We start from the raw sequence: 72,089 nt of genomic DNA, 5'->3' as shown, positions 1-72,089 counted from the left end.
ATCAGGATGGGGAGCCCTAACCTGATAAGAAGAAGGAAAATCAAAATCTTGGATTGCTGAAAGAAGGGTTTCCTCCTTGAAAACGGAGGGGACAGAGCCAGGATGGCCGTCAGACCTGGAAGTTGGAGGTTGCCTAGAAGACTCGGCAGTTACCCTAGGAGTCTTGGAAGATCCAGACTCAGGAAGGACAGAAAGATTTTCGGTTCTTCTCTCTAAACTTTTTTGGGAAACTTCAGCAAATTCGCGCTAGAGGACAGTTAGGGTTTTGTTATCACTATCCGACTGTTCGGAAGGAAGGGAAGCAAAAGCTTCGTTACCACTGCTATTGCTGGCATTGGGTACCAGAGAAACCCTATTATCTGCCATTACTAGTTTCAGTAAGGTACAAAAAGAAAAAGACCAGTAAACTTACTGATTCAGTGAGGCAAAAGCTTGAGAGCAGGAAGGTGCGAAGCAGACGACGAAGGTTCAAATTCCAGACAAGAAGAATGAAACCTACGAAGACAACAAACCGCTTTTAAAACACCTGCATGAGTGTTCGGGAATATGAACGATCGAGATTGATTCAGCATTGACGTTCAAGATTAGGAGACGTTTTGAAAGTTTGAACTCACGAATCCAAAACAGGTGTTCGGAAACCGTCGCTTGGGTTACGTGAGCCACGACAGATCGACTGCAAGGAGACACGTGGCATTGCCCTCACAACACTCGAGGAAAAGTGACCACCGCATTAAATGTGATATGACATTTAATGGAACACGCAGAGACTATTGCCTGACGAAGAACCCAGTTGAAAACCAAGCCCTCGGGCTTGACCGAACGCTTGGTTTGGGGGGCTCGTGATATGGAGAAAATATGATCGAACCGGGTTCATACTTTGTTTGACCCTCGACCCCGGTCGAGACGGAAGGAATCAACTCGCTCCTGAGCGAACCGGATCCAGAAGATAGCTTGCTGAGGAAGAAAACTAATTCGGCTACAAGCACGTCCTAATCCAACTTATGGATTAGGTTAATTGCCCTAATGATGGCAGGCACAAATTGACGGCTGTTGCTTATCATTATCAAGGGGATAATCATCACATAACCTAAAGGTTATCTCAGGAGTCCTCTACTAGTCCAAACTAGTAGCAGTCTATCGCTTAACGGATCTAACTGTTAAGATCCAACGACTATCCGAAGAAGGCTCGAATATCATCCAACGAAGAAGATTCGAAGGTACACTCTATATAAACCTTACTTACCTACGAGATGAGGGGGGACTCAGATTCACATACACACTGGTAGACGTAAACTATCAAAAGCTTACGATCTAGATCACCTTTCCTAGTCTTTCATTCCTTAGCTCTATGCTTCTAGTAGAGCCTTTTGTGATTAAGTTCATCAATTGACTTAGCCTTCGGAGGTGGACTCCCGACCCCAGCGGTCGGGCCACGTCTGATGCTTTCGTTTTGCAGGTTATCACGAGGAGATCTAAGGGCTGAGCAGATTTTGGATGCATCAATATTACTTTGGAGATTACTCAGGGAGGAGAAGTTCGTGTTAGAACTGAATAGTAGAAAAGAAAAACTCACTTGTTCAGGTTCTAATTTGGGTATCGTCAGAAGATATAAATACAGAAGCAGCAAAGGAAAAGAGAAATGACTATTCTTGCAAGTGACAAAGACAAGAATGAACCACACTTGAGGGACTTAAATAGCCTCAGGGAGTGACGTGACGGTTAAAAACCCACACAGATCAAGGGTAAGAAGGGACGTTTCGAATTTCAAAAAACAAATGCAAGATCAACGATCAGGGGATAATGACGTTTCAAATTCGAAACTTAATGGCTAAGTTCATCCCAAGCCTCCACGTGGAGCATTGAGCACCTGATACGAGGATACCAGCCAAATACCAACCGTCGCACCAATGTTAATGAAAAGATTATTCCCAATTTCTTGGGAAGAACAATTCGTACGCAAATACGAGGAAATGTTTGGGCTTCGTCATAAAGAGGGAGCAACCTGGAAAGAAATGCATCAAGTACGACATAAAGGGTTCGGATTGAACCGAATCAGCTCAGAGACGGGTATATTCCAATGTTCCCGAGCGTCAATCCCTCTAAGGTTCCCGAACGTCAGCTTCGATGAAGGTACAAGGTTATTTTAGAAAAACCCAGTTCAGTTCCCGAACGTGATTATGAAGGAAGGAGAAGAGAAAATTCTCTAAGTATGAAGCAAGTTCTACCAATTCGTCACAACAACTATTGAAAGAGTTCGGGAAAAGGGAGGCAAATATTCATGTCATTATCATCGGCCATGGGGGGGGGGCGACCCTTACAAAAAAAATAGTTTCCTATTTTTCTTGGACAAGTTTTGTGGAAGGATCCGTGACTGGGGCTGGTTGTTGAGGTTCTTCAGGAAGAGACGGCGAATCATTAAGAAAGTCCTCAATGTTCGGATCCGCCAGAACTTTAAGAAAGTCCTCAATGTTCGGATCCGCCAGAACATTAAGAAAGTCCTCAATAGCCTTCCAGACATCATTTTGTACCGCTCGGTAGGCTTGAAGGTTGTATGGAGTCATTAGTTCACTGAAGGGAATGTTGTTCAGGTACTTCCAAATGCAATCTCTCCAGAGATCTTGGGAAAGATGTTCAGGCTTACAGGGAATGACCACCTTCTTAAGACGATCATTGTTAAGGCCCAAAATTTCAACCCGTTCCAGGCATTCGGAGGCGTACATTTTCTGTTTCTTCGCTTCACATTCTAGAGCTCCAACATGACTAATGGACAAGTCAAGATCCTTCTTCAAGGTGTTGACTTTGTCATTTTCCTCCTTCAACGCCTCAGCTTCCTTCTTCAACCGATCCACTTCAGAATTTGCCATCACCAAATGCTCTTCACAAGTCTGGAGTAGGGAACCACTACGACCAACTCGGTTCAAAGCCTCAATATGTTGGTAGAAGTTCAGCACAGCTATGAAATCCAGCCCAAACCTAACCAGGACACCCTATTTGTTTTGAGACAAAGAAAGACTTGTTTGATGTTAGACCTTAATGTTAGACCTTGATTTCAGTGTTATTATCTTTGAAAGCCTTAGGAGGTCATGTCCGACCTTTTACTTAGGGTAAATCCAATTTCCTGAAGTGAAGAAAGAAGTCCTTGTGGGTCCTCTTTATGGAAGACATGGTGTTTGACCCAAAACCCATGGACATTGACGATGATGCCCCTTACTTGAGTACATTGTCCATGTTTAGTGAAATTCTGCGCATCAAAGAGGGGTGAATTATTTGAAGTACCTAATGAACTCCTGTGCTCAATCCAAAGGTATTTCCTGAAACTAGACTTCTTTATTGACTTGTAGGAGAAAATCCCACTCAATTTGACCCCGTATAGCCCTCCGAATCCCTGTCCGAATTTGCTGAACTATGTCTGGCCAATCCTGCCTGCGCAGCGAAGAGGGGTGAATTATTTGAAGTACCTGTTGAACTCCCATATTCGATCCGAAGGTATTTCCTGAAACTAGACTTCTTGATTGACTTGTAGGAGAAAAACCCACTCAATTTGACCCTGTATAGCCCTCTGAATCCCTGTCCAAAGTTGCTGAACTATTGCTGAGTTTTCTGCTGAACTGTCTTTGGTCGATCCCATCAACCAAGGAGCATCAACCAAGGCAGCCTAGATTCGAGAAAAAAATATGCTTTTTGGATATTCTTTCCTCTTTTTAAGTGAAACCTCAAACCTAAAACCCCATTTTACTCATTTCAACACCTGAGAACATGGGAAGGCTCCTCTTAGGCTCCTCCTTGGCTTGGGTGATGATCTTCTACAAGAATCATTGTCTCTCTTCTCTAATCTCTTCTACAAGGTATGTAATCTCTCACTCTATCTCTAATCTACTTCTACCTCACCTTATTCTTGTTGTTGGGGCTATGAAGAAGGTGTTGCAACCTTGCAACCACCTCTTCTAGTATCTCTTTTGATTTCTATAAACCCCATTCATTCTATCAATGTTATATATCTCATATCGATTCTTAACGTTGTCTTCCTTATGAAATTCCTTCATAGCAACATGATTTTATCTTCTAAACTGATTCCTATAGTATGCTAGGTCTGATTATATGTTATTAATCATTCCTAATCTATTGCTTATCATTCTCTTGATTGAATCCCTGATTTCCCTTACAATTGCATTTGATTTCATTATGAAACTTGATGTTTAGCATATAGAACATAGGGTTTCAAATTGGGGGTTTTCATTTGGGCCATTGGATTACGATAATACTTGCTAGGTAGTGTTCTTACATTGTTATTAATCATCCCTCAAAGTTTTGGATTGATCCAAGCCCTGGAAGACCGATTTCGAACCAAAATCACCAAAATCCACCTTGCAGCCCGAGACTGTCTTCGTGAATCCTCCTTGGTCGATGCCATCAACCAAGAGCATCGACCAAGCATGTTGCTGACTGCAACTTCACCAGTTTTGACCCGTTCGACCTCCGATTTTTCCGATTTCTTCTCTAATCTTTCATTTATGTTTGTTTTTGGGTCTTAACACTATTATTGGATCATTCTTTGGCAACTCTTGGATCATCATCAACTCAACTTAAGGTAAGGATAGTTATCGCCATAAATACATAGGCTATGTGATTATGTCTTGATGTTCATAACTTAGTGAACATAGTTTCTTTATTACTTTTGGACATCATAGGACTGCTATACATGCTTTAGAACAGTAGTATTGTGTTTATATATATTCGTGTTATAATGATTAGTCATTCTTGTTACTTATATATATAAGGAATCGTTGCGATGTTATGACTTAATTTCTATTATGATGATGTATCATTTGTGTATGGTATGCTGAACTTGAGCTTGTGATTGCTTAGGTATAATTTGGGATTGGGGAGTGCCCTACTGGTACTTCTGTCCTTGGACATCAGAGGGAATAGTATGGGATGTTCTCCGAAGATGCCCATCAACGCTTTCCCGGCTTATTGGATGACATATATAGGGCTTGTCTAGTGGTGTTTGGCTAGGATGTCCCTGTCGTATCAGACCTGAATTGGAAGGGCATTGAGACCGAACGACCCGTTGTAGGGTATGGTTTGATGGGTGCTCAAGACCGATAACCAACTCGTGAGAGGACATAAACCATACTACAGATACCCGAAAGGGGTCATTTATTGGTAGGGTTGCAAATAGCTAGACTTGGGCTCACGGGAGCTCAAGACCGGTGAAATGATCCGTGAGGGGACGTGAGAGCTTCCCATCTACTATTTGTGGATGATCAATAGGGTTGATGAGTCCGGTGAGTAATATTCATGACTCTAGTGTGAAGGATACCGAAAAGGATCCAAGATATCTTATATGGTGGAGGAGGAATGGACGTATCCGGATCTGACTTGATACGACTGAGTAGATGACTTGCATTGGGTTAGGTTTTACCATGACATGCGCCAATACTTATACCAAATGATGATGTGAGAGAGTGGTGACCAAATCCCCAGCCAAGGAATGTCCGAGAGGGATGCAGGACCCATTACCAACCGGCTGCCCAAGATATCTTAAATGGTTGAGGGAACCCAAGATATCTTAAATGGTTGAGGGTGTGAGCGGACCTACCTAAAGAAGTATGGTGCTATGACTTAAAGCATGTCTACCTTAGAGACTAGCATTCATAGAGTTAGAATCATAATTGCATCATGTGTTTCATATCATATTGTATCATGCTATGCTTTGTATCATGTATCTGTGTTATTGTGGAATAACCTGCCTTGTTGAGTTCTTTTGAACTCACTCATTTTTGCAACATATTTTGTTAGACTTTTCTGCAGGTACTGCTACTGTTGACTATGACACTCAACACTCTGAAGACCAAGTTGTTGACTTGTACCACACTGGTTATGGTGAACATGTTGATAAAGACTAGCAGTCCGAGATTAAGACTTATCTGGAGCAGTTCGGTTTTGCACATGGGTGCTAGGGATGGGATATCGTCTCATTTCCTTTTTAACCATTTGTTTGATTCATTGAGACCGTAGTTTAGTTTGTTCCCTTGTCATTTTGGGAACCGGTTGTAACCCTTATTTTAGTCGACCTACCTTCCGCTATTATTATAGGATGGGTTTCCCCCTCCTTTTCACACTTTGACTATTTATCTTATTTGTATCATTCCGCACTATGATGTTCTTTGTGATCCTTCTGAGATCCTTTCTTGACTTGTATTATTAAATTAATTGAATACAAAGATTGTTCTTGCTTTTGATTATATTATTGTGCTAAGTGGCTATGATTGTTCCTAAACTTGATCGGCGGGACCGTGAACCACTCCCCCGAGTAATCCAGATAGGGTACCCCCTGGGTGGATGTAAAATCCAGCCCTATCCTAACCTTGACCCTAACCCGGATCCACTGTTGTTTGTAGTTCCGAAGACCCGAAGCAGTGGTAGAAGAGACTTGTGGACCCTTTTGATTGATAATTATGAGTCGGAGTCCGAGCCCATGGACATTGACGATGATACCCCTTACTTGAGTACATTGTCGGTGTTTAGGGAGAATCTGCGCATCGAAGAAGAATGAATTAGTTGAAGTACCTAATGGACTCCCGTGCACAATCCGAAGGTATTTCCTGAAAATAGACTTTTTGATTGAATTGTAGAAGAAAACCCCATTCAATTTGACCCTGTATAGCCCTCCAAATCCCTTCCCGAAGTCGCTGAACTAATTCTGATTTTCTGTTGAATTCTAGTTTGGTCGATCCTCTTTGGTCGATGTCATCGACCAGACCATCGACCAAAGTTTCCCAGACTCGAAGTTAATGATTCTTTGGAATATTCCGTAGGTTCTATTTATACTAGCTTCATGTTTTGAGCCCTATTCCAATCATTATCACTCCTGAGAATGTGGGGAGAGCTTCCCAAAGCACCTCCTAGGCATTTGTGAAGAAGATTCCACCCAAATCATTGCTAATCATTGTTCCTTGTCTCCATCAACAACTAAGAGGTATGATTCATCACTCCCACTCTCTATTCTATTCTTTTATATCATTTTCTATCCCTCTTTTGCTGTTGAGACCTTGGAGATGGTGCTGCAACCTTGCAACCATCACTCCAAGTGTCCACTCTTGCTTAACCTATGATTCTCTCCCTTGTCCATTGATGTTGTGCTCTCATTCAAGCCTTGCATATGCATTCCTTGATTTCTTCTTAACTTCATGCCTTCTTGTACAAAACTGAGGTATATAGTGTGTGAAACCCAGCCCTAACCTTGACCCGGAAACCCTATTGTTTGTAGGTCCGACAACCCGAAGTAAAGCAAGAAGTCAGCTATGGGCCATTCTAGTGGAAGACTTGGTGGCTGGCTTAGAATCCATGAGTGTTGATGTCAATGTTCCATTTATGGAAATTGCACCCTGATGAAGATGGAATTAGTTGATGGACTTGGAGTGCTCTCTGTCATGGTTCGAAGGCATTTCTACCTACTAGGTAAGTCACTTGGTGTGTGTGCAAAACCCCTTTATGTTTGGATTTGATCTGAGCCTTCATTTCCCTGTTTTGGAATTGTTGTTCTGATTGGTCGACTCATTGGTCGACTGGACCAGTAGACCAATCCAATCGACCAATGGGATCTGATTTTACTAATTAGGTCTTTGCTTGCTCTATTTAAGTCCAATCTCAAGTCTACTTCGTATTTTCTGCCTCCAAATTCTTTGGAACGTACCAGAGCCCTCTACAAGTCATCTCCCTTGCGTCCTTGGTGATTATCTTGACGGATGTTCGTCAAAACTCGTGTCTTTACACAAAAAGGTATGTGATCATCCTCTTCTATGTTTCATCTTTGATTCTTCATTATTTTTATTTCCTTTTCTGATTGAGGATAGTAGTAGTGGTGTTGTATCTCTGTTGCAACTATCACTATACTCTTTCCCTCTCTTTTCCTAAGGATCTAAAGCTTGGTGGATGTTTACCAAAAAAAAAAAAAGCTTGGTGGATGATCTTCATCAAGATCGTCACTCGCTTTTGAAGGAAAGCTTGTATTCATTCTCTTTCCTTATTTAGATTGATGTTCTTCAGCCTTAGCTCTATTTCTTTTGAAGATCTAAGCATGTGTTTCATGATTTCTTTATCACAATTAGTAATCCATCATCCTATTGTTCTTGTCCATGATTTTTACTATGAATTCTTCAAGAACCATGATTGATCTAATTATGGTAACTTTTTGTTTCCTAATTTGTAACTTGAAGACTTGATTTGATTAGTGTTTTGGAGTCCTCTATATACTAATATACTGCCATTGTAGTTTTCCCCTTATTTAGAACCCTTTTGAACCACCAAATTCGGTTTCATATTCTAAAAACTTTGATTTTTTAAGGCCACTATCTCTATTGGTCAACTCATTGGTCGACTGAGGCAGTAGACCAATCCAATCGACCAATGAGTACAACAACCTCATATTTGGTCTGTTTTGGATGTTTTGATATTTTCCTTCTAGGTACCAATTTTCTAATCATGTTAAATATACTTGTTTAGGACTTTCTTCCCAAGTTTAGTCAAGGTCTTACTTGATTCCCTAAGATTCCTCTGCGAGTAATATAAGGTAAGGATGGTTATTTCCTTAACTACATAGATTTCATGTTCTAGTTTCTATATTTGAATCTTGTTAGTTTATTTCCTTAATTAGATGCTTACATTGATATACTACTGATGCATTACCTTGATTACAGTAGCATTACTTGTTTATACTAGATTGATTCATGTATGATTTACGTACCAAATATATGCAAGTTGGATGTTATTATTGATTTCTTTCCATATAAGAAGTTACCATATATGTGATGTTATGGATTTATGTTTGTGAATGGTTAAGTATGGTTTGGAAAGGAGAGGTGTCCTTTTGACACTTCTGTCCTTGGACAACCACGGGAATATTATGGGATGTTTCCGGTGATGCCCTTTGGACGCCTTCCTAAACTGTTGGATGACATACTTAGGGTTGTCTAGTAGTGTTTGGCTAGGATGTCCTGTTATGTCAGACCCTAATCGGAGGGGTATTGAGACCGAACGACCCGTGGTAGCAATGGGGATTCATGGGCGCTCAAGACCGGTAACCAACCCGTGAGAAGACAGGAATCACATTGTGGGAACCATTTATCGGTAGGGTTGCATATGGATAGACTTGGGCTCACAGGCGCTCAAGACCGGTAACCAACCCGTGAGGGGACGTGAGAGCTTCCCGTTTACCATATGTGGATGACCTATAGGGTTGATGAGTCCGTAGTCAGGGACTATGAGGACTCTAGTGTGAAGGATACCGGAAAGGGTCACCAGGGGCGAGGAATGGACATATCTGGATCTAACTTGATGTAACTAAGTAGGAGACTTGCATTTGGCTAGGCTTTGACCCTGACATGCGCCAGTACTTAGACCAATGGTGATGTGAGAGAGTGGTGACTTAACCCCCAGCCATGGAATGTCCCGAGGGATGCCGGACCCACTACAAAAAGGCGTTGTGTGATGAGACCTTTCTAAAGAAATACGGTGCTATGACTTAAAGCATGTCTGCCTATAGAGACCAACATACATAGAGTTAGAATCATATTGCATCATGTGTTTCATATCATATAGCATTTTACTTTGCTTTGAAATCCTGCCATTTATGTTGTTATGGATTAACTGCTTTACTGAGTTTATTTGAAACTCATTCCTTTTGTACAATGTATTGTTAGATTTCTCTACAGGTTCTGAGTATCATGACTGCTCGTATGAAAAAGCGCAAGGAGAAAAGGCATATCTCTAGGAAGGTGATTGCGGTTACAACAATTACACTGAAGATTCCGCGGGTGGTTATGCTGTGTACAATGCTTAGTCCGACCATAGAGTGGAAGCGCCCTTGCGCCATTTTTGAGATTTATACTTATAGAGATGTTGTCTATAAGATTGAGAACAATTTAGTTACTTATTGTACCTGCTATTGGGAATAGCTTTCATTCCTTTTCCTTTTCTTTTAGTACTACTTTTCCGCTGGTTGTAGAGTGGGATTCTGCCTCACTTTACTTATTGATCTAGACATTTTGATTGTCTTTCATACTCTAATGATATATGATTTATTCTTTCCTTATTTGGATCTTTTGTTTATCTTTTGCACATTGATTATTTATGTTCATGATTATGTTATTGTCTATGTGGGAGGTTGATTACCTCGATACTTGATCTTTGGGGCTATGGATCACACACTCGGGTATGCCAAGTAGGGTACCGGCTGGGTGGATGTGACATAGTGTGCTATGTACATGTTTATCACTAGCATATGATCCTAATCAAACTCCTATAAGTTCCCTTAGCTAATGCATGCCTTTCCAATGCAAATGCAATCAATTTCAATCCATGCTATGATGCTTGTCTATTGAACTTAGTAGTCTAAATTGGGGCTTTCAATTTAGACCATTAGATTATGTTGATTCCTTGATTTGTAGTGTCCTCATATAGTTCTTAAGCATCCCTCCAAGTTTCGGATCGATCTGAACCCCGGAAGACCAATTTCGGACCAAAATCCCCAAAACCCATTATGCAGCCCCGAAGACAATTTTGGTCGATCCTCTTTGGTCGATGCCATGGACCAAGACCATCGACCAAACTTGTTGCTGACAGCAAGCTCAGCCAGTTTTGACCCGTTCGACATCCGATCTTCCCGATTTCTTCTCTAATCTCTTATTTATGTTTATTTAAGGTCTTAACACTACTTTTGGATCATTCCTTGGTAATTCTTGATTCGTCATCAACTCAACCTAAGGTAAGGATGGTTATCTCCATAAACACATAGGCTATGAACTTATGTTTTGGTGCTTATACTTAGTGAACATAGTCACTTAATTACTCCCGAATATTATAGGACTGTTATACATGTTTTAGAACTGCAGTAATGTGATTTCATACTCTCTTCTTATAATGATTTATTATTCTTGTACTTGTACATATGATGGATCACTTCGATGTTATGATTTAAATTTTATCATGATGATGTATCAAATGTATGATATATGATGGACTTGGGTATGTGATTGCCTAGGTATAACTTAGGATTGGGGAGTGTCCTATTGACGCTTCTGTCCTTGGGCATCAGAGGGAATAGTATGGAATGTTCTCCGAAGATGCCTATCACACTTTCTCGGGTTATTGGATGACATACATAGGATTGTCTAGTTGTGTGGCTAGGATTGTCCTTGTCGTGTCAGACCCGAATCGGAAGGGCATTGAGACCGAATGACCCGTGGTAGTGTATGGTTTGATGGGTGCTCAAGACCGGTAATCAACCCGGGGGAGGACATAAACCATGCTACGGATACCCGAAAGGGGCCATTTATTGGTAGGGTTGCAAATAGCTAAACTTGGGCTCACGGGCACTCAAGACCGGTAACCAACCCATGAGAGGACGTGAGAGCTTCCCGTTTACTATTTTTGGATGACCAATAGGGTTGATGAGTCCGTAATCCGGGATTACGCTAATTCTAGTGTGAAGGATACCGAAAAGGATCGCCCGGGGCGAGGAATGGACTTATCTGGATCTGATTTGATATGACTGAGTAGATAACTTGCATTGGGCTAGGCTTTACCTTGACATGCACCAATACTTGTACCAAATGGTGATGTGAGAGAGTGGTGACCGAATCCCCTACCATGGTTTGAGAGGACTTTACCCAACTACTACGACAGTCCCAAGAGACGGAATTGGTTGAGGGAGAGTGACTGACGACCCAAAGAAGTATGGTGCTATGGCTTAAAGCATGTCTACCGTAGAGACTAGCATTCATAGAGTTAGAATCATATTTGCATCATATGTTTCATATCATATTGCATCATGTATGATTTGTACTTATATGATTTTGAATTATGGAATCATTGTCTTGCTGGGTTCTTTTGAACTCATTTCTTTTGTGCAAATGTTGTTAGATTTTCCTGCAGGTATTGAAGACTCTGATGGCACACTCTATGAGATGGACTTTGATCCCTCATACTACCCTCCAGGTGGTAGCTATAGTGAAGATCAGAGTTTTGGTGTCGAAGAGGATTACTCTACGTACCAGGGTTAGCCCTACTGTAGTGAGGGAGCGGCTGTGCTGGGCTTTCTTCGTCCACACTTATGAGGAGACAATTATTAAGATAGAAGAAACCCTTGCTTAGTGCCCCATTTCCCTGGATTTTGTTAGGGCCTGTTTGGTTACATGAATCCAGAGATTTCAAATCTCTGGATTCATGAATCTGTGAATTATACCCGTTTGGTTGTAAAAATCTCTAGATTCATGAAATCTAGAGATTCACCTTTTTACACTAAAAACGTGAATCTGTAGATTTATGGGTAAGGGGTGAAATCCAGAGATTTCAAAAAAGCTATACATTTGCACATTCACAAAAATCACGTCAATCAAATAGTTTTTTAGGATGAATCCACAGATTTCATTCCACAACCAAACATCTAATTTTATAAATTATAATTCCATAGATTTGAAATCTTTAGATATTTGAAATCTCCAGACTCATGTAACCAAACAGGCCCTTAAACATTTGGAATATGTAATTAACTTTCTTTGAGTTACTCTTTAAACATGGGATTGTAATTTAACTTGATTTTACTACTTTTCCGCTACCTTGAGAGAGTGACTTTCACTCATTTTCTTATTCTTATGATTACACTTATACACTTGGTATCATTTATTTCCGCACTCTAATTATTTGATCTTATCTTATTCATGATGTCTGTTATTTATTGCTTTTACTTGGATTATCATTGTTCATGATTGTGTTATCGCGTATGTGGGAGGCATGGTCCCTCGATGCTTGATCCTTGGACTGTGGATCACATTCCCGGGTATGCCAGATAGGGTACCGGCTGGGTGGATGTGACAACAGCATTCCTAAGAAAATAGACAAATTATCAAAAAAAAAAATCCTAAGAAGAGTTACAAGGCGAGCGACAGAAGATCAAGGAAACAAAGTACCTTGTTGAGAGATGAACGAGTGTATCGTCACTCAAAGACTCGAGAGCTTGACGGTCAGCTGGCATCAAGCTGAGAGAGCTCCATTCAACAGCTTTCTTATGGTCTTGCGTGACCCGATCCGACACACTCAACGTCCATTGTGGAACAAAAACCTTCTCGGAGTCTTTGCTCTTCTGGGGTTTCTTTGGGATGAAAGCCTCGGTTGAGTCATGCTTCCTTTTGGTTCAGGTTGAGGAAGGAACTTCAACCTCTTCTCCAATTGGCCTTTTTCCTTTGCCCGAGGGTTCAACTATGGGCCTCAAATTTCTAATACCCTTGTAAGAAGGGTCCGGAGGGGGCAGAGCAGCTATCTCATCTGCCATCAGTGTGCGAGGGGACCGTTGTTCTGCAGCTACAATGACCTTGGCTGCCTTAACCCAAAGGTTCTTTGGGTTAACCTTAGGAGGCAATGCAAAGAAAGACTCATGAAATCGAATAAAGCTGCAGTACACTCAAAAAAGACGAACACAATAGTTAGAAAGCTCACAGCGAGCTAGTCCCCAATACTGAAGAATCGGGGTGTATTCCATCTCATAACCATGTATTTCTTGATACCATGGAATTGACTTGATCTTCTTGGCAGCCGCTCTTTCGGTTTTGGATAGCTGAAGGACCCGGTTACCTTCGGAATACGAAGTAAGCAGCTTCTAAGTGATCGGGAAGTTGAGTTTTGACTGAGGCGCTCGGCAGAAAAAATACCGCTTGCACCACCCTTTGTGATTGGAAGGATGGGTTCCCCTGGCGAGGATACTCCTCGACCATCCAAGCTCAACCTTATTGCGCTTGGAAAGAGAAAGAACATGAAAATGTACAAAAAGAGGGAGAGAAGGTGTGATATCGAGTTCAAAACATAAACCCAAAAAGCCAACGATGAGACGCCAGCAATTGGGGAGGAGCATTCTGGGACAAATGTCCCAGTGATTTAAAATAGCGGAAAACAAAGTATTGAAGAATGGAAAACAAACTCCACTTTCCAAAGTATCTATATACAAGGAAAATTCGTTGGGCGGATTCGAATTGACCCTCTCGTCAAGATTGGGAGCTCTAAGACAGTACGAAGAAGGAAAGTCAAAACGTTCGATGGTCGATGGGAGATCAATTTTAGTGTAGGAGGAAGGAACACTAAATTCATCCTTGGACCTGCTAGGTTGTTTAGACTGCCCAGAAGCCTCGACAATCATTTTGGGAGTTCTGGATGGTCCTGACTCAGGAAGCATGGAAGGAACTTCAATGCTTTTCTCTGCTCTTTTCTGATGGCTCACCTCTTTGAAGTCACGCCAAAGGGCAGTTAAAGTTTGCTTGTCACTATTTGATTGGTCAAGGGGAATAGGAATAGAGGCCTCACAACTAGAATCACCCTTACCGGCGCTATATCCAGAAAGGACCTTCGAAGAAACCCTACCACCTTCCATTACTATGAGGGTCTGGTTCCGGTTTTCAACAAAAAGAAAGCGGAGACAAAAGTAAAAGGAAAGATTGAGACAACAAGTAAAGGGTACAAAGGAGTCAGTGAACTTACTAATTCACCGAAGCAGAGAGGCTAAAAGCAAGAAGATTGTTAGGGCGCAAGGAAGACGACGAAGTTTCAAATTCCTAACAAAGAGAATGAAATATATGAAGACAACGAATCGCTTTTATGCACATAGATGATCGAGGACGTGTACGGTCAAGATAAATTCAGCATCAACGATCACGATTGGAAGATGTTTCAAAAAAGTTTGAATCAGAACAGGCGTTTGGAGAAATCATCGTTTTGATTTTGTGAGCAATGATGATTTCGGCTGCAGAGGACACATAGTGTCACCCCCGTAGAGAATGAAGACATTCACGAAACTCGAGGAAAAAGATATGCAGCCAAATTAAATGCGATACGGAATTTAATAAGTGAAGGTTTATACAAAACCTTCATTCGACAAATGGGTCCAGTTTAAACCAAACCCTCGGAATTGCCCGAACCCTTGGTCTAGGGGGCTCGTGATACGGGAGAAATCGTAATCAAACCGGGTCCGCCTTTGGTTCGACCCTCGACCCTAGTTGGGAAGAAAGGAACCGACTCGCATCTGAGCGGGCTGGGTTTAAAAGCTAACTTGCTGAGGAAGTAAACTGGCTCAGTCAAAAAGCACGCCTGAATCTGTGATAATCGGAGTTGACGAATTGTCAAGTAGACAGTTAAACGGCACTTATAAGAGCGAACGATCGTGTTTACTTGGATAACTGCCATGCTATGATCATGCAGTTATCCATTATCCTACCACGAACGGATCTATTAGCAACGGATCTAATCATTAAGATTGGACGGCCACCCGAAGAAGTTCGAGTAAATCTAACGACGGAGATTTGAAGGTAAACACTATATAAACATAACCTACTTTCAAAAGAGGTATCTGAGTCGTATTCTCAATATTTGTATTCATACTTTGCTCTATATTTAACTAGAGTCGTTTATGATCAGTTCATCAAACTGACTTAGCCTTCGGAGGTGGACTGCCGACCCCAGCGGTCAGGCCACATCTGACGATTGTTTTTGCAGGTCATCCATCAGAGATCTAAGGGTTGAGCAGATTGAGGACACATCAGCAGTGTTCTACCTTTCGGCGAAATTTGGCGAAGTTTGGCCGAATTTCGGTAAATGGCAAACCGAAATAGCCGGCGAAAACAAAATTTCAAAATATCGCCCAAAAATTCACCGGAAAATTGTCGATTTTTTCGGCAAACTAGCAAAAAACACCGAAAATTGCCCAAGAAGTTGCCGGTATCTTTTGCTTTTGTTTGAATCCTCAAATCAAACTGAACATTTACCTCTCTGTAGAGACACTGATGGAGAAAAAATTATAACAGACAAAGAATACATCATTTTAGGAGAAAGAAGTCAGAGGAGAGACTGAGGAGAGCTCGGTGAATTTACAAGTCGCCGGAAATGGTGGTCATCATGCGATGGCTGCAAGCCATTTGACGTTGATGGTCGGAAACAGGAACCTGCAACTCTTAGATAAAAAATGAGAAGAAACAAAAACAATGAAACTCTGAAAGTCTAAATGAGTTTTAGGTTTTAACATTTAAGGAAAAAAAAAAAAAAACAAAAACAAAAACAAAAAGACTTATCACTTACGTTGAGGTTTTTTGACCAGACACGTGGTAAAGAAACGGATAAAGCATTTAATAATGGATGATGGGTTGCCTTACTTACTGCCTTACGTGAATTATTATTAAAGAGAATTTAAAGAGTTTTAAAACTTTTCACAGCAGTTATCCTTTCCCATCATTCATGTCTCCCACGTAGCAGTATCATATGTCTGAAACATTATTATAAATTTAAAATTTTGTAGTTGGGACCAGGGAACGACTTTTCGGTCGTTTCGCCCAGTTCGCTGGGCGGCGAATTGGGCGAAACGGCGAAATATCGCCGAAATTTCGGCGATATTTCGCCAGCCAGTTCGCCATATTTCGCCATAATGTTTCGATGGGTTTTTTTGGTCCAAATGAGTTGAAATTTGGTGGGTAGCCTAATTTGATGCCAATAAACACAATGGAATGGTTGGTTTTGCTTAAAAACTCACTTAAATTGGTGTTATGGATCGGCATATAATCGACTGTATATACCGGTAAAACTGTAATTTTACAACCTTATTTTAAACAATTAAACTAACATAAATAAGCACAAAACTATTATATTAGTAAGAAAAATACAAGTATATAATAATACAAATACAACTACTCAATACCAAGTACTATGCCTTGGTGGATCCATGTCTTCCAGCTCTGTCTCCGTTGATAGTTGGGTACAAGGCCCATAGGCTACAACATTAAACTTCCGCTCCATTATTTTCTTGAAGTCATTCCAAGACATGTCATGCTGATGGTTGTTGACATACAAGGAAACCAGGCCTCTGTAGTTTTCATCATCCATGACGGTAAAACTACTCCCCTCAGGGGGGTAACGTGAACGGAGCTCTTCAATTGACATCGTAGCATCAAAAGGATATCTGTATGTTGCCTCCAACATAGCAGTTCTCTGTGAGCCAAATGGAGGCATAAGCGGGACACCCTGATGCTGATAACCCCAAACATCGTTACCCCAACCACCATATGTACTGCCTTCCTGCGATGCCAAGCTCATGGAAGATCCATCATTATATCCATAGTGCGAACTCCTAGACGACATATCATCGTGTCCATAAGCAGAAGGGACACCATAGCCATAAGCAGGTGTGGAGCCTACAGACTCCTCCAAGGTCATGGACCCCATCACTCCTGACAACCTGTCCATCGGATCAAAATGGCCGTATGAGCCATATGATCAAGTATCATCACTATAACCATAGCCATACGACCCATACCCATGGTGGCCATGCATATGCTGCTGCTCCCCCCCCTGAAACTCCCCCCTCCCTGGCCGATTGTAACTCGTAGGACGACCTCGATGAAGCTCACCACCATGATCGTCATCCTGGGTGGCATGTGTGTATTGAGTCTCTCCAGTGTATCTCTGGGGGGGATCCTGTGCCTCTGATAATGGAACATGATATCGTTCCTGTACTCCTCCACCACCACTACCACCACCACCACCACCACCACCACCACCACCGTCATCATCATCCCTCCGAGTATGACTGGGACTGGGAGCAAGGGTGTCATCTGGATCATCATCTTGCGTGCCAGGCAGCACCATCCAATCCTCATCCGCTGTGGCGGCAGCCGCCTGATGTACCTGCCCCTCTTGAGAAGCCATGTACTCATTTATATTAACTCCCGCAGCTTGAGCAATGATTGGGTCTGGCCTACCTCCAGGCTGGTCTAACACTGGCTCGCCCCTATCCAACAACCAATCCGTGAGTGGATGTTGGTCATCTGCAGTGAGCTCGAAGATATCATCGAGCTGGATGTCCTTATCTTGCCCATTGTTAGTATTTAAACGGGTGTTCTCTAATTTTAGCCTCATGTTGTAGTGACAAAACACAAGGTCATTCAGGCGTTGACTTCCCAGCCTATTCCTCCTCTGCGAGTGAATCATCCCAAAAGTACTCCAATTCCTCTCACACCCAGAGGCAGAGCAAGTCTGGGAGAGGATCCGCACTGCCACTCTTCGGAGGTTCTCTGCATCGCCCCCATATAGAATCCACCACTCAGCTGCATTATCACAAATAATGCAAGTTAATACTTTAATTCTTAACAAAAATCCTACTTGTATCACTTATATGTAAAATGTAATGTAAATGTAATCATGCATCTAACCTGGATCATAATTTTGTCGGTTTTGAATAGCAGGAATTGAACCAAAGGTCCCCAGTGCATCTCTAAAGTATTTTATCTGCAATAATTTGTATTGATGGTTAGCTAAATTCTTTCACAAATAAAAAGCAAGTACTAAGTTCTAAGTTTTTAAGTTCTTACCTCCATATGGCAATTTGATTGGACCGTTACGTTTGGCTCTAATTTCCCAATAACCTCCATAACGGCACCGAGTAGGTCTGACCGCAATCCCAAATTTTTAGTGTACTGATATTTTGGATTGAGATAATAGGCTGCATAATTCACAAACTCACAGTCAAAGAATTAATATTTACTACAAGTTACAAATTATAATAATAAGTAGTAACACAGACTAACTACTTACCCGCCCTATGCATCGGATGCATCAGATGAGCGGTCCATCTACTATCAACAATGTTCAAGTACGCAGCAAAACCTCTCGGGGTTAGCTCTTTGGATTGTTGTTTTCATTCTCTCCGGGGGCTGCATATATGTGCGGCATAGTGGGCCCCCTGAGGGAGGAATCAACCATACGTAAGACCTTTATTATAGGATCTAAGGTCTCCAACACAATTTTCACATTCCTCCAAAAGTCATCAGACGAGATTGTCGTCTGTGCGGTGCGCCCACTACTAGTACTGAATTATCACAAACACATTAAGTTAGTAATAAATAATTAAATACTACATACTAGATATTCATATTTCATAGTATAAATGTATAAGAAGTTAACAACTTGTTAAATCAAATAGTAGAGACTATAGATAAAAAATAAATAAAAATACTTACTTTGATCCAACCCATGAGAACCACTCCTCTGATGAAAACATGGATCTCAAGCCCGACTTCCGTTCCTGAATACTGTTGAGGGCGATGAAATTCGTGGAAAATCTCGTAGGACCGGGTCGCACTAGCTCACCATTGCATGCCTGCCTCATCATATTCAGAGCAACAGTATGATTGTAGATGAAATTTGTTACCTACTTGGCCCTCTCCACTGTGCTCTGGATAATATTGATCTTGCCGATGTCCTTTAACATGAGGTCGATACAATGAGCTGCGCAAGGTGTCCAATATAGGTTATATCCAGCTGTATTCATTAGTACCTCACCGGCTTTCTTGAAGTTGGTGCCATTGTCGGTGACAATCTGCACCACATTCTCCTTCCCAACTTCATCAATCACATCCTGCAAAAGTCCAAGAATATACCTGTGGTCTTTTGTCTGCCCAGTAGCATCCACAAATTTTAGAAAGACAGTCTTTCGATCACAATACACCATAAAGTTGATGATGGATTTTCTTGTTGGACCGGTCCAGCCATCACACATAATGGTGCATCCATATGTCTCCCAAAATATTCTCAAATTACTGATGTACTCTTGCAGCTCCTCCTTCTCCTCAGTCAGGAAAGTGGTCAACACCTCCTTAGGGGTAGGACCAGGATGTCCAGGACCTGCCTTTGCAATAGTGTCAACCATATTACTATAATAAGGACCCTATGCTGTATGTGCTGGAACCGCATTGTAGCACATCCACTTCGACACTGCCTTCTTCACTTTCTTCGCCATCCCTTTCCATGCACCTGTGATCTTGGGCTGCTTGGCCCCCTTATTTCTGAAAATATCAGGATCTTGCTCTAGGATAGGATCCGACCTCTGTGGATAGTCACGTGGACGTGATCCCCGTACATCAGCCGTAGAAGGGACCCTCTGACTCTGTGATCTGCTGAACATACCACGTATACCACCCCTGTCCCTAGATCCAGATGCTCCAGCCCCTGATCCAGATGCTCCAGCCCCTGATCCAGATGCTCCAGCCCCTACAGGCCTAGAGGTATCAGCTCCTGTAAATCTAGCTCTGGCCCTCTCCTCCTCCTGGTACTGCATCGCCCTACTCTCAGCCATCGCCCGTCTAACATCCCTCTCCTCCCGCTCTCTCAAATCAACGGGATCAACCTCCTGATCAGAATCTGAATCAACTCTATAAGATGATGGTGCCCGCACCGCCTCATCCAATGCTTCATTTACCCTTCTCCTCTCTTGTTTCTTCTTCCCCTTGTCTTTCTCCATCTCCCTAACTGCCTTTCTGATATCCGCATTCACCTCAGTGCAGGTGGCCACATCTTTTGAACTACCAGTAATTTGAGCCTTAAACCTACTTATGCCACCAGAATTCAACTCCTTACCACAAAAGTTGCATCTTGTTTTACTTTTATTTCCATTGATTGCAACACAGTATTGCCATGCAGGATCAGCCCTCCCCTTCCCTGCAGACGCCGCTCCCCGTGTCTGTCCCTGTCCCTGGCCCTGTGAACCTGCTCCTCTCCCACTGCTAGACATGATAACAGTTGGTCTGTTGCAACAAAAATGATTTCACAAACAATTAAACAATACCAATATAATATTTTAAACAATATATAAATTTTTTCCGACAAAAGAAAAGGCTACCATATCAAAACTGACAATGAAACCATACAAGAAGCACTTAAAAATAATTATATAGGTATTCTATAATTTTCTATAATTTTCAAAATCATTTTCCTTATTTATTCCTAATTGTTTCTCTTTTTTCATAATTATTTATATTTTATATTCATATTTTAATAAATTTCAAAAAATCAAAAAATTATTTATTGGGTCGAAAATTATTCCGACTCCGTGAGTTTGTAGATTGACCCATGGGGATCCACATATATTTTTTCAATCACAATGCAACACATATATAATGCAAAAAGCAAGCATTTAAAATGTATAAAAATACAATTTTTGACGCCCGAAAATAAATAAATAAATTACTTAGTGAAAAAAAAATTCGAATCCGTGAGTTTGTAGATCAGCCTATTGTATTCAACATATATTAATTTCATACCCATCCAACAATATTATGGCATGCATTTTCAAAAAAAATAGTTTAGTGAAGAACAGTTTACCTCTCAGATGAAAAACACCCAGATTTGTGTGAAATCTCGCTTGATCGTCGCGAATAAGGCTATATCCGTCAAGAATGAAGTGAGTACTGCGATTTTATGTCGAAGATCGGACGAAAATATGGCCAAAACACCTAAAACTAGGAGAGAGAAGCTCTGGATGGTGTGGGTGAGGAGAGAGAAAATCAAACGAAATTCAACAGATAATTAATGAAAAATTCCCACAAGCCCCGCATTTATCGCCGAATTTCGCCGAGAAATCGGCGAAATCTCGGTATTTATCGCCGATATGGCGATATCTCGCCATATCGCCGAGATTTCGGCGAATTCTCGGCGATATTTTGTATTTCTCGTTTCGCCCCCTGGTATCGTTTCGCCAGGGGGCGAAACTGGCGAATTTCGCCGATATTTCGGCGAAATTCGCCGAACTTTCTTTCCCTGGTTGGGACGAAATCAAAGTTAAAATTCGGCGAAAAATCGTAACGAAATATCGCCATTTAGCTGGTTTCGACAATCAGCGAACCAGCTAGATTTGTCGAAATTTCGCACCTTGCATGAGAAATATCCTCTTTACGGCTAAGGGACTAAGGGGATATTCGCAGCTGTATCTTTCGACTATTCTGATCGTACCGTTATATCGAATCGGTTCGTTGTCTTCAGTGTTTGATCGGTTAACTCTTCAAGCTCGTTGGGTCAGTCAAAACTCCCGCTTTTGATGGTTTCTGTTTGATCTGTTGTCTAGAAGATAGAGCTAGAGCTGGATTATGAGTTTCGTTCGCGAGCTTGTATTAGTTTTGGTTCTCATTTCGTTTGATTTTCTGGTCAGTTCTGTTGGAGGTTGACCGTGCGTGGAGAATTTGCCTTGTTACTCTTCTATATTCATGTTGTGGAGTTCGAGATTTTGTTGAATTTGATGTATTCTCGATCAATTGATGTTTCACCTTATTGGATTATGGCTTCTCATGTTTCATCTTCTTAACATGTATAGTGCAGTTCTCTTAATTGTTTAATGATGTGGGATTCTATTTTCTATTCTTGCTTAATGAATCATCTATATTCAATAGGCCTTCTTTTGTTGTTCTCGACCACTTTCAGAGCAGTAATTTGTTTTCTCTTGGTTGGTATATGCAACTCCGAGACTGACTAAGTGGCTACTGCAATGGCGAAGTGGTTGGATAATAAAAACATTAAGATCAGATGTTGCTTTTCTTTTTCACCTGGATGGGATCATTTGATCTTCTCAAAATATCCTTGTACTGATTTTAAATTTGACACAGATTCTTGGTTCAGACTAGTTTTATTAGTGGAGCTAGAAATTTATTTATTTATTTTTAAATTCTTTGAGCTAAGTGAATTCATGTTTACTATATCTATATTTTAAAAAAAAATATAAAGCCATTGTTATCAGTTAAGAAGATTTGCAGTGAGATGCTGTGGTACCATCATTGAAACCGTTGTTTTCCAAGTTACCTTGAATTATGGCCTGATTATGATGGTACCATCTGTTGTGGCATCCAATGTGTCTTTTAAGTTTTTCTGTGAAAGCAATGCCTCTATTTTCTATTTCTTTCAATGGTTTTTTTGTTTCCAAGCTTCTTGGTCTGTGACACTGTACCTCTTTGCACAATAGTTATGTTCTTTAAGGGGGGGGGGGGAAATGTTATCTGTTGAGCTTGTATTTAACAAGTAAAAGTGTTGGCTTTCTGCAGATTTTTGGGCTAAATGCAGGTTGTTCTGTTTGTGATTGTGAACTTGTGAGCTTATATACCAAGTTTGAAGTTTGAGAAGAGCAGTGCGGCAGAGCTCCTGAAAGACAGAAGTGTATAAGTAACATTCTATGCTTTGTTTAACTCCAATTTTGCTTGTGGACTTAGATGGCCATCTCCTCACTGGAAACAAACCGTGAAGGCCATACTGACCGATTCCTGTTGTTAATGGAGCGTCTAGATAGCCAAGGTGACAGAGAACATGTCATAGACATTGGAAGGGGTGGTCATGCATCTTCATCTGGGTCATCCCACAGTGATCCATTGCCTTCACTTGACTTGCCGCACCATGAAGGTAGATCTTCAAGTGGTACAAATGCCCCTGCTTCTCAGTCTTCCTCAAATGGGTAGAACTCTAGAAACTCCTCTTCCATTAGAAGAGGTGATGGGTATGGCCGTCGCCATAGGAGCCCGTTGAATTCTGGTTTGTGGATTTCCTTTGAGCTGGTAGTCACTGTGAGCCAGATTGTTGCATCCATTGTTGTTTTATCTTTATCAAGAGATGAGAAACACAAGCCCCATTATTTGAGTGGATTGTGGGTTATGCAGCCGGATGCGTTGCAACGTTGCCTCTTCTTTATTGGCGTTATCGTCATCGCAACAACCTGGGCGGTGAACAAGATTCAGCACACTCACGTCAGGGGACTTCTCAAATCAGCAGCCCTTCAGAGCCAGCATCATATACTGCTATCTCAGTAACTCATTCTTCGAAGGGTGAAGATCGACATATCTCAGTTACCGCTGCTCCAAATTCTAGGTACTATTTTTTTTTTCTTTGTTATCATCTTCTGCAAGTTGTTGCTGTTGTTATTCTGGCATCTGTTTTGAATGTGAAGCAACTTGATGTTATCTATGTTTCTTTGAGTGATTTAATATTATTCTCTTAAATCTCCTGTGCTAAGAAAACAAAAATTAGTTTCAATTTCAAATGTTCATTTTCTCTCTCTTTCTCTCTCTTTCTGATAATAAGATTGTCAGTAAGTAGTTGTTAGTGCTCCACATCAGGTTTAGCTCTTGAGTGTGCTCCAAGTACTTTGGCTTGAGGTGGGACAACCAAAAGTTATGCATCTCATATTTTTGTCAGCATTGCTGGTCAGCTTGCCTGCCTCATCTTACCATTCTGGTAGTATGCTCTATGGGCATATAGAGGCATTGCCTAGGATGCTGTGTTTGAAAGTTCACTTGGAGAAAGTAATCTCCATTTTCTCCTTTATACTTGTCTACATCTGTATTAGTTTCTTGTGTTCCCAGTCCTGTCTTGGAGTGAGGGTAGTATTTGATTGAAGACCTTGATATCTGGGTCAATGGTTGGGGGTGGGCCACCCCAAACTCTAAATCCTCCAGAATAGAGACTCTAGCTCTTTTTATCTCAACCTTATCCTTTGATGTAGCTGTGGCTGTTGCTCTGCTTCTTCTCTAGCCTATTTAGATCATAGTTCGAGGTCTTGTGAGATCTCAATCGAGATCTTGCTTTGTTGTGACCTTGAGGCTAGATACAAGGTGAAACCAAAATAGTTCAAAATCTCAGCAGATATCTTGGTCGAGTCGAGATTTTAGCTGAGCAACACTTTTAAAAATGCCTCAACTCAATCGAGAGGAGTTGAGATATCTTGATCTCGACCTAGGTCAACACAACTTCCCCTTGGCTAGTTTTGGTGATCCCATCGGATTTTTCACTGGAAACTTGGTTGGATCTCTACCTAGGTTGCATCAACAAGGTGTTTAGCTCATGTACAACAAAGATCTATTGATCTTGAATCAAATCTTAAAGCAAGGTGAGTTTTTTTCCCTCAAACTTGCCTCATTGATTTTACTCTTGTAATCTTGTAGTGTAACTTATAAGCATACTGATGTTGTAATGTGAAATTATGAATAAGTAAACATGTTTGGTGCATTATTTGACTTTAAACCTTTGTTTCCATTTATCTCAAGTAATGGTAGTGTATTTCATGTTGTATAAGTCTTTATGTTCACTACTCCAGTGTGTATCGGTTTCAAAGTTAGGGTTGAGTTGGAACTCATTTATACACTTGTTTCTCACAAATCTAAGGCCACTACTAAGTTTAGAAGGCCTAAAATAGGTGAAATACCAGATTCCAGCCCAAACTGAGTTCTAATACCCACAGAGATGGGCCCATGTTAGTTTGAGTTGAGGTGGGATTTTTTTACCAAATCTCAGCTGAGATCTCGTGAGATCTCGGTTTTTTGAGGGACCGAGATCCTTGTCGAGATCGAGATCTCAAACCATGGTTTGGATGAACCAATTCGTTGGAACATTTGTATCAATATCTCCTGGTCCATCTTAAAGGTCTCTTTGTTCTTCAACTTGGTCTCCTTAGATTTGAATCCATTTCCCTTCTGGCAGCCATAATCCCTTTCCTAACTTAGCTCTAGGCTTCCATCACCAAACTTATCTCTGTCTTACCTCTTTTCCGCTTAAGTTATTCCCTATCCCTTATATGTGTTGCCATAGCCTTCTTTATAATTTGGGACATTAAGGGAGCTTGTGAAGTTTCTGTCATCACCAGCAAGATGCCATTTGGGTTTGGTGTTCCCACCTCCCCCTCAATGATTTTCTTACATTAATTACACTCACATTTCCTGTTATTAGTCAAAGCAGGTTCACATGCAGACATGCAATGCCCCTTTGCTTTGGCCAACCATTATGCAGTTCTAGTTGATATACTATTGCAAGAAGAAGAAGAAGATAATGTGTACCTTCAAATATGGCTACAAGCAGCAAATCTACTTATTTTCTAGATTCCCCTTGAAGTATTTTTATTTACTTATTTACTTATTATTAATTGATTAATTCCCATCAATGAATTAACGTGATTTTACAAATCATAGTCAGCTGAAATTATATTTCCTACAGTTATGTTAATCTTCTTCGTTTAAACTAAAATAGAATATTCTTCCTATGTATTTTCAATTTTTGCATTCAGAAATTATTTTTGAAAAATCTGAAAATTTTGACATTAAAAAAATATTCAAACATCATGGCTTAGATTGGACAATGGTGTTTAACATATATTAACTTGACATATTATCACATTCCCCCCCCCCCCTTTGAAAATTCTGTTTTAGGAAAATATATTTTTAAGAAAAAAAAGGTTATAAATATAATTGAAGGATGTAGTTGATGTTAGATTTATTGAAGTTCTCTGGAATTAACGTGCAACATTTAGCTTATTTTACTTTAGGAAGCTGAGTAGATATGTAGCTTATTTTGCTTGGGATTATTTAGGACCTATTTGTTACCCACCAAAAAACAGTTTCTGGTGTTTCTTGCTTTGAGAAGCAGAAAAAGTGGCCGAAAACTGTTTATTTTCACATGATTTTTGCAACATAAATTGAAATTATGAATTTTTTTGCTTTGAGAACACTTCGATGCAACAACAAAAGAAAAATTGGTGTTGGTTGGGTTAAAGTGAGACAATTTGAGAAGGGTTATCTATGGAATTTGGTGCTCTAAACATAACAATGGCAAATTTCATATATTTTCTTACATTTCATATTTTCTAATAAACCAGAAGCAAGTTTTATCAAACTCCTAGGAAAGTGTTTCTACTTCCAGAAACGCTCAAAACTGTTTCCAAGCAGAAACACTTGGTGAGTTATCAAACAGATCCTTACTTTATAATTCAATTTATTTCTTCCTTTAGATGGTTCCAGTATTGAGTAGGTTTCCATTCCGTGTTGTGCTTCTTTTTATTCTAGGGCATGTAACTGTATAATTACGACTCAGTTTGGGATTTTTGTAATTGAAAGGTAGTTGACTTAGTTTCTCAAAATTGCCTCCCTCTTTCTTCCCTTGTGAGTTTGTCCCTCTCCTCATTCTCTTTCTTGTCCTTTTACTTTTACCTGTTAATCTTTGCCACAACTGATCACTTCCTCTCCTATATTAGTGGTACTGACGCACCACAACCTTGGACCAACCCAAATTCATTTTGGAACCTAGATTGAGAACTGAGTCCAAATATGGAATTTAGGCTTGTAGATATTTGCGATTTTGTTAGGATAAATGTGAAAGGAGATTTTTAGGATGTGGAGGAATTTGAACATCTTTAGTAAGTTCTGAATTGTTAGGAGTCAATGGTATGGTTGTTCTGTTTCTTCTGAATCTATATGCTTGTAAGTTTGTAACCAAGGTGTTGCGCATAGAATAAAAGAAACAGAGTTGTGGTTTAAATAGTCTGAAGGCTTTGTGCCTGTTCACTCTTGTCCCCTTCCCTCTTTTGGAATTTCTTCTTTCTACCACTGCAGCTCTGTTTCTTATCGAGTTTCCTTCTTTTTACTCCATCTATGTTGTTCCTCCTCCACCTTTTCTGTCTCCTACTTAGTGGCATCAGATCCCTAATCTAGGTAAATCTCTGTTTGGAATTCTTCACCCCTTCAGTCTTTCTTCCCTAGCATTTCCTCTTCTTCCTACAATCTTCCTGTCTCATATCCCTCATACCCCTTTTTGTTCTGTTTCCTTTCTTTATTTCTTTTCTCTGTGGTTCTGACCGAAAAACACCAGCATCAACCCCACATTCCCTTTGTTTAAAAAAAGAATTATCCTGCTGTTGCCACTTCACCCTTCCCCTCTCTTCCACACAAACCCCCCCCCCCCACACCCACACACCAAAAAAAAAAAAAAAAAAAAAGAACACCCTGGACTATCACGTGCCCACCTCATCCCATGATTTCCATGGCCCAAAAAGGAAAAAGGGAATCCAACATAGAAACAGAACAAAGGAAGAGAACCTGGGGCGAGAGAGAGAGAGAGAGAGAGAGGAGAGGAGAGGAGAGAAGGTGCATGAGGAGAAGAGAAAGTGAGAATCAGAGGGGAAACAAGAGAGGGAGGGAGTTCGTCCTCTATTTTGAAGTCACAGTTTTTCAGCTGAAGTATAAGTCCTCAAATTGAATCACCTCGCTGAGTTTCGTTTCCAAGTAGAATCCCCCTTTATCTTATTGTTTTATTGTGTTATTTGATGGTATGTCTTGATTGTCTTCTCCGAATTTCCTTTCTTGCATTTTCCATGTCTATTTCCCATTAGATCCTTTTTCCATTTTTTGTCCCTCTTCTAGTTTACTTTCTTTATATTATTTTCCAATTCTATCCCTACTCCCACCTTTTACATCGTGACTGTTTTCCCTTTCACCCCACGTATTTGATAATTTCAATGACTCATTTATTGTTCATATACTCCCATTAGTCAGTATTTATCTTTCTCTTCCTGAAGTTCCCTTTCTTATTCTTATCCTATTTTTCTTCTCTTTAGTTTGCAGTCCATTAAATTACAATTCTGCTACTGCTATCATTAGCCTACTACATCATAGAGGTTGATTGTGAGGAGTGTTGGATCAATGCCTTATCAAGCTGAATTCTTTTGTTTTTTGTTTCTTTTCTTTTCTTTTTTTGTGTGTGTGGATGCCGGTCCAATAATGCTGATCTTTTCTTTTTATATAACACATGGTTGAGGTTTTCATTCTCCCGTTTTTCTTCAAACTCTGGTAGAAATCATGCGGCATAGCTTTGTGCTGACCAAATCAATTTGGGAACCTAGAAATTAAGAACTGGATCCATATATGGATTTTAAGTAAATATTTGGGATTTAGTGCAAGTACATAACATAATTTTGATCTGGGTAGGTAGAAAGAGTTTTCAAGGTCAGGAATGGCGGCAAGCAAGAATCTTAATAACCAAGAAGACCGCCTGTCCTTGTTAGATGTTTAGAGTAGGTTAGAGAAGAGATTGAAGGAGCTTGCCCTGTCTGCCCGTAGGCCCCCCCTCCTTTTCTCCTTCTCCACTGAATTCGAGTAGCTATCAGCCCTTCTATCTTATACTTTTCCTCTTGGTTAAGATTTTAAGAATCCTAGTAAAGTCATTCTCTAATTGAAGTTTGTTTCTTTTATTTAGTCAGTAGTAATTTTCTAATAGCTTATGTGGTTGATATTGGCATAAACCAAAATGGTTCTCAAAAATATTAGTTCCTCGTCTTAAATGGTGTTTTGATTATTCTCTGCCATAATCTTGTATCATGGCATGTAATGTTTGTTCCTGTATTATTAATACAGCTTTGAAGTATGGGTATTACCTCTATTTCTGTAAATTGGAGCTTCAATGCTTTCCTCCATTAAGGTGTCTATACTAAAGAAAGTTCTAAAAATGATGACTCTTGATGATAAATTGGTCAAAAGATTCCTATGCTTTTCTAAAGATAGTCTTTAATTTTCTCAAGGATTGTCATTCATGTGGGGGAACTTCAAGTGTGGTGCAATTGCGATGCAGAATTTGGACACCATGTTCAGGGTGTAGGGGTGTGGTAGTTATAGGTTATCAAAATAACCCATTTAGGAGGGGCACGTGGAAAGTAGGTTTGTTAGGATTTCTTGTGGCTATATTACGTTGTAGGAGGTAATAGGAAGTGGGGAATGCATTTGGTTTTGTTGAGCAAGGTTACTTGCGTGAAGGGGAAGACTCGTCGGTGGACATTTTGAAGGTAGAATTCAGATCTGTAATGCAGTTTTGTTAATGATTTCAGTACAATCGGCCATTTATATTTCTTTTCCAGACCCATTTGTGCCTTTCAAGTGTTTTTTGTTTGTGTTTTTGTTTGTGTCATTGTGCGTGTGTGTGTGAATGTGTTTTTGAGTAATCAGGGTGCTGCTAGGAGCTGGATTGGTGTTCGATCGATTGGATTTGTTTGTGTCATTATGACCTTGGGTAGAGCCCTGTTGGAGGACAAGGATCCATAGAGGAAAACAATGCCATCTATGTAGTTCTCAATGTATTATCTTTTTCTTTGTTTGAAAATTGAGATCCAACATGTGTTTTTTAAGGTAAATCCTGAGGCCAAAGAAGTTATCCAAGGTTTGATGGTTCCAACCCATCAGGTTCATTAATCAATTTTTTTGGTGTGAACATGTGTCTTGTTCATTCCTATTGCTCAGTTTTCTTTTCATATGTAAAATGAAAAATACAGAGAATGAAAAGAACCCTATTCTATTGGACTAGCTTTAGTTTCTATATGAACATTTTGGTATAGTCAATAACATGTCTTTCACTCTTTGGGCTAGAGAGCTATTTCCAGGAACTATATTCACAGGTTCATAACTTCAAGAATATCAACAGAGGAAACTAAAATGGGAGGTGCTGATGACTAAATTCTTAACTAAATTATAACTAGATGCAACCACTGGAAATCAAAGGAAAATAAAATACCCAGGAGCAACCAAAATAGGTTAATCATGTATTGAACAAACAAAGTTGTCAATAAGAATCCAATCAAGAAATAAGAATCGCTAATGTTTTTCATTTACGTAAAATTTCTTTCGGAGAGGAAAAATTAAAAATTAAAACAGGGACAAGGGGACCTCTTGGGCTTATTAGCTTCTCAGTCTGTGACTCCAATAGTAGACTAACTTTTGTAACAAATTATCAAAGTTACTTTCAAAAATGAAACAGAAGATTTGAACTATCTTCTCATACAAACAGAAGAGACTCTCACATGAATTTACTCCTCAAAATCACTACTGCCATTCTGTTTCTGAAAAACCCACTTTAGCAGATTCTCCCAGGCAGTATCTAGACATGTATTCACCACATTAGTAAAGTAAATAGAGGGAGTCCGATGATCTAGTATCCAGGATATCTTTCCTATTTAATTGCATTGACTGTGAATATATATCATGTCCATATAATTTGTTTTAGATGATCCTGTTTAATGAAATGACTTATTAATATAATATGCTGTGATATGGTCCCTACTGAATCAATCAAACTTTTGATAATGGAGTCCATCATTGAATAAATTTTGGTGTTGATGTTTTTCTTCTTGCTTAAATTTTAGTTGGTAATTGGCACTATCTAGTGGTCACAATTTCTGTTGTGCCCTTCAACATGATTTGGACCAAACAATGCCTAAATTCTTAATGCCATGATGGACAAGTTTTTTTATTGATGCAATTACAGATTCTTGAGAGTTACAAGCTTCTAACCAAGTGAACCTTAGAGTTGATTGTTAAAGATCATTAGATTCTAAATATGCATTATCCTCTATCTTACTTCCTTGAATTTGTATTCTCTCCACACATAAACACACTTTTATTTAATTTCCATTGAAAATTATAATTTAGAGTTTGAGGCTGGAAATTATGTTTGTTTCCCATTTGTAATAGAATCTAAGTTGGTAGCCGAACTTTTGAGTGTGTTAAATTTGGACCCCAGATTATGTCTTTTAATGAAGACCCATAAATCTATGAATTTAATGTTCATTGTAATCTTTTAATTTGTTTTTGAGCTCTAACATATAGATTTTGTGATAGACAACTTCCAGTTTCTTGTTCCTTATGCATATGTTAGAATAGTTGAGTGATGATTCAGAATGTACTACATGTTCAAAATTTCTAATATTATCTTGTTACTTCATCGGTGAGCTAGAATACGATGCAAATGTATTTAATTTTGTAGTCTATTCTTCCTTAAAATCTTCTCTGTTTTGAAGAAATGTTGGTGGGTTTAATATCTGATATGTATTACATGCTATTCGTGCCGGTAAGAGTTTTAGTTGCATTAGATCAATATGGCTGATTTGGTTATTTTCAGCTCTGATTCAATATCTGTGTGTGTGTGACATACAACCCCCCACCCCTGCCAAAAAAAGGGGGAAAAAAAGAAGAAAAAAAAAAAAAACAAAACAAAAGATTGTAAAAGTGAATAGATAATTGAAAATTTTTCGTTGCTACATTGGCCAGCTTCCTGATAGCTCCACTGACTGTTTATATACTTTTTTTTGCAGGTTCGCATTGATAGTCATACTGTTGGTTGTCATTTATATTGTGGTTGCAGTTGTTTGCCATGGACCTACATTGCCTTCATGCCTCAAATGAGAAAGTGTTGATTGGGTTTGAGATAGCAGTTTCATCATTGGCGATGTAAGGGGAAAGGGTTTGATGCTTGGAGTTGAACTTGTCGCCGATCGTAAACTGAAAACACCAGCCAACTCGAGAACTTAATAAGTTGCTATCTCAGGCAGCATGATTTTTGTGCCAGAATCAGATGCGAAGCCTAATTTAATTCTTGAACTTCTTTTTTTGGTAGGTAATTCCTGAACTTCGTGTAATGAAGAGTTCGAACCTTCCAAAATTTCACAGTAACTTAGATACGTGACCTTAACTCCCTGGATATTTATTGATGGTTAACAACCACTAGTGTTTCTGATTTGGGTTTAATCTTAATTGTGTTGCAGTGGCGAGCTATAATACTAAACCAAAGAACAGAGTGGGATGACGAGGAATTTATTAGTGAATCTTCATGACAAAGTGATCTGGTTTTGTAACTTAAGATATGATATGGCTTACATCATTTTTATAGAGATGAACAACTTTCCCCTTGAGTGTGAAGCAGTTATTACCATATATGGCAACATCAAAATTAAGATCCAGTCAGTGTTGACTTGCGACAAAATTAACAGAAAAAATAGCTGAATGCATTCGTAAAGTGTTATCCTAGTGATAAAGTGTAGGATGGTGGAGGTGGCGGCTCTCGAAATTTATGAGATAGTGAAGATTTTTGTTTACATAGTGTGAATTAGATAAGACACATTCCTAATGCTGGTAAGTCGAATGAAGCTTACGATGCATGACAATTGGGCTTTCCCATGAGATGTCCTATGCATTTTCTCAGTGTATTATATTGTGTTACTTCATATTGAAGATTTTCTATTGAAAGTGAATGATTGCTTGGTTAATGTTGTAAATGAGTTGGTGGAATTCTTCGGCTTTAAAACCTGCTTTGTTGCCAGAAATGTTTGCTTGTAGACATGTGGTTGTCTAATATACTGATACCTTATATGAATATATGATGGTTTGATCATTCATGGGCCCTTTAATTGCACAGGGTATGGTGGAATCCTCAACCTGCACTCTTTGCCAATTTGTATTGGTAATCTGAATAAGGAGCTAGAGCAGAGTAGTAATGAGGACAATATTGTATGAGAATAGTTTACTGAGATCAAGTTAATTATGGGATCAGTTTGTACGACTTGATCTGTTTAAGGGGGTGGGGGGTTATGAATTGTGTGCGATGCGAAAATCATAACAGGAAGTGGTAGTAGCATGCAGTAGCAAAGTTCATGCTTCTCTAGCATGCTTTTACAGCAAAGGAACCACTCCGTTTCAGAAAACCCAACCCAAGTCAACTGATGCATTACATGCATTACCAAGTTTAAACACATGGCATTCTTGAATTCTCGGGTTGTATGGCCATCGACGGAACCACTCCGTTTCAGAAGACTCATTTACCAAACGGAATGGTTCTTTTTTAAACGGAACCAACCCGTTTTAACATTGACAAAACGGAATGGGTCCCTTTTAAAAGGAACCACTCCGTTTAATAAGACCCAGTGTTAAAACGGAATGGTTCCTTTTTAAACGGAACCACTCCGTTTCAGAAGTTTCATTTACCAAACGGAATGGTTCCTTTTTAAACGGAACCAACCCGTTTTAACATAGACAAAACGGAATGGGTCCCTTTTAAAAGGAACCACTAAGTTTCGTAAGACCCAATGTTAAAACGGAATGGTTCCTTTTTAAACGGAACCACTCCGTTCCAGAAGTTTCATTTACCAAACGGAATGGTTCCTTTTTAAACGGAACCAACCCGTTTAACATAGACGGAAACGGAATGGGTCCCTTTTAAAAGGAACCACTCCGCTTCATAAGACCTGAACTTTAAACGGAATGGTTCCTTTTTAAACGGAACCACTCCGTTTCAGAAGTTTCATTTACCAAACGGAATGGTTCCTTTTTAAACGGAACCAACCCGTTTTAACATAGACGAAACGGAATGGGTCCCTTTTAAAAGGAACCACTCCGTTTCATAAGACCCAGTGTTAAAATGGAATGGTTTCTTTTTAAACGGAACCACTCCGTTTCAGAAAATTCATTTACCAAACGGAATGGTTCCTTTTTAAACGGAACCAACCCGTTTTAACATAGACGAAACGGAATGGGTCCCTTTTAAAAGGAACCACTCCGTTTCATAAGACCCAGTGATAAAACGGAATGGTTCCTTTTTAAACGGAACCACTCCGTTTCAGAAGACTCATTTACAAAACGGAGTAGTTCCTTTTTAAATGGAACCAATCCGTTTTAAAATAGACGAAACGGAATTATTCCGTTTTATAAGGAACCACTCCGTTTTATAAGACCCATAAGCCTTTTTATACGGAACAACTCCGTTATTTAAACGGAACTACTTCGTTTCATAAGACCAATAAACGAAACAGAATGGTTTCTGTTTAAATGAAACGACTCTGTGTCATCATTCCGTTTAAAAAGGAACGTAATTTCAAAGTATGTCCATTTCCTCCAAAGTGTGTTCTAAACAAAAAGACATCACATTCGACGGCTTTACTCACTTTGTTCATTGGAGACAAGTTAAATTTAAACTGTATTTGAAACAAAATATTTAAAATGTTAAATGAATTGATTTAAGCCTTATAGGAAATGCGGATCACATAGAACATAGGAGGCATCTTTCAGTTGGCTAATCCAATTTTCATACTCTACAGGTGATCTTCCTCTACATCACATTTCTCATGTACATTTGACCCCAAACATCTAAAATGATAAATTTGTGGGATTTCATAATTTTTTACAATCGAAAGTGTATGAAAGTGTATGAAGGCAATGTAGGTCCATGGCAAACAACTGCAACCACATAATTTGTTAGATAGGTAGTGGTGAGAACCATATCACTCATTCGCTCTAATATTGAGATGGGACATTACACGCAAGAATTGAAGCATAAACAACTTATTACAAATGAGTTTTGTTTCTTTCCAACACACCATTTTGAACCCATACACCTCTAGGGCAAGGTACAATCACAAGTACCACATACAACCTGCCATTGTTATTATTCAAAATCTTATTTTTCATGGTAATTAGTTGAAGGGAGAAGTTTTTTTAGATTCACTAGATAAGAATGTAGATTACAAGATAAGCAAGTTTCAAACTAGTTTCACAACCAATAAGATTTGAAACCTGCTTTAGTCTTTCTGAGGTGACCAAAAAAATTAAGAATTAATCAGAATCTTCTTCATTATCCTCAAAATCAGAATCACCAGCAGGTTCTTCCTCGCTCTCTGAATCACTGATCACATACGTGGTCTTACCCCGGGTAGCCCTTTGTGGTGTTGGCCTAGATGGAGGTGGCACAGCATCAACCTGAACCTCACTCTCCCCATTGGAATCTTCAAAAGCAAGACTCAATTCTTCAGTAGTGCTTATTCCTCCAACCTTGCCCATGACAGAACCACTCTTCTTGTTAAATGGGGAGGCTCTCATTTTCCTTACTTTCTTCTCAGGTGACACCCCTGCATTTTCAACAGGCTTCAGAATCTCTGTTATTAGCTTCGGATTAACAGAGTAGGTGGTTTGTTGGCCTGTCCACGCTTCTTTGTGGTGGCATTGGCTTTACTGGCACCCCCTCTTTCCTGGTTGTTTCTTCCCCTGTGCCAGGGGTGCTTTGGTTGCTTCTGTCTCCATTTCTGTGAAAAGAAAAATAAAGGAGAAGTTATAATGGGAGTCTGTGATTATGGGAGGAACCAAAATTATTCTACTGAATTCTAGAATCAATGTGGTACCTGTTGACAGTTCTGGTGAGGATTCAAGATTATATGCTGCCAATCGATCTTTTAGATCGAGAATTTCATCATCATCACTATCAACCGATTTGACCTTTCCTTGCTAGAAAGAACAGAAAAATACAACAACCAATGCATAAGATTACTCATTGGCAATCAGAAAATAAGCGTCACAAATGACAAACATGGGACTCGAACCTTCTTCGCAGGAGCTTTCCTTGTTCCAGCTTTGGCTTTGGGTTTCACTCCCTCAGGAACATGAAGAGGAACATTCTCCGTCACTAAAGAATCCAATCCTATATCTGTTCTGCAAGCATTATTTAAATTAATTTACATAACCTTGGGGTAAGGTGATATGAAGATAGATGTACCTTTCTTTTCTTGTATAATTCAAGCCTAAAATGAATTACATCGCCAATAACTGCAAGAATGCAAGGTACATAAGGTAAAGCATAAAGATAAATATAAGACTCCATCTTGGAGAAAAGTGAACATAGCGAATGAAGAGAAAGGAACAAGGACTCCTAAAACATTCAACGACTATTAACTCTTGGAAAATATTATAACATTAAAGTCTCTCCACTCATATTGAAACACTGAAGGTTTGAACTGAAGTCATTTGGAATTTTAAGTAAGAGTTCCCACATGCACATAATTACACCATCCATACAATGACCTTGGCCTAGATATTCAATAACAGCTAATACAGAATCAGCAAATCCATCATATAGTTGCTAAGATGCTGAGAAAGGTAAACAGCTCTTACGTTCGTACTTCTCCATGAGAGAAGTTAGGCGTTCCTTCATATAAGATCCCACCACATGTGCGTTCTGCTGGAGATTTTCTCTCTCAATTACTCTAAGAACAGCTAGCCCTCCAGCAGTACATACTGGGTTTCCACCAAATGCCTTCTTCTCAGAGAGATTTAAAGTCAATATACATCTGGAACAATGAGTTTTTCATTGCTGAAAACCATTTTCTCAGGCCCTTAGAAGTCATCATAATTGAAAGAATTGTAAAGGCAAACACTCACGATTTTGTTTAGACAGCTGATTTAGGAGAGGGGGAAGGTACACAGAAATGAGAAAATATGCAACTGGTCAGATAAGTGAGCAGCATACAGAAGACACATTAGGTGTAAAGCCTAGAAGAGGAATGTACTACCCTAGAAGTTGAAAGCCTTGAAGCCATATGTAAAGGAAATAGAAACCTAAAGCAAGCAGTTTCTTTAAAGATAACCAATAGTCATAATCTCTAACTGATTGATGAAAATTGGAAATAAACACAGAACATGCTATAACACTATTCAAACACATAATTGAAATCAAGATAACAGAGAAGCCTACCTTTGAATTTTAAAAAGCCTTGCAATAGAAGATGAACCATGATTCGCAGAGGAATGCAAATTGCCAAGGCACACCATTGTTGTTAATGGATTGAAGGCGATAACAGAGGAGAGCAAGGAGGAAGAACATGGTGAGTTATGTGGCTCTCTTTAGGGGGTTTTAGGAGGGAATCTCTCTTGCAGAGACAGTGGAGTGGGAGTAGCCATGGCAGGCAAAGAACATGGAAATACTCCTGCAAAACCATCAGCTTTCTCAATCAACTCCTGAAAAATTAAAATGCTAATTTCTTAAACCACACTAGCTTGAAATCTAATGTTGGGATAAATTAAAATGCATTAGTCGATTAAAACCACCATGCTCCATAGAAGTATTAAATGTGATTCAGGTTTTGGGTTTCTGCTCCCTAACTTTAAAATTCACTTGCCTCTTCTCAACTTATAGCATTTTTAGGGCATTAGTCAATCATGTCTTCCCTATATAAATGCATCCAAAACCTTACTAAAAGCTCTTACCATCGCTCGCTTGCTCTCTGTCTCTATCTCTCCCCTCTTCAGATGAGATCTTAATATAACTATTCATCTCTCATCCATATTCTCATAACACACAGACAAGAAAAGAGAATTATACAAAAAACTTATTTGCCATTTGAAGCTTGTAGTTTAAGTGTTTAACATAAGAGAGTAAATGGTAACATTTTTCAAAGCCAGAAATGAACAGCAGAATGGGGAATTGATGCCCAAATATAGATGAAATGAAAACAGGCCTACTTAGTTGCAAAAGGGAATGATATTTGTAACTTGAATAAAAAAAACCAGATCACCAAATCAAGCTAAGCAGACTGCTTAAAAGAATTTCATCTCACATATTAAAGACAACTTGAAGACAAAAAGTAGTCTTAGAAAGCAGACATTTATAAACTTACTGCTTGAGAAAATAGCATGTTGTAAGGAATTAAACCATTACCACGCAAGAAAACATACAAAACTAAAGCAAGGGATTTTCAATGTTCCACATATCTTGAGGTGTCATAGGTCCCCAACAGGCTCCTCAGACCAGAATTGTTCTGTAGTAAAAGATCACGAGATTTTGGTTTACAGGTTTAAAGTTTTTTACAGCTTTGGCTGTTGACTCAAAATTGACATTAGAACATAGTGCTATTCTGGGAATTATCCATTCCAACAATTTGTGAACTCAGGGGTGTGTTAAAAGAAGTGTGTAATCTTAGCCTGGGGTTCATCTTATCTACTCCCACTATGACTGGGTATGGCTATAACTGGAAACTCTCTCATTTTGCTTGAAAAGAAAACCTAGTACAACTGTAAAACTCAATTCAGAACAAAATCTATTCAAGGATAAAAAAGCAACTTAAATTATATCTAGATCCAAAACATGAAAATTTGATATTGAACAAAATGCCATTATACACTGAAACTGGGAGGTTCCCGATTAGCTCCCAAACAAAGAGAAGTATGAGAAATTACAATGAATATATGCAATGTATGTTTGTAAGACTAAAAGATTACTGAAATCAAAGTTCTGCTGATGGAATGAGGAATTGGTCGATTAGTCAAGGAATGTTTCATGATTTCAATCCAGTTGACATTGCTAGAAATGTGTAATTTCATAACGATGCAGTCATTTTCGTTGTTGTAACTTAACAATGCTCCCTAGTCACTATATTAAAATCAATTCAGTTTGGACTATGAGGATCCCCTCATCCTCTAACTGCTATCTATCTGAAAAGTGTTTGAATGGTAAGGATCTCCTCAATACAACCCCTTCCCTGCTGCAACCACAAACTAGCCGCTTATGTCTAGTCAAAGGTTAATCTTATATACATATAAGCCCTCCCTCAACACCTCAAATTAGAACGAGAAAAAATAGTTGATCAAAATATTCACAGCCAAAACAGCATGCCTATCTGCATAACAATTGGTAAAGGTACACCACAAAAAACTAATAAGGATAATAATCAAAAACATAGGACAATGAAAGAGAGCAAAGATTGGCATACCAAATATGCAGTGGTCCCAACAGCAACAAGCTTGGTGCCATTACGCTGTGAAACAAAGCCAGACCCATGAGATTCCTGCATGTACAAAGAGTGTCAATTTTTTTTAAATTTACATGGCAGCTTTTTCATTAGACATACATATATTCACCACCGCGAACAGCATTTGCAGCCCCTTTTCTTTCTTCTTCACCCCATAGGTAACGGCAACATGGCTTGTTATTTCAATTCTTCTAAAATTCTGTTCTATTAAGGAAACAGCCACTAAAGATTCAAAAAGAAATTGAAATGATCTAACACTTAAAATGAAAATGTAAGAAGATATAGCAAGTAGCAACTCAATGAAATGGTAACATAAGAATTAGAAACTGATGTTTATTAGAAATTAAAAAGAAACCAAATAAACTTCTAAACTCCATGTGATCTAATATTGGGTCCCATAGATCTTCACTACAGAGCCATAGTTTTATAATATGTTTTACCCCTTAAAGATCCTTTGCCCTGAACTGGTTGAATGGACTGGTTGGTTGAACTACCATACCTTGCCAAGCCCAACTTGAAAAAGAGGTTGATAAAACCATGAGATGTTGTATGCCACTGGATTAGCTGAATTTTGTCAAGCATGCATTGTGAATGTTTTAAGCTCTAAATGCTCATCAATCTTAATAAAATTCTGTTATGGTGCACCAGCTTTCTCGGTGTTTAGGAACCATCTTCAATCCATGCAATTACTCATTTTCAATAAATCAAAACAAGAAACACTAATCAGTCATGAGCCAGGCCTAGACAGAAAATTGAGGATTTTTAGTCTGTCACTGATTCCGTAATTGAGAAGTTACTTGCTAACTCAGAATCACTTGCATACAAACAAGTAAACATTCACATGAGAGCTAACCATGCGTCTCATTTTTAACCTTACTTGTTTTAAAGAACCCACATGCTGTATACACACAAACAAGAGATACGTACTTGAAAGCGCAATATCACATGCAACAACATTTTGTGGCTCATTGATGGAAAAGTTGCCCATCAAGATATCTTAATGACCATAAAAATGTGAAACCCATCTCCTCTTTTGTGTTTTTTTGGGGTAAAATCATTAACTCCTTTAGGTGGTCGGTATTGATTATGGATTGCCAAATGATACTATAATATGCTACCTCTTAACTCAAGAGCTCCAAAACTTTTGAGTCTTCTCCATGGCATGGTAGTATTGGTGCAGGTTTCTTCTAGGAAGGAAATAGGTTAAAAGTGGTCAACGGCAGAGGCCTTGGAAGCACTGCACAACTGCTAAAACCAGAGGAACTCTTGTAAGAACAGGATTTCTGTTCCCCTGTTTCAGAGTTTATTGTAGTAGAGTCATGGAGTTGACTCAGAATCTACTCAACTTACTGATTCCTCCAATCACTGTAGTGCTTATTTGTTTCATACTTCCTTTTCTCTTGGCTTTTAGGTTCTTATGTTTTGTTCTCAAACATCTCTTCCCTGAGCAAATGAGGGGAAAAGTTGTTCTCATCACTGGTGCTTCTTCTGGCATTGGCGAGGTTTGATTTAAATCATGTTTTGTATTAATCTGTTATGATTAGAGGTTCGGAGAAGGTGATTTTGGTAGTTTCATGGGTGATTTAATTTATTTTTCTATTGATTTGCAGCATCTAGCATATGAAGAGGGAAAAGCTGGCGGTAAAATGATATGAGGAAATCTAGGGTTATTTGCAGCGGTTCTAATAAAACCGCTGCTATATTGATATTCAGGGACAGTAACACTGAAAACACCACTAATATATTGATATTCAGTGGCGGTAACATTAAAAACGCCACTAATATCTTGATCTTTAGTGACGTTAGTAAGCAAAACGCCACTAATATTTAAATAATTACCGACGGTTCTACAAAACCGCCACTAAACCCCTCGATCTTTCACCCACCTCTTTCCCTCCCACTTCCAACCTGTGTGTTTTTCTCATTAGTGGCGGTTTTTTTTAAATTGCCACTAAATATACCTTACTAGTGGCGGTTTATGGTAAACCGCCCCTAATTAAATGTCACTAATTCTATTTTTTCTTGTAGTGATTTGCTACATCCAACAAATATCCACTCCTTTACAACCCAATGACAAATCCCTGACCTAATAACTTCTACTCAGTTGCACAAATCCTACTTAGACATCGGCTGCATTTAAAGATTTTGCCAACCACATATGAGCACTAAATATTTTCTTTGCACAACAATTTGAGTAACTCTTGGCTTTTCCTTCATCCTCTTCTCTCCTTACATGATCACCAATTATCCTATGTTGATAGCAAAAAAAGATTCAAAAAGTGCAGGAAGTATTACTAATGTACAGTGAAGAAATGATTCAAGCCAGTCAATTTTACCCAAGGCAATCACTATTGAATTATTCAGCCAAATGCATCCATCTTTTGTACTTCAAAGAGCACATAGACCTTTAGACTTGGTATAAGCTTTGGAACTAAATCCATCAATCAAGTTGCAAAAGCCTTGGGTTCCCAAGTTTATAAGACATAATAAAACTCCTTTTATAGGAATTGAGAAGTAAGATCAAGAAATGAAGATTAACCTGAACAACTTTGTGTTGTAGCTGACCCTTGCACTTTCCTGTAGCTTAAATTCAACCCACTCATCTGGATTGAGAGCTGGAAAAGGAGCAGAAACCCTAAATGAATGCATAGAGTAGTGTGTCAGGAACATATGCAGTAGGGTACCATACAAACTCCAAGTTTAGAATATTTGCAGTAAAATTTTTAATCAGATTTTGAGGTTTGTCAACATGGAGGCATCATTTTAAAGGTTTCCTCTTGGTCAGCAAATAACTGAGTACCATGTTTGCTTATTGACTTCTAAAGCTAAGAATGATATACTTTACAACAGTTCAACAATAAGGATTGTTTCAATTTAGTTATACTATACACAGGCTGTGGAATTCTCTGCAGATTTCACATTCAAAAAATAGATAAATAAATAGACAATACATTATGAAAACTAACCAACTTTTTCATCCGCCAATCCAGTACTGTGATCCAGCTGAACCTGCAACCAAAGAAATTTCAATTCTCAACATTCAATCAAATAACTTACTTTCTACCGGAAAAAAGAAATCAAACAAATTACTAAATGTGTATTAAGTAAACACTGAAAGATCAGAATTGTACAGTAATCAATAAATAAAGCAAGACAGAAAAAAGCACCTAAATCCTAACATCCATGACAGAGAATATGAGAACAGTAAAAATATAAACAAAAAGTTAGGTCCAACGCTTAACAAAATTGGGTCAAACAAGCCAAAATCTAATTTAACTCAGATAAAAATCAAATAGACAATACAGACGTCAAGCTATTTCTATTATAACCATTAAACCAAACTCAAGAAATCCAAATGCTCGGAGAACACAGATTTCCTCCAAACCGAGATGAAGATACCGTGCTTGAAAACCGGACAACAATGAACCTCTGATATTCAAGACACATCACTGCATCTACAAGCAGTTCCCACCGAAAAGACTAATCTACAGCAGGAACTACCATATTTGGCAAAGAGTAATAGTAGTATGAGATTCCACCAGAAAGAGCAGCGATTACTCCAAATGGAATTCTAAAACCACCAGAATGTATGTATTGTTCAATACAACTGGAGTAGCATTTGATAATCTTCTAAAGAACAGAGCCATTTTCGATCTCCGAGACGAAGAAGAGATGAAATGAGACTCTTCAATCGTGAAGCAAAGCAAATAAATGGCGCAGGAACGATCAAGACTTTTGTTCAACCTCCTGCTTCTTCTTCTTCTCAAGACTTTCACCGAAAAATACCTTTTTGGGATTCAAGGAGTAGATGTTGACATAGATGATGAGTGTAACCGTTTCGGCTGCTTTGACACAGATGATAAGTGTAAACGCGTACTTAAAGCTCTTTACTCTTCTGCTTCGATCAAAACTGGGAAGCTTTCAACTCGTCTTCTCCTCTGCTTCTTCTTCTTCCTCAACCTGCTGCTTCTCGAGCTTCTCCAATATGGCGAGCTTCGATCGATCGTGTAGCAGAATAATCCCCTGCAACTGATTTCGATCAACTCTGACGGTAAACCCTAAACCTCCTCCTGCTTGCTGTTCTTCGTCTTCTCCAGATTTTCAGAGCTCCAAATCGTTCACACGAATGTTAAGATTGAGCGGTGATAGCCATGGGTTTTGTGTATTTCAAAACATTTTGAAATTCTCAATTCAACCGCTGGTTTGGGTTTTTGAATCCGTATATACGTATTTTGTTTGACTTGTATTTTTAAAACTTAATACCATACTCTATGGAATACCACTACATAACTCAACAAAACAAACCAACTCGAACCGCTGGGTCGTTCTTTGGACCGAACCATCAGCACCAACCATCATTTAATGAGGTTTCGAATTTTTTATTGGGAGGATAAAGCCAACCGTCCGATTAGATCGGACGGTGCGCTTGACCGTCATGCGCATTTAATGCGCATGACTATAGCAAAACGCATCCCCCGCCCTTTCCCCTTCCGTTCTCAGCCTCCAGATACGTAACAGTAATCATCTCAGAATTCCTTTTATTGCCTTTCTATTTTTATTTTTAAGTTGTTTTATTTCTTCAGATTCTCAGATGAAGTTCGGCAAGAGCCTGAGTAATCAGATCGAGGAAACTCTACCTGAATGGAGAGATAAGTTCCTTTCGTACAAAGATTTGAAGAAGAAGCTTAAGCTAATCGACCCTAAAAGCGATCAGAGGTGCAGTAAGAAGCCCAGATTGGCCTCCGGGGATGGGGCAGAGGCTGGAGAGATGGAATTGAGCGTAATGACGAGAGAGGAAAAGGAATTCATCCGATTGTTAGAAGAAGAGATCAATAAATTCAATACGTTCTTCGTCGAGAAGGAAGAAGAATACATCATCAGATTAAAGGTATCCTAGCGGCTCTTTCTCTCTACGTCTTGGCTATTCCACATGGATAAAAATTAAATTAGGTTTTGGTCTTCTACTGACATTTCTGCAAATCGGTTAGAACATAAGGGTTTTTGTTTAATCCATTTTTATTCCGTGCAAAAATTCTTTCCTTCTGATCAAATCTTCTTTCTGAGAATAAAATTCATCCATTTTGTTTCCGAAATTATGCTAAGCCTGAGTTGTATCACCGCCGGGACTTCAATCGAAGGCGACCCTTCGGGCCTGGAATGGTTTTCTCCGCTGGCACGCACAATTTACGTAAAGACAAAGTTGAAAGGAATCCAATGCTAAAACGATGCGTTTTCTGGTGAAAACTCCCTTAAAAGGAATCTGATTGTAATCTTTTCTTTTTGTTAAATAGGTAGGTGCGGTGAGGGCCTACATGATATTATGGAAAAAACAGTGCTTCAGAATATTTGCACGTTTATCTAATTTTTATTTTTGATGTAGCATGGGCAAAAAGGATGTGCAGATGCGAATGGGACATGGTCTCTTTTTTACGCTGTGTGTTGTGGGGTTGCAGGAATTGCAGGACAGGGTGGCAAAAGCAAAAGATTCCAATGAAGTGATGATTAAAGTGTGGAAAGAGATTGTTGATTTCCATGGGGAGATGGTTCTGTTGGAGAATTACAGTGCTCTTAACTATACAGGTTTGTATGAAGGCCTTCTACCTCTCTATTTTTTCTGGTCAGGATGAAACTCTACTCTGAAATCTTTAAACTGGAATTTATGTATTCTGGGTCTAATTACGTTTTCGATCTCGGGACGGGATGGATCCCTGTGTGAAGCTGGTCTCACTAAATAAGAGTGAAGCAATTAGTGAATTCGTGGAGAATAAAAAAGGAAACGTAATTTAGAAATTTTTAGGGTAAGTTACCCAAAAAGGACATTCTAAATTTGTTTTGCCCTGGGCCAAGTATGACCACCTTTAGTTAAACAAATATTGTAGGAAACCTGAAATTTTATGGTCAGTTGAGAACGGTGGTGGGGCTTAAAATTTGACGCAAACTAATTAAGGGCCTGTTTGGTTACTTGAGTATGGAGATTTCAAAAATCTAGCGATAAAAATAACTGTTTGGTTAGCTTGAATCTTTGGAATGAAATCTGTAGATTCATCCTGAAAAAACATCTATGGGCCATGGTTCAAATGTGTAATGCTTTTATAGTAGGTCAATTCATAATCTTGATGTTACCTTGATTTGGAATCAAACTGAGTTTCTCTATTGTGAAGAGAATCGACATGAATTTTTCCACTATTCATGTTGCCTATAGAAGCCAGCTCGGATTCATAAAAATTACTGTTCGGTTAGCTTGAATCTTTGGAATGAAATCTGTATATTCATCCTGAAAAAACATCTACGGAGTCATGGTTCAAATGTGTAACGCTTTTATAGTAGGGGTGAACTCTCTGGACTCCACCTCATACCATAAATCTACAGATTCACGTTTTTAGTATAAAAAGGTGAATCCCTAGATTATCTAGGGATTCACACAACCAAATCGGTATAAATCTCCTATTTGTGAATCCAGAGATTTTAAATCTCTAGATTCATGTAACCAAACAGGCCCTGAAGCAATCAGACCGGCTAAACGGGGTAGCCTTCCCCATAAACCAAATAGATTTGAAATGGTGACGGTTGTCATTTTTAGGGTGAGAAACTTCTGGTGCTCACCTCTCCCATTGAACATTGAATTTTGGAAAGCTCAGATACTCATTTTTCACTACTTTCACACCTCATGTATGTTTCTGGGGGCTGTCAGTAATTGTTATTCAAGTGTTTTAGAAGGTATGAATGGTATGTCCTTTATCACATTAGGCTTGAGATTGGCAGCCACTCTACCATATCCATATCTGCAATTGTATGTCCCAACATGGATCTAAAAAGTTCCTTATTAATTGAAATGCTGGGAATTAATATTTGACCAATTTGTGCTTGGTAGCTTGTCAGGAAAAATTTTATCTGGGACTTCAGGAGGGAATATGCTAGGCTTATCTACCTCTCTCTCTCCTTAAGCAATAATGACATTACTGCTGCCCTCCCATGTAGAAAAACATTCTGCCCAACCTCATTTGGTGCACTTTGCTGCTCTATGCTGCCTGCAGAGAGCATTCGTCATAGTTAGCAGCTCCGTATCAAGGTCATCAAACTGACTGCAATCTTTTTCTGTCCGTGAAGATCCGGCTATTCTACTAAGCTACGACTATTGAAAGTCCGTCCCGAAGGCCCGACCCGAGAAGCGCGGCCAAAGATGTTTTTCTTACTGGTTACAAGTTATACGTTTCGCCACCACTTTGTGGAAAATCGTCCTTTTGTTGGATAAAGGAACAGATGACTCGATCAATTTCCCTATTGATCCGATGGTGCCGAGTGGAAGGGCCGTCGCTCAACGGATGAATATTGACAATTAAAAATAATTGTTAATCTCGTGAAGGGAAAACCACAGGACCAAGAACGCCCACTTCCAATTTTTGAATATTGTAGTAATATAGAAAAGAAAGGCAAAAGATAGACACAACCCCATCCTTTTGGCAAAATTGCATGCTAGTACCCCTACCAAGACTTGGATTGTTGTAGTTCCAAACACTCTGTAAATGTCTAACTGTTGCCATTTCCCTTCCTCCCCTTCCCCCACCCCCCTTCCTTTTCCTAAATTCTCTGTTATCTTATTTTCATGATTTCACTAATAACACTACTCTTAAGACATGAAACTGTGTGCAGACCGTGTTGCAGAACCTCCTTACTTGACAGTTTATTTTGTTGAGTATTGCCCATAATGTCATCTTGTGTTATTGTTTTTACATCAGCATCTTTAATGATGTGAAGTTTCTTTTTAATGATCACATCACTTTTGCTTGTGGTGCAAAAGTTCTGCTATACCTATCAAAAATCAGAACTTCCCAGGTGACTCAATAAGTTAAGATAAGGTTCGAGCCTTATTATTATAAGGTCATAAGTAACTCATGTGTCTGCTTAGAATCAAATTCTGTATTTTTAGTGAAGGTCAATTTCCCAATGATGTTTACCCAAAAAAAAAAAAAGTTAAAAAAATAAAATTATTGATAAGATACTAAATTATTTAGACACTGGACTTTCACAGGATTAGGATGCCTTAATAATTAAAGGGAAGAGGATAAGCATGCCATGTGTCTTCTTCTTTTTCTTCTTCTTCTGGGGGGGGGGGGGCAGAGGTAGAAGACACAGGGAGGCAAGGTTTAAAGTATCCCACGATACCATATGATACTAGCCGATCTGTATCCATATTTGACCCAACCGATACTATACATCTCTCCATTGAATTACACTAAAATACATTAGTCAAAGCGATACAATACTCGATACAAGACGATACGTCTCTTAAAATCACCTTACCGATACGATACTTAATACCAATACTTTAAACCTTGCAGGCAGGCATTTGAAAGAATGCCAGTCTTCCTTAATAAAATATGAGATGGAAACGTTTAGTCAGACTCTGTTGTTAGAGTAATTCTTGTGCTATCTTTTATAATCAGAACATTGGCCTTTTTATCGATGTTTTTCAGTTGTAGTAACAAAATTTCAAGAGAAAACAAGCTGAATGTTTGAGTTCCTTTCTATCATGGTCATAAAAATTAGATTGGTAATATGACCCAATTGACTTGCATGATCCCATGTTGAATCAACACAACTTCAACATTTTCAAGTCAGTTTGGATTATTGTGGATCCAAAGAAGTTTCTTATGAAGATCACTTTCTTTTCTCAAAAGTCTCTGGTTATTTGTTAAAAATCTATGGGGATTATTTGTCAGAGCTTGAATCAACTTCTCAAGGAGTGGTGGTGGCATGGAATGATAAAATGGGTGGTTATTGATTTCTTTCTTGGGAGGACTGCAGACTATGCTTTTTCCCATCTTCGGAGTCATAAGATATCTTATTTCTGCTGGAACCACGGGTCTAGGGTTAGGGATAGAACTGTAATTTCTCTAGAATGTTGGTGCCTGGGAATATTCCAGCAATAGGTAGAGTGGTTGTAGGGTTTTTAATGGTGTTCCGAACCTTCTGAAGCTCAATTTCTGCTTTGGACCCTTGATTGTTTTAAATCACAGATTTGAAATTTTGAGATTCAAAAGTAGGTAAGACTTTGGCTAGGGTTTGGGGAATGGATTGCTGTCCTGCAGTTTAGAATTAAAGATGTTACTGTCCTGCAGTTTAGAATTAAAGATGTTACTGTCCTGCAGTTTAGAATTAAAGATGTTACTACCTTGCAAGTCTGAAACTCTCTCAGAGGAAGTGGGTTGGGGTTATAGGTGTTTAGGGTTTTCTGGAGTTTAAACTTCTGCAACTCTTCTCAAGAAGAAGATAAAACTGCAGGATTTTGAAAGGCAGAGAAAGTGGGCTGTAATGGGGGAATCAGCAGTGGGGTTTTATTCCTAGGAATTGGGACTTTAATGGAGGAAGAGGGGTGGGTTTAAGGGCTGGGAATGGGGATTTCCTAGTTAGGGGCTAAGGCTTGAAGGGAACAGAGGGGAAGGGGTAGGGAGGTGTTTGAAGCTGTAACAAGAGGGGATTTATTTATTTATTTTTATTTTTCTTTCTTTTTTTTGGTGGGGGGAGGGGGGGGGGAAGGGAACTGCGACTTACTTGGTTGCTGGAAACTTGAGGAAAGCTTGCTGAGATGGTTGTTTGGATGCTTGAAGATCTTTTGAGTGCTACTGAATTGAAGGAAAATAAAGAAGAACTTGTTAACTTTTTACTCTACTAGGGCCTACCCACACAGGGACCCTGAACTTCAAACAGTGAATTTATCCAAGAATAAAAATTATAATGTAGAAAGAGACTATTTGTAGCCAAAAATTGAAGACTCAAACTCAGACTCAGACTTGGGATCTCCTTAACTAATGAGATCAAATTACAACTCAATAAGACTCTTATCCACCTTGAAGAAAAGGAATCAAGTTAGTATGGAATTTCAGCCCTTAGATTGGAATCTTATTCACATACTTTAAGTTATCTATTTAAGAACATGCTAATTAGATAACTTAAAACTAAAGCAACCAACTTAACATCAAACTGGATTCTTTCAAACACAACTTCAACTCACAATGGAAGGTACACAAATTTTTCTAAACAGTTTCAAATTACTAAACCGGACTTGGCTAAATTTTGAACAATAATTCCAGAAGTAAAATAAGGGCCAAAATGCCCAAAATACTACTCATAGAGGGTTTGGCCAGCCTATGGAGGCTTCTTCGATCCATTATGGGGCCCCCACTTAGGGTTTTGGACAATGTTCACATCAATTTCTTTACATCCCTGTCATATTTCCTACTTGGAAAAGATTAATTGAAAACTTGCCAATATGTTGTCTTATTAGGCTTAGCTAGAAACTTCATTTGTGCTACATAAAGGATGTCTTATGTAGTTCCACAGAACTTTTAGTGTTCACCATAACTAATAATATCATGTATCTGCACTATTTCTATTCTTTTCTTTAGCATCCCCCCCTTTCTTCTTTTAAAGAATGGAGGAATTGTAGTTTGGACTGAAATTTGACACGTGTTTAGGGCATACACGTTTGTTGGCTAGTAAACAAATAATGTTTGTAGAGTGCTTGGCTCGGCCATTAACACCCAAGCTTTTCTTCTAAATTTACCCCTTTTTAGTTGGTATGTAGGATGAACAAAAGCTGTGGTGGTTTTTGCCTGCAAGACAACAACCAATAATAAGCCTTTGCCTGCAAGACAACAACATCCAATAATAAGCTATTGTGGTTTTAGTTGGGTTGCTATGTGGATTCTTGCCTTCCAATTAGCTCTGTTTGAAGCCATACTAGATACAAAGCCTAAGCTACGCATGTCCTTTCTCACCACACCTCTTAAGGTTAGTTCTGGCTGTTCTTTTATTTCCTTCGATCTAAATTAAATCACTTTACTATAGAGAGGCATTTAAAGTACTTTAGTGAAAATGGCCGTGCCACCTCAATCATCTTTCTCTTAACTTAGCATTTATTGGAGTTATTCCTATACCAACTCTAATATGATCATTCCATATAACATCCTTCTTAATTACCCAATCATCCATCTCAACATTCTCATTTCGACCGCATTGAATTTGTCGATATAATGCTTCTTAACAGCTCAACACTTTGCATTATACATTATAGCTGGTCATACAAAGGTCTTATAGAAGTTTCTTTTAGGCTTTAAAGGAATACATCGATTATACAAGACCCCAGACGCATCTCTCCACTTCATTCATCCTATTTTAATTCTTTGGGACACGTTATCCCCTGTGTCACTTCTTTTATTTATGATTAAGCTTAGGTATCTAAAACAATAGCTTTGTGGAATCTCCCCATCAGGTTTTACCACCTCATCATCCATTTGATCACAACCAATGTTACACACTAGATTTTTTTTTTCTTTTTCCATTCTACTTAGTTTAAAACCTTTGGATTTTGAAGTTGTTCTCCATGATTTTAACTTGTTTTAATTCCCTACTTGTGTATCATTTATCAAAACTATATCATCAAGAAAAAGTATATACCAAGGAATTTCATTTTGAATGTCTTTGGTTTGATCGTCCATTATATGAGCATCAAAACCATATATATGTTTGAAATGGGTGTCCTGGTGAATGGTGTAATCAACTGAATCATTGATACCTTAATTATGTTTATTTAGTTGGTTAGAGAAATAGACTTCCCATCTCTTCTAGATGTCCTCATCTGTATTGGTGCTTTACCATCTTCACTTTTAATACATCTAACATGGTCTAAATCTCTGATCCTCCTATCCCTTATTTTAGCTATCTTATTAAGTAGTTTTTTCTCCTTCCTTTATGTCTAGTTTGTTATTTAAATTTTTATACTTCTTAGCTTAATTTCTAGCCAACTTGTACCTTTGCATCCTCTACATACGTAGTCTTTTGCCATGTCTTAAAGTTAGTTTTTCATTTTTATTTTTTTTTATTGTTGTTGAATCCATGTAAATGGGTTTGACTAGGTATTTTTCCCAATGCCGGCTGCTGACCTACGCACCAACACTCCTCTGCTCCTTTATCTGGGCTTGGATTGGCAATAAACACTGGCAGAGTTTCATTTATAGATATTAACTGCTCAAAAATCATGGGATACATTCGGTCTATTGCTTTTATGGAATGGTACCTAATTAACGCAGCGGAATAGATAGAGAATCAAACAAGAAATAACAAGATAATAAGAGACATGGATTTACTTGGTTTGGTCTTATGACCTACATCCAAGGATGAGCACTAAGACTAATTAGGTATTGCACTAATCGACATCAGAGAGAAGGATTACAACACTGGGAATCTTCCGTCACAAGGCCTTAAAGCATAAACCAAGAAGTACAACAACATACAAGGTTAGAAAACACCTTAAACACAAGAACCTGTTATACTCTTCACTATGGACAAAGAACAACTAAACACCAGCGTCTTCCATGCAAGATTTAGCCACTCCATCACCACCGTGTGATTGAGAGAAAATCAGAAGAGGGAACCAGAGAGCAAGCCACTCTTGCTCGAACGAAACAGAGAATGAATGAATAGAATGTAACCTAAACTTCTAAAAGAAGACTATATACAACCGAGAGAAAAGACTAAACTGCCCCCAATAACAAATATATTATATGCTCATCCTAAACAAGTGTAAAAAAACAGTAAAGCCCCTAAAATACCCATCACTTTACAATAGTTGCATGTGTTAATTAGGGTCCTAAGTTCAACTTTTTGGTAATGGGCAACCGTTAACATGATCCATGTACGCTACAGTATTTATCTGTTTGATTGACCTTTGTGTATTTGGAGAAGGGGATGCTTTTAGTGATTTGTTGTTATTTTTCCTCCTCAAAAATTTATTTATTAAATTTTTTTTTGGGGGTAGTATCCTTGTAACTATTCTGCTAAAACCAATTTATGCTTGAATTTTATGGTCATCTAAGTGGCTTGATAGTTTACTGAACATGGTCTTGCCACCAATTATTACTTTCAATCGCTTAATTATCTACATGTGCTGGAACTTCGTTGTTTTCTAAATTGCTTGAGAGTTCATTGAACATGGGACTCCCACCAAGTGCATTCAATTCCAGTAGCCTTGTGAATTGTTAATGGTCAGGACTTAGGAAGTCTACTTGATTTAAGCATGAAAGTCGACTGATAACACCATGACATCAACAGGCTTGGTGAAGATACTCAAGAAGTATGACAAACGGACTGGTGCTCTTATTAGACTGCCCTTCATCCAGAGAGTGCTACAGCAACCATTTTTCACTACAGATTTGCTCTACAAGCTTGTAAAAGAGTGTGAGACCATGCTGGATAGTCTCTTCCCAAAGAAAGAAGCATTCATGTCTGAGCGAGATCAGAATGAAGAATGTGATACCAAAATTGCCAGAGAGGGAAACCGAGAGTGTGATTCTAACCCTGCGATAACAAAGGATGCTCTGCTCACAGGACCCAAGGATCTTGCAGAAATAGAGTACATGGAAAGTTTGTATATGAAGAGCACCATGTCAGCGCTTCGTGTGTTGAAGGAAGTAAGAAGTGGAAGCTCTACCGTAAGTGTATTTTCATTGCCGCCCTTGCAGGGTAATGGTGTGGAGAAATCCTGTAATAAATTCCCTGTTTTGGAACAAGAGGCGAAATAGATGTTTTAGGTGGATTGTATTCAGGCAGGGCACAGGAGATATTGCATGAGGTAGGGGGACCTCCCTATTAGATAACATGGAATTTTCTTACTTCATTTACATCAATACAGCTACCTACTTATTTGTATATGTACAAAATTAGTAACCTAATTCTCATTCTTGTTAAGCATGGATGCGTTTCTGGTATAGCAGTGGTAGCTTCCTATGTAGAGGCAGTAAAATCGAGGTCTTGGATTCATACCTTCAGCCTTCTAGACCTCCCACTTCCCATCCTGCCGGTCTATATGCATACTTATTTGTATAATGGACAAAATCAGTAACCTGGTTCTCAACCTTGTTAAGTGTGGATGTGCTTTTGGCATAGTAGTGGTAGTATCTTATGTGGAGGCAGTAAGACCAAGGTCTTGGATTCTGACGTTGATACTTTTGCATCTCTATCTGTCCCTTGTTCTCTAGGCTTATATGTCTTTAATCCTTGGACAAGGTTAAATGATAATCAAAAAGAAAAAAGGAAAAGAAAAAAATTAAAAAAAAAATCGTGTATAGTAATATTTACTTCAGTTGATACACAAGGTGCGGCTTTGTATGACGGTCGGTGGATCACAATTATAATGCGAAGTTAGGCATTAAAATAGTCTTCCAAAAAAAAAAAAATACTAGAATAAAATTAGGTAGGAAAATTGCCTACTTTTATGAAAGCCTTTGGCATTTGGTTCATCTTTCTTCATTCACTTTGTATATTCCTGTTTTTACTCACAATAGATAAGTGGAGTGCAAAAGGTTAGGGGTTTGGGTTTTGGGTCAAGTACTCAACTTTGAGGGTGGTGGTTTTTTGAATATTGATCTTCTATTCATATGGAGAGTGAATTTTTCAATTTGCATGGTTGGATTTTTTATGTGTCTAATGTCTAAGTATGATTTGTTGGTTACACCATGATTTGTATTGTTCCTATTATAATGAAAGTATAATTATGAATATAACCACAGAAGTGTTACCTGTAGTGCGTTCTTGTTGTAGATCATCCCTTTGCTCTCCTTGAATCTTCCGTAGCCTTTCACCCTTCGGGATCCTTCGTTTGAGTGTTTTGTGGAAACAACCTCAAACCCAAAATATATTGTGTGACGGCTACGGGGACCCAAGAAGCTATTTATAAAATAAAACCCTAAGCTTTAACCACTCCCACAATAGTAAAAGTCAGTAATACCCCTGAATGAATATGGGCCCAGATAAATTGACTAGTGTTAGTTAAGCCCACAAAACCCAACAATCTCCCACTTGGGCTACATTAACACAAGTACCTTTACCTAAGTATTTGGCCATAATGCCCATAATCCTTCATCACTCAGAAAATCTGATTCAATCAACAAACAATTAATGTGAACGACCGTAAGGAGATGCTCCTCAATATACGGAACACAACTATCTGCCATTACAGTCATTAACAACTCGCTGATATGAATATTTGATGTGCATACAAGAGGTAAAGAATGCAAAACCTTATGTGATCACAAAATCATTCCCTCTTGTGGGTTCTTTCCTGATCAATGATCAGCCTACCTTGAATTACTTCATAGGTAGAATACCTAGATATTATAATTTGGCAAACCGCCATTGATCGATCTAACATTAATATCTGACTTTAGCAAAACCACCCATTGGCATAACCGCCTATTGGCAAAACCGCCTATGGCAAAACCGCCTATTGGCATAACAGCCTGTGGCAAAATTGCTAACCAGGATTTAGGCTAAATACCGCCATAAATCAGAACATTGGCTAAATACCGCCATAAATCAAAACCTAACCAAGATTTTGGCTAAATACCACCATAAATCTGAACATTGGCTAAATATCGTCATTGTCATTAGAACATCAAATGTAGCAAATATAAATCTACATTATTTACCTTAATCATTAACATAAGATGAAAATGAAAGAACCATCTTATTAATGAATAAATTTCATAATGAAGTCAAAGAATGTTGAATAAAAATAAACAACAACTCCCACTGATACGAGGAAATATGAACTAACCTTGGTTCGTACTCGGTTTGACACTCGACCCCTATCGAGACGGAGGGAATCGACTCGCTTTCGAACGAGCCGGGTCCAGAAGATAGCTTGCTGAGGAAAAAAACTAAATCGGCAACAGGCACGCCCTAATCCGACTTATGGATTAGGTTAATTACCCTAATGATGGTGGACACAACTTGGCGGCTGTCACTTATCATTATTGAAAGGATAATCATTGAATAATCGTGAGGTTATCTCAGGAGTCCTCTACTAGTTCAAACTAGTAGAAGTCTATCGCTCAACGGATCTAATTGTTAGGATCCAACAACTATCCGAAGAAGGCTCAAATGCATCCAACGAAGAAAATTCGAAGGTACACTCTATATAAACCTTAGTTACCTACGAGGTGAGGGGGACTCAGATCCATATACACACTAGTAGACGTAAACTATCAGAGGCTTACGATCTAGATCACTTTCCCAGTTTTTCATTCCTTAGCTCTGTGCGTCTAATAGAGCCTTTTGTGATTAAGTTCATCAACTGACTTAGCCTTCGGAGGTGGACTCCCGACCACATCTGACGCTTTCGTTTTGCAGGTCATCACAAGGAGATCTAAGGGCTGAGTAGATTTTGGATGCATCATTTGGCGTCATCTGTGGGAAAGACTTATAAAGCTATGGTGACTAGATCGGCAGCAGCCACAGTCACTGTTGCACAACGTGATACCGGTGTTCAAATTCCTGGAGAGAATAATCCAAATATTCCCCAGGGAAGTCTACCTCCTCTTGAGGTAGATGGTGGTCAAGGAGGACATGATCCTCTGGGGACATTCCAAGATCAATTGAATCAGGTAAAGATTCAACTTTTCGAGGTGAGCCAAGTACTCCGTGTGCTAACCAGACGAGTGGTATTACCACAAGAACCTGATCATCGCGATTCAGGGAGGCGTGTATTGCCACGGGATCAAAGATTGACTGAAGATCGGAATATCGATCAGAACTTTCGTGAAGGTGACCGAGGGCCTAGGAGAATTGAAGATCAACCTAGGCGGGATAATCGGTTTGATAGACCACAGGAAAGTACGACCGATTCAAATACAAGGTTGGATACAGGAGTGAGGACTCACTCATCGACTGTTAGACGAACCGTTCGTGATGATCTAGCAGTTCGCGATGAGCGGAATGTTCGTGACGAACGGGCCGTTCGTGATGATCGGATAGCTCGTGATGATCGTGTTGTTCGAGGTCGTGATCGTAATGCAGAAGATCACTCGACTCATATTGGTCAAGAATTGGCCAATATCAATAAAAAAAACTAGGACACTTGGCTAGAGGAAGAATAACTGAGGATATTTATTCAGTTATTCGGAAAACCTCCTTTGCCGAGCTAATTGCGGGATATCAGTTTCCCCACAACTTCCGTTTTCCTACCTTTTCTACATTCGATGGCTTCGGAGATCCTACGGCCCACATCGGCTATTATCAGCAGACCATGGCAGTTGCAGGTAATTTTGATGAAATTCTCTGCAGGGTTTTTGGTTCATCTTTAACCGGAGCATCACAAAAGTGGTTTTTGAACCTCCCATCTGAAAGGATCATAAACTTTGATGAGTTGGCACGCAAATTCATAGGGCGATTCTAGAGTGGAATCCAAGTCAAGAAGACAGAAGAAATCTTGTTTACCATCAGACAAGGAAAGAGTGAATCGATCAGAGAGTATCTGAAAAGATTCAATAGAGTAACAATGGAGATAGAGAATTTGGATGAGTAAGTAGCTAAAATTGCTCTATTCACTGGACTCATTAACCGAAGACTCCTGGAGCTATTACTACAGGATATGCCTACAACTTATGCTGAGTTGGTACAGAGATGCCAAAAGCAGACTGAAGTCATGGAGATCTTAGATGAGCGCCAAGGAGACAACAAAGCCTCCACTAAAGAACAGAAGGCTCCTGAGCAAAAGCAGAAGCCAAAGCAGAATGTTCGAGATCGGGTTGGAAAGCCTCAGGCTTAGTGGCAGAGATCTCCCGGTAAAAGTGAGTATACTCCATTGAATGCTCCTCGGGCTGATATTCTGAATATCATCAAAAAGCGAAATATTTTGAAGTGGCCACCCAAAATTCCTTTGAAGCCTGGAGAGCAGCAGGATCGAGAAAAATATTGTCGCTTCCACAAGGATTATGGTCATTATACTAATGAATGTCGTCATTTAAAAGCAGATATTGAGAGATTAATATCTCAGGGACATTTGTCCAATTTTGTTAGTAGAAGAAGGGAGGAGCCACGTGAGGCTGCCCCTAAAAGAGATCGTTCGGTTAGTTCAGAACGACCGAAAGAGGCTCCGAAGTCTAAAAAAGGTAAGGAGGTGATTGATGCTACTCGATCACCGATCCTTACAATTTTCGAAGGCCCAGAACCCGAATCACTCCAGAGGTTAAAGACAAAATCTAAATTTGTTGGAACCGGAGAGACGCAGAAGCAGAAGAGGCCAAATGGTGAAGATTCTATTGCCTTTGGCGAGGAGGATGAAAGAGGCGTTTGTCTACCTCATGATGATGCCATAGTCATCAAGGTAGAGATTGTGCGCCGAGAGGTACATAGAGTTTTAGTTGATACAGGGTCTGCAGTTGAACTAATTTCTTATGAAGTGTATCAAAAGCTGAAGGTGGATGAGGATTTGATGGAACCATCATCCACACATTTATATGGCTTTGCAAGATCGTCTGCAATAGTGGAAGGATCTGTCCAGTTGGATTTATCTATTGGAAGTTTTCCCAAGGAGACTACCGTTCGAATCAATTTTTTGGTGGTTCGGGAACTTCAGCTTATAATGTTATCCTTGGACAGCCATCTTTGTCCAAGATCGGTGCTATTGTTTCGACGAAACACTTGAAGATAAAATTCCCGACTGACATGGGAATTGGTCAAGTTTCCTCTGATCAGAGGATCTCTCGGCAATGTTATGTTGCCTACTTAAAGGACAAGGAGGGCCCAAAGAAGGTGACGGCCCTACCTATAGAAGTTCGAGATGATCGGGAAGAAGCAGAAATGCAAAGGCCCGAGCCAGTAGAAAAGCTAGAGCAAATCCAGCTGTATACCGAGGATGAGAAAAAGATTACTTATATCGGGTCTGAGCAGCTAGAGGAGTTCAAGTTTTTTCTTCAACAAAATAGTGATGTATTCACATGGTCTCCGAAGACATGCCAGGAAATGATCGGGCTGTCGCAGAGCATAAACTCTGGATAGATCCAAAGGTGAAACCAGTTATCCAGAAAAGGAGAAATTTCTCCATTGAAAAATACGAGGCCGTTCGGGGCAAAGTCGAAATACTGAAGAATTCTGGTTTCATAGAACCAATTGAATGCCCAACTTCATTAGCCAACGTGACAATGGTCAAAAAGGTGAATGGGAAGTGGAGGATGTGTACAGACTACACAGACCTCAACAAGGCTTGCCCTAAAGATTGCTATCCGTTGCCACGGATTGATCTCTTGATAGATGCGACTGCAGGATATGAAACTTTGTGTTTCATGGATGCCTACTTAGGGTATAATCAAATCCTTATGAATAAGGATGATGAAAAGTTTACGGCTTTCATGACTGATCGTGAAAGCTTTTATTACAAAGTCATGCCATTTGGCTTGAAAAATGTAGGAGCTACATATCAGAGGGTAGACAACAAAATTTTCAAGGACTTAATCGGGAAGAATGTTGAAGCTTATGTTGACGACATGCTAGTAAAGAGCTTTACAAGAGCAAGTCATCGTAGATTTAACAGAATATTCTCAGTGCTGCGAAAATATCAAATGAAGCTGAATCGAGAAAAGTGCGCCTTTGGAGTTTCTTCAGGCAAATTTTTGGGCTTCATGGTATCACGGAGGGGTATTGAGGCTAATCCAGCCAAAATACAAGCTCTAATTGACATGGAAGCTCCCAAAAATGTTTGTGATGTGCAGTGCTTAACAGGAGAATTGCCTCTTTGAATTGTTTCATCTCCAAGTCTGGGGAGAAATGTTTACCATTCTTCAAAGCACTCAAAGATTTGAGGGGCAGCAAAGAAGCGAATTGGAAGAGTGCCAGAAAGCTTTCGAGGAGTTAAAAGAAGCACTAGGACAGCCACCACTTTTGTCCCGACCAAAGAAGGGGGAAATCTTACAGCTATATCTAGCGGCGTCCCTTTCAGCGGTTAGTGCAGTACTTGTTCGTGAAAAAGATAAGAAACAATGGCCAATTTACTATGTGAGTCACGTGTTACTTGATGTGGAGACACGATATTCGCAGATCGAGAAGCAGGCTTTAACTCTCATGACAGCAGCTAGGAAGCTACGGCCATATTTTCAGGCTCATCCAATAGAGGTATTTACGACTTTCCCTCTTAGTGAAGTTCTTAATAAACCTGATTTGTCTGGAAGGATGGTAGCCTGATCGGTTGAACTCAGTGAGTTCCAAGTGAGCTTTAAGCCCAGAACGGCAATCAAAGCTTAGGTGTTAGCTGATTTTGTAGTAGAAACTATTGCACCAATGGAGACCACTATTGAAGATCCCATTATACCAACCATTTGGGAAGTATATGTGGATGGCTCGAGTAATAAGGATGGAGCAGGAGCTGGAATTCTATTGAAAAGTCCAGCAGGATTTATCATTGGATATGCATTGAGATTTGCATTCAAAGCTAGTAATAACGAGGCAGAATATGAAGCCCTGATAGCTGGACTTAGGTTCTCAAAAGCATTGGCAATTGCAGATGTTACTATTTATAGCGACTCTCAACTTATAGTCAACCAAGTCCAGGGGGAGTATGGTATTAAAGAGTCTCGCTTGCAAAAGTATCAAGAGATTGTGCAGGCATTTCAAAAAGAATTCAGGAGTTTGAAAGTATGTCAAATTCCGAAGACAGAAAACAAAGTGGCAGATGAGCTATCCCGATTAGCCAATGCCAAAGAAAAAAATCTAGACCCTTCGGTCTACATTGAAGAGATAACATTTCCAAGTTATCATGAGAAAGAAATTTTTTATATTGAAGCAGAGCGTTGCTGGATGGATCCGATAGTTGAATATCTGAGAGATGACAAACTACCTGAGGATCCGAAAGAGCAAGATTGATCAAGATACGATCAACAAGATTTGTCATGCAGAATGGGAGATTATACAAAATATCTTATTCTGGACCCCTTCTGAGATGTTTAGGTCCCGAAGGAGCGGACTCGGCTCTTGCCGAAGTTCATGAAGGAATTTGTGGAGCTCACATGGGTGGACGAGCCCTACACACAAGATTCTAAGACTTGGGTTATATTGGCCTAAAATCCAAGAAGCTGCTATGGAGTATGTTCGTCGATGTAGCAATTGTCAAATTCATGCTACAGTATCAAAGCGTCCAGCGGAAACCATGACCTCGATTCTAGATCCCCTTCGCGATGTGGGGAATTGATATCATGGGCAAATTCACCAAGGCATCAAGTGGACGGGAATATCTGATAGTAGCAATTGATTACTTCACAAAATGGGTTGAAGCCAGTCCCCTGGCAACGATCACTGAGAAAAAAGTGGAGAAATTTGTGTTTGAGTCAATCATATATCGCTTTGGGATTCCAAAGATTATCATCACTGACCATGGCACGCAGTTCGACTGTCCACAATTCAAGCAATTTTGTGGAACATACATGATCAAGCATCGTATGTCCTCAGTGGCATACCCCCAGAGCAATGGACAGGTAGAAGTTACTAACTGAACGCTGCTTGAGGGGATAAAGAGAAGACTTGAGGCTGACAAGGCCTTATGGGTCGAAGAACTACATAATGTACTGTGGGCTTATCGAACTACGGTTCGAACACCCACAGGAGAAACTCCATTTAGGTTAGCATATGGGTCCGAAGCGTTGGCACCTGTGGAGATAATGGCGGGAACATTACGGGATAGAGAGTTCGAAGAAAAAGTGAATGAGCAAGGACTGCTTGAAAGTCTTGATTTGTTGGACGAAGTTCGGGCAAAGGCAATAGCACGAACTCAACATTATCAAAGAAGGATAGCGTCACATTATAATACCCGAGTAAAGAATCGTTGGTACTTAGCGGGAGATTTGGTGTTGAGAAATACCTTAGCTTCAGATCCACACCATCAAAGAAAACTGGACCCTTCCTGGGAAGGACCTTATATGGTTGTAAAACCAGTCGGTTCAGGAGCTTACAAGCTGAAGAACATCAACACCCAGAAAGAATTGGATCGTTTGTGGAATGCTAGGAATCTCAAAATTTTTTATCCTTGATGATGATTTCAATTTTGTTCATGATGTAACCAATTTCAACTCAATCAATGCAATTATTGGTTTTCAACAAATTATCTTTTGATTGGGGGGCATCATACACCACAAGATCCAACTACAAGGCATCGGATGAAAATCTGTGTGGGTCCTTCAACACTTATTGAATTTTTTTGGAATTTCTTAAGTCAAGGCATCGGATGAAAATCCGAGTGAGTTCCTTCCGCAAGGCATCGGTTTGAAACCCGAGTAAGTTCCTTCAAGACTTATTGAATTTTCGAAATATCCTTAAGTAAAGGCATTGGTTTAAAACCCGAGTGAGTTCCTTCTCCGACTTATTGTATTTCTCCGGAAATCCTTAAGTAAAGGCATCGGTTTAAAACCCGAGTGAGTTCCTTCTCAGACTTATTGTATTTCTCCGGAAATCTTTAAGTAACGGCATTGTGACTGGCAAAGTTCAAGATGAAGTTAATTTATTATTTCTCCAAAAGACCGAAAGAGGCCAACCTTTATATCAAACATACACATGAGATTACAAGAATTGGGATACAATCTTCGGTCAAAAAAGAAAGTCATCACCAATGATCATTAAGAAATCATACAAGATCAGCACAGCTTTGCCAGAACAAACACAAGAGTCAAGCAGCAACATGGATTCAATAAAAAAGAAGAGGAGAAACGGGGATTACAAAAGCATTTCAGTATGTACAAAATCCTCTTCAATTTCATACTCTTTGTCCAGCTTGTCCAGAAGAAGTATGGTCCTCGACCAAACTTGCATTCAAGGCGAGCTCTTCATAATCGAATCCTTCCAGGGGAGAATAAACAGGAGAATCTTCCAGATAATGCATAATATCCGGATCAGAAGGCGGATGATCAGTCTTATTTTTGGTCCAGTCAGGAGAAGGAAGACCCAGGTTGGTAAACACTTCAGGATGGCAAACAGCGCTGTAGGGAGTCGTATCAAAATGAGGATTTTTCCTTAGTATTGATTCCCATACTTCGTTCTCACCATCCCGGTATGCCTGCAAGTTATAAGCATTCAGCATGTCAACAAAGGGCTTACTGTGTAAATACTTGAAGATGCAAGCTCTGTGAACGTCAGTTGGAAGGGATTCAGACAAAGGAATGACAGCTTGCCTTTAAGGTAACGCTTCAGATCCTTTGGCTCCTGACTTTCCTGCTTCTTGCTCCAGTCGCCGGATCTTCTCCCTGGCATCATCCAAGTCTAAACGAAGACGCTCAATCACCGAATTCTTTTCTCCTGCAACCTCCCAGGTTAGCTTCCTAAGGCGAGCAATTTCAGCATCCTTGGCTTTGGAGTCTTCTCGAAGCCTGGAAACCTCATTCCTTAGTCTACTGAGCCTAGAGGCTGCTTCCACTTGGTTGTGGAAGTTTCCAGTAAGACTCCTGCAAACAACTTCCGAGTTAAACAGGAGCAGAAGAATAACCTTCAGAATTAAAAGATAATGAAGAAAGACTTACATCACCATTGACTTCATAAAGTCCTCGTCTGGAAGTTTGGAAAGAGTTGTGCTCTCAGAAGTCATTCGAGCAGCAGTACACCATTCCAACGCTTTGTCAAACTCGTTTGACACTAATTCAGGCGAAGGATGAGAAGGATGAGCTACATCAAGAGAAGGATGAGCTGCATCACTTGCCAACCGACGACGCTTCCTAGTGGCAAAATCCTCCAACTCCAAAAGAGAGGAAGAGGATGCCATACAAGCATTAGAGTTGGAAATAGAAGCAGCACCTGCTGGGACCGCACCTTCATCAGATGCCAAAATAGTTGCCTCAGATGTCCGAAGGGTCTCCTTCGGGGATGCACGAACGGTCTCTACAGCAGGGGCATCAGCAGTGCCATCAGCAACGGAGTGATCAAGATCTTCCTAGGAAGAACGAGCGATCTCTTCAGGCAGAGGAAGCGTAGGAGTGGCATCAGTGGAAATTGTGGGAATCTGATTTGAAGATTCACCAAAAGCAGTCGCCTTACGCTTAGAGGATTCACCAAATGAAACCACCTCGCTGGCCCCAACCACCACCGATACTGGAACGATTTTCTTACAAGATTTCGCCCTAATAAAGTTCGGATCGATTATGGGAGCCACTGTATACACAGAAAAAGCCGTATCAGTACAAAAAACCAACACAATAAACAAAGGAAAACCCTAGTTCTCTGTCAGATATGAACTACTCAGAATGCCCATTAAGTAAACCCCAAGTACTACTACTGTGGAGTTTACTCAGGGGGAAGGAGAGGCCAAAAAAGCTCACTTGTTCAGAGATTATTGTTGGAGTACGAGGAATACGGAAGCAAAGCAGGAAGACGGAATGTCGTTTTTGCAAATCTAACTTGGAGATAGCAGGATAGATGGAGAGTACCCTCGAAGGATTTAAATAGCCTCAGGTATTAAGACGATGGTTGAGAGCCAAAGGCAACCAATGGCCCAGATCGAAAAAATGCTTCGAAATCCTCAACAAGCAAGATCAATGGTCATAGGGAGGCCACGTGGAAATAGGCACCTGATACGAGAATACCTCCAACCATCGCACCACCATTTAAATAATGGTTGTATTACTAGTTCATTGAAAACAGTGAATGGTGTACCAAGGCAAGGAAACGTTTGGACTTCGCAGCAAATGAAGGGAAACGTGTGGACTTGCAATAAATGAAGGAGTAAGGAAGAATAAAGGCTAAGGCATCTTTCCAAAACATCTCTTCATGATATCTTTACAAGATTATCATTCGTCGAGGAATACAAAGTTAAGTGATAAGGATTATCATTTATATTTTGATTTTCAAGACAAGCTTTCGATAGGAGACGAGGAAATATTAAGGCAAACATGAAAGAAGTATCTTCATTAATGAGGAGGATCAACCTTTACAAAAAAAAAAGAGGTAACTCCCTAAGCTTCTTCCTCATTGTTGCCCAAAGAGTCCTGCACAGGAGAGCCTTTCTCAGGGTCCTGAGAAGAGCCTTCCTCAGGATTGTCATTATCAGAATCCTCTTCAACGGCAGCCTGTGACTTTTCCTCTTGGAGGGGCGGTTCGTCAGCAAGATATTCCTCGTATTTTGGGTCAGCTGGAAAAGGATCATCCTCTTCCTGAGCCCAGTCAGGGAGATCCCTTTTTAACTTCCCAAAGACCTCTCTATGACACACCTCACGAAAGGGAGTTGTATCGAAGGAAGGGATGGATTCAAGAATCTTTTCCCAAACGTCATTCTGCCCGAAGCGGTAAGCTTGGATGTTGAAGGCACCCAGCAGTTTGGAGAAAGGTACGCTGTTCAGGTACTTCCGAACACAATCCTTTCGAAGCTCCGGCTTGATATGCTCGGGTTTGCTAGGAACCGCCAGCTTCAGAATATCTTCGTTCTCTGCGCACTTAAGCTCAAGTCTATCACCGAACAATGCGGCAGCTGCTTTCTGCTTCTTAGCCTCGCGCTCGGCAGCAACAGCGCAAGCCTTTGAAGAGTCGAGAGCCCTTTTTAAGGAGTTCATCTCCTCGTCATGCTTTATCTGCAGCTCCTTGGCAGCTTCCGTCAGCCGGTCTATCTCGGAATTGGCCTTGGCCAAATTCTCTTCACAGGTCTGCAGTAAGGAGCCATTGCGACCAACCCGGCTCAATGCTTCTATGTGCTGATAAAAACTCAACACAGCAGTCTTGGGGAAGAGGCGATATTCAGAAGAAGTCATAAGAGATTATGAAAAAATCAATGAAAAATCAAGAAGGCCGATACCTTGTGGACTGACTTTTAAGGGCATCATCGTTCAGGGCTTCAAAATCCTGACGATCGGAGGGCAGAAGACTGAGGGAGCTCCATTCTGCAGCTTTCTCAGGGTCTTGTGTCACCTTCTCAGTCTGCTTTAATGTCCATTGAGGTATGAAGACCTCCTCACAATCCTCGGTATTTTTGGATTTTTTGTGGGAGGAAGCATCAACTGTATCATGCTTCCTTTTGGTCCGAGCGGAGGAGGAGATATTTGACCTCTTCACCATTGGCTTCTTCCCTTTACCCGAAGCGTCAACCACAGGCTTGATGTTCCTAATACCCTTGTAAGAAGGGACTGGAGAGGGAACAGAAGCCTCTTTGTAACACCCCCCATATTTCTAACCCGAGATCCGTATTCCAGGTCCGAGAACCCGAAGGTCTAGTCGGGTGAACTTGTGGAGTATCCAGATTGAAGCCCATGATCCATACCCAGGACCCATGGATCTAGATCCTTTATCTGAAGAGCCTGCCTTGGTTGGATTTTGGAATTCTGGAAGTCAGGTGTTGTTCAGAGATGTCCGGATTGAAGGTAAGATCTCCCCCATCTCTTATTTTAGGGCTAGGTTGGCCTTGGGTATCAACCCCCTAGTAAAAGCACCCTTGTATGGCAAATTACATGGGGGCAAGTACTAGTGGCGGTCGCTCAACCTAAGCGACCGCCCAAGCGACCGCCCGGTCTGTTTTCAGGGATTTTGCCCTATTTTGCCCCTGACTTCTATAAAAGGCAACCTCCATCTAATTAACGAATACTTTATTCGTGGTTGCTTATTTGGGAGGTTAGACGGCTGCGGGGAAGATCTGAAAGAGTCTTTGGAGTACTGACAGTGACTTAGAAGATCAGTTCTTTCCTTCTCTGACTCTCTGGCGTGAGGTATTGAATTAACCCTTTGTTCTTTACTCTCTTTGTCCGTTAAATTAGTATTACCCCTTTTCCCTCGTCTTTGTGATTACCCCCTTGGATATTTGAGCTCTCTTTTTAATCTATTTGAGATGGAATAACCGTAAACGAAACCCTGTTTCCGTGAGATGGTTAATCAAGTCAAGGGGAGGGTTATGGGTAATCTATTGATGGTAATGGTTAGTTTTCCCTCACCCTTTTGGCTTAGGGAGTGTTTGATTCGAGACTTAGGTCAAGATTACTCGAAATCCGGATTGAAATTGAGTAATCAGAAGCCTGAGTTTCGGATTGAAACTCACTGTTTTTGGGGCGGTCACTAGTGGCGGTCGCTCAACCTAAGCGATCGGCCCAAGCGACCGGCTGGTAAACAGTGACCAATTGGATTTTGGTTCTGATTCAAATTAATTCATGTGACTTATATATTCTAATAACCCTGTGTTTAGGTGTTTACTGTTTGAAAGAAAAGTCTTCTAATAGTAACTGGATTCCATTTTACGGACATTCCAATTATATGCAAGTAAGGACAATCTATCTTATCTATCTACATATACTTGAACATGTTAATCTGATAGTTGTTAGTTGTTTGCAAAATAAAATAACCGCAAGCGCACAGTATCGTGTAGCTAACGGGTCGATCTCAAGGAGATATGCCACCTAGAATTCAACTTCTTAATAGTAATGCGAGAGTGGAAAGATTCAATTTTTGTTAACTTATTACTTAAACTAAACCAACGATCCTAATCCATACATCTAATGCAATCGAATTGAAACGAAACAAAATAAAGCAAACATAACTAATGCATAAATAAAAGACAAGAAAAAAAATGCGAACAATAAAAATAAAAAGGAAATGCAGATGCAACACCACTAGTCACCAGAAGCAGAGGCACGACTGTAGGCTTGCTCCGGTTATGTGGTCCGAGATAATGAATGAATAGGCATAAAGTAAATAACAAAACAATAAACAAAGCAATAAAAGGAAAAGGAAGCCTTAACCAAAGAGAGGCACGACTGTAGGCATCTCTGATCAAGGATCCAGGGGAAGGGAGAACAATAAATAATGCTGAAAGTAAATCCTAAATTAAGAATATGGAGGGGTAGATAGAAGCGGGAATGGAGGGGGGAGAGAAGACTATTGAAGAATCTTACTTACTTGCATCTTCTAAACAAAACTTGAATAAACAATTCGAATCTCAACCAACCCTAACAACCAGATCTAGAATAAACTAGATCTGCAATTGCTAGACCCAGAGAGAAAGCGAATCCTCTTGAAACTTGAACTTGAACTTGAAATTGCATTGATAAAACTAAAGGAATTACACTTGCATAAAAGAAAAATTACACGACTTCAATCTTCCTAAACATTCAATCTAAAAACTAGAACTAGAGCCCACAAATTAATCAAAGAACTAGAGAAAACTAGAGCAAACTAAAGAGAATAGAAAGTGCAAGACTAAAGTAAAACTAAAGAGAAAGTAAAGTGTAAAACTTTTTTTTAAACTAAGGTAGAAAGTAAAGTGAAACAAAATCAAAGGTGTGTTAGACCTAAGAGGGAGGTAATATTTATAGAAGAATGAGAATAATTTACAAACAAGGAAAAATAATGATAATAATAATAATAAGAGTAAAATAGAAAAAGAAAAAAACAAATAAAGAAGGAGCAAAAAAAATTCGTTAGAAAGAAAGAGAGAAAGAAAGAGAGAGAGAGAGAGAGAGAGAGAGAGAGAATAAGTGGAGAAATAAAATAAAATAAAATAAAAACTTGCTTTTGAAGTTCACGTGGAGACAAGGTGAAGAAAGAAAGAAAAGTGGAAGAAGGAAAGAGAAAGAAAATAAAATAAAACAAAAATATATATATATATATTTTGTTAACAAAAATATAAAGTGGGTTGGTTATTAAGGAAATAAGAAAGTAAATAAAATAGAAAGTGGGAAGAAAGAGAAAAAACTAATTAGAGAAATAAATAAAATCTAACAAAATAAAATATTCTAAAAAAATAGAAAATCCTAGTCTTTGACTACTTGTGGGCCCCATACAATTCTCAATTACAATAAACAAAAATAAAATAAAAATCCTAATCTAATTTTACAAGATATTCTGGAGTTGGCCCATAATTACATCTCTAGCCCATCATGCTCCAAATCAGGCCCACTTTCGCACTTGAGAATTTGAACGGACCTCTTGACGTGTAAACTCGCATGTTTCATACCCAAAACTCCAGATATTCGCTAAAGTCCTAGAAATTCATAAAATCTGCAAAAACAACATAAAACCCAAGGTAACTCCATTCTAAGTGTATAAAATGCATGCTTTATGCCCTAAGATTTCACACATAAATGTGCTCATCAGACTTAATTTCTATTATTATATGCTGCTGTAGTTGTATTTAATTCTGATATACTACTGCTGTTTGCCTTGATTTCATAATTACCTGATGAATTGTGAATGTTATATGATGATGGTAATTGGTTTTTGTTATGATAGTTGGGGTGTTCCTTTTGGGATATCTTGGCTGGTGATATCAGAAGGCTGTGGAATGGGACACATGCCTACTGATACCTTCAGCACTATCATGATTAATTGATGACATTATTAGGATGAGTCTATATTGCATAGCTAGGTACCCCACATGCTACTACCCTTTCGGTAGGGGGATTGAAACCGAGTGACCCGTGATGATAGTGATGCGACTCGGTAGTCCACTGTTAGTCATATAAATGGTAGGGTTGCATATGTTAGGATTGGGCTCATGGATGTCCAAGGACCGGACCGGGTGTCATGAGGAATCATGAGAGCATCCGCCCCAATAATATGTGGATGACCATAGGGTTAAGGAGTGGAGTCCAACAGAGGTAGCCAGTCCGTGAGGATTCTTACTGTAAAATCCAGCTTTTACCTAACCTTGACCCGACCCGGTCATTGTTGTGTTTGTAGGTCCGAAGACCCGAAGTGGTGGTAGGAGGGACTTATGGGCCCTACTGGTTGATGACGTAATCTCGGAACTCCAGTTTATGGACATTGATGATGCTGCTCCTTCCTTGAGTACATTACCAGTGTTAAGTTAGAATCTGCGAAATGATGAAGAGTGAGACAGTTGAGATATCAAACGGACTCCGGTGCAAAATCCGAAGGTACTCCCTAAAACTAGACCTCTTGAGTGAATTGTAGGAGAAAACCCCATGCAATTTGACCTTGTATAGCCCTCCAAGTCCGCACCTAAAGTTGCTGAACTATTTTGTAAAATTCTGTAGAAATATGTTTTGGTCGATACTATTGGTCGATACTATCGACCAAATGTATCGACCAACAAGTTTGCTGAACCCATATTTAAAGATTCTTGGAATATTCTTTTCTAATTATTTATTCCTCAAGACTGGAGCCCTATTCTCGCTTTTTTAACATTTGGGAACGTGGGAGAGCCTCCCAAGAACTCCTCCTTGGTAGTGGTGAAGCATCTTCTTCATCAATCATTGCCAACCACTCCTTCCTACTTTCTTGTTCCACTTTAAAGGTATGACACTCTCTCTACTAATCACTTTCTCACTCATCTTTTCTCTATTTTATTGTTGGGACCATGGCCAAGGTACTGCAACCTTGCATACACCTTGCCATGAACCTTCTAAACCCCATACAATGATGTTTTCACCGATATGACTATGATTGATTCACCTCATGATCATTAACTACACATTTCCATGATTTATTGCTTACCAACTTGCTTTATTTACCAAAACTGAGATGAAGCTCATGATTAACCTAATCTATACCTTGCATATGTGTTCCATGTTACTTCTAAACGATTCCCTACCTAATCCCCCATGTTTTCCCCTAATTTGCATTGAGATGTAGCCAATGCCATGACATACAACTCTTAACCTTAATATGTCGATTTGGGGATTTCCAAATGGACCATTGGATTATGAAAGTTTCTTGATAATTAGTGTCCCATGTTGTGCTTAGACTATCCTCCAAGTTTCGTGTCAATCCGAGACCCGGAAGACCAAATCTGGGCAAGAATCCAAAAACCCAGCTTGCTATCCTGGAATTGATTTGGTCGATACTATTGACCAAATGTATCGACCAATAGAGTTGCTGTCAGCAACTTTTGCCTAGTTCTGATTCGTTTGATCTCCAATTGTTCTGATTTCTTCTCTAACCTTTCATATATGCTTGTTTAGGACTTTAAGGCTATTTGGGCCACTTGCTTGTGATCTTGGACCATTCTCTTCTCCGATTCAAGGTAAGGATAGTTATCGATATAATTACCTAAGATATGGAATTTTGACTTGGTATCCCTAACTTAGTATATATAGTTTCTATTTCATATTCTTATCATGTTAGACTTGCTACATATGTCTTTCAACAGTAGCTTTGTGTTTACATTATGTTATTTCAATGTCTTATCATGTTTATCAATTTCAATATATGATGACTTATGTCAATGTCATGAATTGGATGTTTATTACGATGTTGTATCTTGTGAACTGATATGATGAACTTGGGCATGTGATTGCTTAAGTATAACTTGGGATTGAGGGGTACCCTACTGGTGCTTCTGTCCTTGGACATCGGAGGGAATAGTATGGGATGTTCTCCGAAGGTGTCCATCGACGCTTCCCGGGTTATTGAATGACATACATAGGACTTGTCTAGATGTATGGCTAGGATGTCCCTATCATATCAGACCCGATTCGGAAGGGCATTGAGACCGAACAACCCGTGGTAGTAGTGTGGATTTGTGGGCGCTCAAGACCGGTATCCACTCCGTGAGAGGGCATAAATTGCATTACGGTTACCCGAAAGGGGCCATGTATTGGTAGGGTTGCAAATGGCTAGACTTGGGCTCACGGGCACTCAAGACCGGTGAAATGATCCGTGAGAGGGACGTGAGAGCTTCCCGTTTACCATTTGTGGATGACCAATAGGGTTGATGAGTCCGGTGAGTAATATCCGTGACTCTAGTGTGAAGGATACCGGAAAGGATCCCGAGAGGGGAGGAATGGACGTATCTGGAACTGACATGATATGATTAAGTAGATGACTTGCATTGGGCTAGGCTATACCTTGACATGCGCCAATACTTAGACCAAACGGTGATGTGAGAGAGTGGTGACCGAAACCCCCAACCATGGATTTGTCCGAGAGGGATGCAGGACCCAATTTCCCCCGGTGATGAGTAACTGAGACTACCTAAAGAAGTATGGTGCTATGACTTAAAGCATGTCTACCATAGATGACCAGCATACTTAGAATAAAATCATATTGCATTATATGCTTCATATCATCTGCATCATGTTATGATTATCTTGTGGTTTCTGTGTGATGGAATAACTTCCTTGCTGAGTTCTTTTGAACTCATTCCTTTTCTGTTGCAATATTTTGTTAGGCTATTCTATAGGTGATTACTCTGATGGCACCCTCCCTGAGGCGGACCCGGATACCTCATACTACTATCCGGAGGCTAGCTACACTGAAGACTTCGGTGACCATACCGAAGAAGATCACCCGGCGTACCAGGGTTAACCCTGGAGTTGTATGGGAGCAGTCATGTTGGATTTCCATGGTCCTCACCTTTGAGGAGGACATATCCATTGTGGAGGAGACTTATGAGTAGTTACCACTTCTTTTTGTGACAGTTAAACTTAGAAGAATTGTAATAACTTTAACTTACCTTCATAACTTGAGACTTGTACTTAACTAAATTTTGACCTCACTTCCGCTTGGTGAAGGAGTGGATTCCGCCCACTATCTTCTTATTTATCTGATTTGATATTTATTTCCGCACTCTAATTATCCTTGATATCTTATTCCTGAATTCTATTTTATTGATTATAGCTTAATATTGATTGTTCATGATTGTGTTATTGTCGATGTGGCTGATGTGGTCTTTGAACTATGGATCTTCGGGGTTGTGGATCACATCCCGGGTATGACAGATAGGGTACCGGCTGGGTGGATGTGACAGAGTGGTATCAGAGTCCCAGGTTCAGTAAGACCCTAACCACGGAAGCGATGATGGAACATTCCGAGTTACCGATCAAAAGGGTAACCCAACTATTCTTAGAGTTGAATAATAGATAACCGAGATTAGTAACTAAATAAATGAAACTTAACTGATTATGGAATAAGACACAATAATATAAGCAAAACAACTTGATCTCATTAATCACATAAGAAAATCTTTACAAGTCTGAAAGAAAGTACATCTGGGAAACATAAAAAGGAAAATTCCTAATGCTATCTATCTAGGTGATCTACTCCGACGATCTGTCTGATCCCTCCTCGATCTGAACTCATCCTCGAGCCGTGTAAACCTCTCACCTAAAGTGTGCATGTATGTCTCCATCCTCATCTGTCGAGCCTCAATCCTCTCGTGTATGGAATAAATCGAAGACTGATGAGAAGCCACACCTTGAGCCTCAGAAGTCTGGTGAGATGGACCTCCATCCCCAGAGAATCGTGGAGCGGGGATATCCTCATGCCCCTTTTCATCATCCTGAGCTGGAGCATCACCCTGATCATCATCATCTCCATGCTCATCTACATTGTCATCCTCGACATCCCCATTGATGTTGGC

At 39.6% G+C, this 72,089-nt stretch overlaps 2 protein-coding genes, 1 long non-coding RNA gene and 1 pseudogene across 17 annotated transcripts; 2 read left to right on the top strand and 2 right to left on the bottom strand.

Annotated features, from left to right (window-relative positions):
- Positions 1–17,307: 17,307 nt before the first annotated feature.
- LOC149007485 (uncharacterized) lies at positions 17,308–18,649 on the bottom strand. The gene is made up of 3 exons (XM_089167077.1): positions 18,402–18,649; positions 18,243–18,318; positions 17,308–18,137 (listed from the first exon to the last, which is right to left on the bottom strand). Exons 1-3 carry the CDS (start codon positions 18,459–18,461, stop codon positions 17,308–17,310), a joined length of 966 nt encoding a protein of 321 aa, XP_089023203.1. The 5' UTR covers positions 18,462–18,649.
- Positions 18,650–21,853: 3,204 nt separating this feature from the next.
- On the top strand, positions 21,854–32,174 carry LOC149007484 (uncharacterized; annotated as a pseudogene). The gene is made up of 2 exons (XR_016175321.1): positions 21,854–23,709; positions 31,739–32,174. The product of XR_016175321.1 is annotated as an uncharacterized LOC149007484 (transcript).
- Positions 32,175–34,552: 2,378 nt separating this feature from the next.
- Positions 34,553–43,163, bottom strand: LOC149007483 (uncharacterized). 14 transcript variants are annotated; one of them, XR_016175070.1, is made up of 9 exons: positions 41,956–43,163; positions 39,089–41,624; positions 38,951–38,995; positions 36,937–37,168; positions 36,357–36,639; positions 35,962–36,011; positions 35,789–35,897; positions 35,591–35,693; positions 34,553–35,494 (listed from the first exon to the last, which is right to left on the bottom strand). It is a non-coding gene; the product is annotated as an uncharacterized LOC149007483 (long non-coding RNA). The 14 variants fall into 14 exon arrangements; XR_016175072.1 differs by having other exon boundaries at positions 35,789–35,892; XR_016175068.1 differs by having other exon boundaries at positions 35,962–36,639.
- A 312-nt stretch (positions 43,164–43,475) lies between these two features.
- LOC149007482 (SPX domain-containing protein 1-like) lies at positions 43,476–53,158 on the top strand. Its single transcript, XM_089166026.1, has 3 exons — positions 43,476–43,877; positions 44,443–44,569; positions 52,100–53,158. The coding sequence occupies exons 1-3, from the start codon at positions 43,581–43,583 to the stop codon at positions 52,567–52,569; spliced, it is 894 nt and encodes a 297-aa protein (XP_089022152.1). The 5' UTR covers positions 43,476–43,580; the 3' UTR covers positions 52,570–53,158.
- Positions 53,159–72,089: the final 18,931 nt, after the last annotated feature.

Source organism: Hakea prostrata, chromosome 8, assembly GCF_041222555.1.
Source record: "Hakea prostrata isolate BN-2017 chromosome 8, UWA_Hpros_2, whole genome shotgun sequence".
NCBI classification, from domain to species: domain Eukaryota; kingdom Viridiplantae; phylum Streptophyta; class Magnoliopsida; order Proteales; family Proteaceae; genus Hakea; species Hakea prostrata.
The sequence above is the reverse complement of the archived record's forward strand: the minus strand, read 5'-3'. Positions and strand labels throughout refer to the sequence as shown.

Bases quoted from the DNA above. Each gene is read 5' to 3' on its own strand.
- LOC149007485 (XM_089167077.1), bottom strand. From the start codon at position 18,461: ATGGAGGTTATTGGGAAATTAGAGCCAAACGTAACGGTCCAATCAAAT. The intron at 18,319-18,401 runs GTAAGAACTTAA...AAATTATTGCAG, and splicing joins AATCAAATTGCCATATGGAG to ATAAAATACTTTAGAGATGC. The intron at 18,138-18,242 runs GTTAGATGCATG...GTGATAATGCAG, and splicing joins CCGACAAAATTATGATCCAG to CTGAGTGGTGGATTCTATAT.
- LOC149007482 (XM_089166026.1), top strand. From the start codon at position 43,581: ATGAAGTTCGGCAAGAGCCTGAGTAATCAGATCGAGGAAACTCTACCT. The intron at 43,878-44,442 runs GTATCCTAGCGG...GTGGGGTTGCAG, and splicing joins AATACATCATCAGATTAAAG to GAATTGCAGGACAGGGTGGC. The intron at 44,570-52,099 runs GTTTGTATGAAG...TGACATCAACAG, and splicing joins CAGTGCTCTTAACTATACAG to GCTTGGTGAAGATACTCAAG.